The sequence below is a fragment of the Hyalella azteca genome, unplaced genomic scaffold (assembly GCF_000764305.2).
Source record: "Hyalella azteca isolate HAZT.00-mixed unplaced genomic scaffold, Hazt_2.0.2 contig5386, whole genome shotgun sequence".
Taxonomy (NCBI): Eukaryota; Metazoa; Arthropoda; class Malacostraca; order Amphipoda; family Hyalellidae; genus Hyalella; species Hyalella azteca.
This window is the reverse complement of record NW_025935579.1, coordinates 14,007-86,095: the sequence shown is the minus strand read 5'-3', so window position 1 is coordinate 86,095 and position 72,089 is coordinate 14,007. Positions and strand designations below refer to the sequence as shown.

The 72,089-nt window shown below is 40.2% G+C and overlaps 1 protein-coding gene across 1 annotated transcript; it reads right to left on the bottom strand.

Moving 5' to 3' along the window:
• Positions 1-31,625: 31,625 nt before the first annotated feature.
• LOC108668981 lies at positions 31,626-48,506 on the bottom strand. Its single transcript, XM_018156265.2, has 16 exons — positions 48,191-48,506; positions 47,805-47,924; positions 46,236-46,301; positions 45,296-45,454; positions 40,741-40,833; positions 40,243-40,372; positions 39,600-39,760; positions 39,193-39,291; positions 37,048-37,099; positions 36,797-36,864; positions 35,776-35,832; positions 34,855-35,222; positions 34,022-34,507; positions 33,729-33,895; positions 33,408-33,551; positions 31,626-33,265 (listed from the first exon to the last, which is right to left on the bottom strand). Exons 1-16 carry the CDS (start codon positions 48,386-48,388, stop codon positions 33,066-33,068), a joined length of 2,568 nt encoding a protein of 855 aa, XP_018011754.2. The 5' UTR covers positions 48,389-48,506; the 3' UTR covers positions 31,626-33,065.
• Positions 48,507-72,089: the final 23,583 nt, after the last annotated feature.

Sequence of the window (72,089 nt, the reverse complement as noted above, 5' to 3'; positions counted from 1 at the left end):
CACCGGACAAATAGGACTACTATTTCCAGCTCCCAACAACGGCTAAGTACAATTAAAACAAAATACGATTTGCCGCTAGAAACTAGAAATTCTATTAAATTGATTTATCGTCAATATATTCCATTGAAATTCCTAACACAGAAGAAAAAATTCCAAAATGTAACGCAGTACTTTCTCTGTGGAGCTTGCGTCACCACACATTAAGCAATAGAATTTCCTAGCCGTCTACAGCCAGACCATTCCTCAGAGATACTCGAGAGAAGACAGATCTTACTCTGGAAGAGCCTCGGCGGCAGCAACCCGCCATACACACTACAAATTATCATATCAAGCAAGCGTATGCGCTGAACGTTCGAAACTTCCAAACTTCCAGGCATAACTAACAAGATTCTGGAGCGCCATAGCTACTCTTACTTACGTAGCCTCAAGTAAGCCCTCCGGCACGCGAAGACAGTGTATGGGCTAATTTTCCGATGAAACTAGGGCACAAAGAATCGCTTCTGTAAAATGCCACAGACTAAACAATGAACAGAGCAGAATCCATTTTTGATGTATTAGCTGATGTTAATTAATGGCTGAATTAATACACGCCTTACTTATCATTTCACTTGTAAATAATTGGCAATAAATTTTTAATGCTCTAACTTAGTGACTCATGATTGCAATTTACCCGGTGTAATATGTTGAGAGGACCGAACCAATGTAAAGTGAAGTGTGAGATTTGCTCCGAATAAATTATATTCACTTAATGCATAAACAGTGAAGAGAAGATGAAACATTTCACTAAACTCAGTCTGTGTTTTCTCCGGGAATTAGTTTGTTGTTCTCTCAGCTAGTTCGCTCGAGCAGGAATCAAATCTTCAGTCTTTCCTAAGAATCTTTTGGAGAGACATGGTGTGGGGCTTCTGATGTGCAGTGTCATAAACTAACTGAACACAATGTAAAATTCGTTAGGAACACTCATTCTTTCAAGCCAAATAACCAATTCAAGGTCCAAATTGAGTCGAAAAAAATGCTGAACGCGTCAAGTGTCAGTCCTTGAACTTCCCTGATGAAAAAAGTAGCCGAGCATTTCACAATCAGGGCATGAATTCATATTTCGTTCAATCAACATCTCAATTGTCAACATTGGTCTATTATATGCATTCTTCTAAACAGTGTCTTACTTCATTAAATCGTAATATAACATTTTTTTGTCCGTTGATCATGATCGTACGAAAAGAAAATACGGCAAGCACGCATGAATTGAATCATCGTTTTGATAGAACACCAAACGAAAGATTTTTCCGGTGAACTTCCACTTTCATCTTCATTTGAATCTCAAAGAAGGCCTGTTTATTTAAGAGCCTCGTATTTTGGCGCCCCTAGGCATTGCGAGGAGCATGGATTTCTTTCGAGATTTTCCACACACCCAATCAGTACATTAAAGGAATATAACGTTTCCGAAACCCAAATTTACATGGGGCCATGTTCATTGAAAAGCTTGTGTAACTTGTTAATAAGACTTCAACATTTAAGGAGTTTAGCTGATCATAATCCCTTGCTTGGTATCACAACGGCAAATATAATACAGGAAATAATATTAATTGTGCTGCTTAAATTGTGCCTTCGCGTTCTATGAGGTACTGGGGCCAATTAAACGCTTACAAATTACATGCGCGTTCAAATTACTGTGTTCGAATGACAAATGGGTGACTCGCCTAACACCAACCCGAACATCAGTGGAACATTCGAGCTTCGATATACGTAGCAACCGTAGACCACCAAAGAAACCGAACACACATTCAGTATTCAAGGAGCGGTAATCTCGTTCGTATAACGAGTCCCTCTAGTAAACCTGATCGGAATGCAAGCGAAGAACATTTTCGTCCGCGGCTGGGACGACGGCAAATCATCGTTCCCCAGGAGCGTGTGTTCCACAAAGCAGAGATTTCGGGCGCATTGTGGCGAAAATAAACATCTTGCGAGATTTTACAACAAAACATGCATTATTATTCCCAGGAGGCCTTGTTCTCAAAGCGGGCGCAAGCGTTCCGGAAGAAAAAATTTCCTTCTAAGTGGGCACGAGTCAGAGGCAGAATTCAGCTTTATCATATCCTCCGCGCGGTGCCCCAGAAAGACTTTAATAGTTTTCTAGAACTACGAGAAGGGGTTTGCATAATAATCCCATTCCTAGATTGAATTCCCAAGGAAAAGCGCTTGTTTGTGACGAGTGGAGGAGTCTGTTGCTGTCATGCTATCTGCACGCACGCTGTCGCTAGGAAATTTTCGTCTGCTAGGTTCTGCCAGCCAATATTTTCATGAAAACTCATTTAATATATAAAACATAGATACAGTCTTGTTTTTTACGCCAAAAAATCCAACATTTCAGAATAAACTAAACAAAAACCGTACTAAAATGTCAGCAACAAAAACACGAAATTATGAAATAACATGAATTTGTTGGGAATTTGCTGAAAACAAATTCGAGCCAAGTACAGAACGACGTGAAATCGTTTGTTTGCCACTTCACACCTACATTGTAATAATTTTCTAGAAACTGATTCATAATCCAGTGAATAAGAAAAGAACTGCGGCAACAAGAAGACTTTTTACAATTAGTAAAGCGTAGACATAACACCATGCATAAATAAAAAAGAACGGAATTACGGCCGGGAACTGTAGAATTAATGCATAGACAGGATCTCCCAAACCGATATATCAGTGTTGACATGATGAATAACTAATATTAAGAGTATAGCGATCAAGTGACCGAAAAATAACCTATGTCAGAATCGAGCAAAACCATAGAAAAAAAATTACATCTATTACACTAAAATTAGAACACACAAAGGATTGGTAATGTAGCATGAGATTTGTTTCATGACCTAACAGCTCATGTAACTGAGAATCAAGCACTTCTAACAATAACCACGATGACACAGCGAATAAATGATATAAATTAGAGTTTCAAAGGCCGATAAGCTGCTGGCCTGGAGGCAGGTCGTTCGTGGCACGCAAGGCATTTGTGACGCGTCTTTTATCAACGATCCCGCGGATTCCAGTTCACCTAATGCAGGTTGCCCGCCCTGCCAATTGGGGCGGCCACTATAGCCTGCTGCATGACTACCAATACTTGCTTGTTGCAGTCTACAATGTTTGATATGATGTTCACAGACGGGCATATCCGTAAATATCTTTTCTATGAAAAATTGAGTTAATACAATACTGTAACTAATGAAGTGTTGAAGAAGACAAAGCAACACTAAAAAACTAAGATGCACACCAGTCATAAATTATGATGAGAAAGGAAACTATTAATTAATAAGCCTATTATTCACTTGAGAATTAAAATCGAATGAAACTATATTGGTATAAGACTGATTTGAACTAAATTCAGATAAGTTTTCAATCACGAAGGATAATATCTTGCAAAAGTTAAAGAGATAGATGCCTTACCATGTTAAAGAGATAGATGCCGTGGATAGATAAAAAAGTAATTCTTGATGCCTTACCTGGAGGAGGTGACACTTGTTTTAGGCCTATTATACTTCGAAATCAACAGGCCTAAAGAACTAAATCTTCTCTGGCCACCTAGCAGTCCATCAGTCACTCTCAGGCCAAGGTGAAACGAAAACAAATAGTAATGAAGCAGGGACCTTGATAAACCCAATAAGCACGAGTTCACTCAACATTTAGACTTATATTTCTTATTTATTACTTATATTTATATTCTGAATATTTCCACAGATCACATCTCCTATAGTAGGCACAAATATATTGCAGGTTCCAGCCACGTTTAATGTGTTCAGGACAACATGTGTATGGAGCGCATGCTCGCACTGATATTAGCGTCGAGATTACAGAGAAGCTCTCGTCATCGAAGAATCACGTCACGCTGCATGGCACGAATACGACGACGTTACAGAGACAACGGAACTCGACGTAAAAGAGATAAAACATTTAAAGAGATAACACGCAAAAGAGATAACACATTTGCACGAGACGCTCAATGAAAACTAGTTTAATGCTTAATGAAAACTAGTTTGTAATTAATTAATTGAAAACTTCACCTTCTTAAGTTTGAGTAAAGTAAAATTTTCTCTTCAACTACAGTGATACGCTAATTAATTATTGTTAGCATTATAGAGAATAGTGGTTATTTTTTAGGAACCGAAGCGTCTGCACTAAATAAAAATATTATATTTTCCAAAGCATAATATTTTATGCAGTTTATCACTATGAACATGACTATATGTTAAAATTCTATTTCACTTTGATGACTTTTTTTAATGGTTGATCCAGCCATACTCTACACTTTAGGTTTCGAAAAAAAATTATTTTAACCATAATTTATATATTTATGTGGATACCGTTTTTTACTTAGACATTTTTAATGAAAATTAGTGAGACAATACAAATTTATAAAACGAATATCAAATTTTGATCAATAATACGTGAATTATGATGTAGGTTTTCAGTACGGTCGTTCCGAGATAGTAAGAAATCTAAACTAATTAATTATTTTAATGTTAATTAAAAAAAAAACAAGGAATCTCCAAAATATTTGTATCGATTAATAAAATCAACTTCGGAACACAAAAAAATTTACATCGGTTAATATTTCGAATGGGCAAATTACCTATTAATCGTAAAGCAAAATTGTTCTTGGGAGTTTGTGCAACTGTTAGTAATATTTTATAAATAAAATAAAAAAAAATCAGAAAACTAGATTCAGTCGAACAAATTTTTGGAAGAGTATTCGACTACAATAATTGTAATTTACGTAGTTATAGACCGATATCGCTCTCCGAAATTGACATCGTACCTTAAAAATTTGTCTGATAGTGACGGTTTATCGCCACAAAACATAAAACCTACAAAATGATTCTTTATGTCAATATCTCACTCCATGGTGCCGCTAGCAAATTATAGGCATTCAGCTCATCACGCTAGTAAGTGGTGACTGAAACCACTGTTCGGGAAAAAAATGTCGTGCCACGAAAAACATATTGGAGTTTTAAAAAAGTCTGAAACCTGTTTTAAAATCCTAAACGATTATTCACACTTAATAAATAATTCAAATTATATCATCTGACTCTCGTATGTTATAAATAAAAAGTTTGAGAAATTCAACTAGTCAATCATGAAATAATAATAATGAATCATAAAATGCCATGAAAGCTGCTGAATAAATTCTTTTTTTTTAAATACGTAAAATTGTTTGCCAAAATTATATAGAAATCCAGTAAATTGTGTTTCTGTTAACTTAAATATTTTTTTCTTGACAATTATAATTTTAACGAACAGAAACTTGTCACAATATGAAAAAATTATTTTTTCATAGTTATAATTTCTTGAAACGGAACTAAGGGCAACACAAATTTATATCATCTTATAAGTTAATCTGAAATGATTATCAGAAACGTCATATTTAAAACTACGCAAGCGGAATTATGCATAAGTCAATTTGCAAATCCATGAATTTCTGCAAATCTAACACATCCTTGCGGCGAGCGGCAATGATCAAGGCTGTCAGAACTGCAGCGAAAGCAGCGAGCTGAAGTCAGAGCACGTCTGTGGGCAAATCAAGAGGGGTTTGGTGGCCAGGCCATTACAAGTGGTATTGATTCACTAAATGTCTAATATACGGTCCAATGCATCGCTAGAACGCAGGGTTATGGACAGGTGGTTGAAACTCTATCGACAGCGGATGCGGCCTTCGTACCTGAATAAATGCCACCCATGTACCTGCATGAAAATGGACGATTCATCTCACTGATTCACCACAGCAACTGTAAGTGGATTGCTGGAATAAAAGTTTCGATTAAATATGACCTAAGCTACTAAGTGAATTGTTATGCTCGCAAGGAATAAACAAAAATACCACTGGAAAGGCATGAACAGCACAATAGTTATATAATCCGCAAATGAAAATGACGTATTCTTAAAATTTCAGCATAAAAAATTACAATTATTTTATGCCAATCAAACCAATACAAACGTGGTAAAAATTCACGATAATCGCTGAAAATATTTCAGGCAAATTCAGATTTGAAAAATCTTTCACTTGTATGCATAATGAACACAATGCTTGACCCCGAAAGTGGAAGCGACACAATCTCTTGAATGGGCCTTCATGTCCATTTCCTTCCACAATTTAGTGCCCGGGGCTCCCGAGCAATCTGCACCCTCGTCAATCTAGAAGCCCGTTAATACAGCAATCAGCCTGCCGTCCTATAGCGCCATCACCAATACGCGTCAACGCTATAGGACGGTCAATCCACGCCGACTGAAGTTGCTCGTCAACAAATATGCAAGCACCTGCATATAGATCTGAAAAAAAGGTTACCAAAATTGTTTACGATGTTACTTATTTCTTACGTTTCGTTACTTATTTCGATTCAAACCGCATGATAAAGTATAAAGGTTTTATCTTTCGAGAAATCCCAAACAACTAAGAATCGGCAGCAATCGATCCTGGAAAGAGCGCATGCTGCATGGGAACGCTATCGATTAATTGCACAGCGTCTAGGAGTGCATTTAATGAGAAACCTTGATAAGTTTTTCGTATGGTTCATTAAAAATAATGCAATGCATATTAACCTCACACAGAGCCCCGAGTAATACATTCAGCGGCTATACACACAGACATATTCCTCAGGACAAGACAATAATTCGCACCTGCGATGTGGCGTATTGCTTGCTGCCAGAGAAGCAGCAGTTCGCATCGGCGATCGCTGGTGCAAGACAAAGCGGGGAAATTAGAAAGCACTGATTGATGAAGGCACACAGCCACGTTATGGAACACAGGTCGAAGTAGTGAGCATCTCGAGCGTGACTGATGGCGGCAAACGAGTTGACAGCTCGTTTCTTGATATATCGTAAGTCGGACAACACAAACGTAACTTACGAGATTTGCAAACACGGTGGTGGACGCGCAGCGCTTGAGCATGAAAGAATAATTGTAGGAATGACTCCATAAAGAAATAAATTATCTCTGCGTGAAATCAACACGATTCGAAAGCCACTGAATTAAGCATCACTGAATTCGGCATCGTCCTCGATGATGCCAAACGATGACTTGAACGAAATATTTTTTATGGCCTTGACGCGCCTTGACCACGCAAGTCGTGAACTTTGCATTGGCTCTGAAGGATGGTGAGCTCAGGCAGAAATTCTGAGGAGCTGGGATTTAATATTTATACAAATATCTTATTTTTATAAATGTGTTAAACGACTCAACATGACGAATATTTCTTAACGTTTGTCACAAATGCAAAAATATTTATTATTATGAGCGCTTTGCCTAAAAACTTAAGAGGAGAAAACTTCACAAAGGCACGAACGTCCTAATCTATAATTAATTACCTTGGTAATTGTTGCGGTAAAATTCATAAACCGAAACTGCCACAGAAGTTTTTCACGTAACTAGAGAAGAGTTTCGAAGAAGAAAACTTCCTCGGTGCCATGTTCCTGGACTGAGGTAGTCGCAGGAGCTGAGGGCGATCGTCTCCATTGTGAGAAGTTGGAAAGGTCGACAATTGAGGCGTCTCTTATAAACCAATCCAGGCAGTTGCAGGGATCAGCAGTTTTTGAATTTTACAAGGCAATTCTTGGTTGCAGCCCTCCGGTTTACAAACCAATTGACCCAACCGGATGAGCAGCCTAGGAGAATAACGTACTGGGAATCTAAGGAACATATGAAAAATTCCGTATAGGCTTGCAAGAATATTTTAAATTAAAAGATGGACGACAAATCATAACTCTAGTTTTCAGTGCCAGCAAAAATTCATCAATTAAAATGAGACTGGATGAAGAGGCAGTAGATCATACGACAGTATCAGGGGCAAACCCATTCATATGTTAATAAATTTTGTAGCCCATTTCTGATAATACGAGGCAGAACAAGTTCTACAAATCACGCAGAAAAGTTTTCTAAAGTTACTCAATTTTTTTAGGATTACGTAAAATTTCACGCGTAAAGCAACAGTATTTCCAATTAGTGAAACACTTGGGAAAAGTAGGAACATTTTCCGCAGAAATTTTTCGTTAAAACTGAATTATTTGAGACAGGCTATTGTGAAACTTCAGAGCAACGATATTTCAGGAACTGAAGAATTGCGAGACGCAATAATCAGTTTACACAAACCGCCGCAGAACCAGCAAAATTTTCACCTGGAAAATATTTGAGCAAATAAATATTCACGTGAGCGCGGAATGAAGGGAGATCCATGACGACAGAAGGGCGACGAGAGGCAAACAATCACCAAATTGCCCGCCACTCATCGCATTTTTTCCGGCACCGCGGAATGCACGAGGAATATTTGCCCTGAGTTAAACTTATGAAGGCTTTGTCTGCTCACCGGCGCTCTCGATTCGCTAATGCGATATCCCGTGCGGGGATATTTCAAAATTAAATGAATATTGTCGGAAATTTATAGAGTAAAATACACATAGCGATCACATTAAGGAAGATAAAAATCCGAGCCACTTCGTAGATTGAATGTGGGTGTTCAAGCTACATTTATAGACGGGTAAACGTGCGCATCACAAGTAACATCACTTTTAGAAAAATCAATGAAAATAGACTTCAATTTAATAAAGGACAGGCGATCATGTCATAAAAATAAACACAGTAATTTTGATAATCATGTTCGCATTTCCATGTAAAAATCCTCGCTTAGCGAATAAATAACTAAAAGTACAGATTGCATAGCTACTAAAAGAATTTTCGTCTGTAAATTCAAGTAAACTGATTGACTGAACAGAAGTCGTTTATTCATATATAAGTGATATTGAAAACATTATATCCATTTAGATTCCAAAACCAACTTTTATTCCCAATTATACAGTAAATTGCAGTCAAATAAAAAATGTGAAAATCATAATCTGATTTTCAGATATTTAATCGGAAACAACGCGATTTTATTTACAAAATGTAAAATATAAATCTAATTATTTGCATGCGAACTATAGAATAAAACGAAAAATATGTTCAATGAAATCAGTGCAATATATTTTACGAATCAGTCCACTAATTTTAATATAAGTCAACCCTCGTAAATGATGAACTTTAGGCTTAAGGTCATGAATTTTGCAATTATCTACCGAACAACTATGTAACCGTGTCATTTTTTTCTGCATGCAAACTCCCTGACGAGGAAATTTCCGCAACGACCGAACAACTCCATCTTCTGAGGAGGTTTATTTCCACATGACATCTCGTCTGAATTATTCTTTTGAAATGACTTGGATAATATTTACCGCCTCTAGATCACTTTGACAACAAAAAATAAGCATTATCAAGACGCCACCATGATATTAGTTTGCCAAAAATTTTTAATTCATGTAAATTTATGACAAATAAAACGCGGATGATCGTCGGCCGGAAGTCGGCCAAATAAAAATCCTTGCTGGAAATAAAAAAAAGCTGAAATTTAGGGAAAATTTTTCGGAAATAAATATGTAACAATGACAGGCTTATGCTCTAAGTGAACTGATAATTCGGGTGAAAAATACCATACGCATGAAGAGTTACATTCAATAATAAACTTACGCTATTTCCTGCATCAAAGTTAATATTCTTGTCAAGTAGCAAAGCTTGATAACCGACGGCAGGGATTGGACAGATTTATTGATTAAAATTTTTACTTGATTGTACAATTCCCTTCAAACTATCAACAAAGATCATGAGAATTTTGTGTGCTGGTGAGTTGAGTTGTATTTTATTTAACTCTTTGATAATAAATCGTATCAAAAAACGTGGCATCCATCACTATAAAACGTTGTTATCAATATAGAAAAATTATCCGATTTTAGAAAGAAAATGAAATTTACAAGACTATACGTGGCAAATTGAACACAATACTCCGCGTATATATCCAGGACAGCAATTTACAACGAAGCGAAGATTAAGATTACGAAAATTGAAATATAAATGTCACAATTCGGAGTCAATATAGCTAAGCAATCCATTATGGCTAATGTGGGGAGAAAACGAATGGGGGGCGCGCACGCATGGGAGCGCAGCTGATGACGGGATCATGGCGATAAGGGCGTGAATCGCAGGTAATATCCGACGTGCTTCAGAACTCAAGAGAAAAAGTCACAGACGAAACGCAGCTAAACTGGTAGTTGGAAAATGCATCCTGCGAGGAAGGGCAAATAGGCGTAGAGGAGAATGAAGGGAAGAAAAAGAAACAAGTGCCGACAGCGAAGCGAACAAGTGAAAGTAATAAAACCAAATTGTAAAAACATATGAAACAATTACTCCAGAAGGCGAATGAGAAATTTATTGGTAATAATAATCAAAACGGATGACAAATACATGCAACCGTTAGGTCAAATATAGCAACCTAACCTAACCTAACCTGACCTAGGTTAGGTTACGTTAGTGAAAATTTACTATGTCCGAAAATTTTTTCGATTTTTTAAGAATTGCAGAGAAACATAATTATTAAATCAAATTAATGCGATCTAAAACAAAACTTCTTCCGGTGAAATGTTTCACAACAAATATTTCAATATTTTTGAGCCATAATTTCTGAATTGCCAAATACGTCGGAATAGCATGGTTATTAAATCAAAACTTAAACGCGATCTCGAAAAGTTTCCAAGTACCGTGACAAATGATCGCACTTTTAACTCAACTGAGAAACATCACACCGGATGGAAATATAATTCCATATTCACGCCGAGTCCATCACAGCTGCATATTCAGGAGCGCTATAGCACTGAGAGGCACCCTCGCCTACAGTCGCTAGCCCAGCAACTGAAACATCAAAGCTCAACGTGGGGCTGTGGTTGCCTGCAAACTTTATTTCGAAATTCACAAAAAAACTTCATATGCTTAAATAATGTATGGTAAGAGACATCAGATTCCGTAGCGCCGAATTCGAAACATGAGATTTGTGAGAAGAGTAGAATTTTACAAAGTATATTTTTGCAATACTTGAAGAACTTGAATTACACAATTTAAAATAGGTAGTAAATTATAGAAGAATGCTGAGAAATTTTTTAAACTTGGTAGAAGTATTGGAACTTTTTCAGATAAAAGGAAATTTTACTACCAACAAATTTTCAAAGAATGCGGGCCAGTGACAGCAAATTTTTACAGCGCGGCTTGCATGGGTCCAGGATCTCATCATAAATTTAGACATCGCTATAGTCATGTAGCATTAAATTTAGCATCGCTACTCATCTAGCCATTAAATTTACATCGCTACTCATCTAGCCATTAAATTTAGACATCGCTACTCATCTAGCCATTAAATTTAGACATCGCTACTCATCTAGCCATTAAATTTAGACATCGCTACTCATCTAGTCATTAAATTTAGGAATCACTAGTCATCTAGCCATTAAATTTAGACATCGCTACTCATCTAGCCATTACATTTAGACATCGCTACTCATTTAGCCATACAATTTAGACATCACTAGTCATCTAGCCATTAAATTTAGCTTCGCTACTCATCTAGCCATTAAATTTAGACATCGCTACTCATCTAGCCATCAAATTTAGACATCGCTAGTCATCTAGCCAATCAATTTAGACATCGCTAGTCATCTAGCCAATAAATTTAGACATCGCTAGTCACCTAGCCAATCAGTTTAGACATCGCTAGTCATCTAGCCAATCAATTTAAACATCGCTAGTCATCTAGCCAATAAATTTAGACATCGCTAGTCATCTAGCCAATCAGTTTAGACATAGCTAGTCATCTAGCCATTAAGTTTAGACATAGCTGGTCTTGTAGCCATTAAATTTTGACATCGCTAGTCATCTAGCCATTAAACTAATGCCGGATAAATTTTTACGCAAAACTAGGCACATGACGGTAGATTCATTACAGCAATATGGCCTCACCGCGGCTCTCGTTCTGAAGTTCATCTCAATCAGAGAAGTTCTGAGGAAAAATGCCCGCTGGTAACATTGGCGGCCGTTATCTTTTGGTAAGTTTTATACCGGGGTAGCCTCAACTCTGCCTTGAGTGATGAGAATAAATACCAGGTCATCTCGCCCAGCAAAGATGTCCTCAAATAAATCACAGCAAAAGTTATAAATAATGAATAAGCGGCTCGCAGTCGCATGGATAAGATTTGTTATTATCCCGTATTTTGGATTATCCAAATTACGGGATATTTGGTCACTGCACTCTGTCTTAAATTTTCAATGCAGAAAAAAGTATGCAGTGGTAGTAAAGAAAACAGTTGTCAGGCATAAGAAATTGTGCGAGATGAGTTCGTTAGCTGTTAGAATAAAAAATATAACTCAGTACTCACTGCAGTGAGTGACAGAGAGCGCATTTTCTCGTCGACGAAAACTTGACGTCACGGACGGACAGACGGACGGACGGACGACATGGCGAGCACAATAGTGCATTTTTTCCATAAATGAGAAAATGCGCTAAAAAGTTACTGAGCTTATTACTATATTCCTAAACTGAACACAAGCGATATCTTCTAGTTAACGCGATCAAACGATAGGAGATTTATATATATTATACCATAGAATAAATAAAAAAACAACTGGGACTATTACAATAGTCTTGAACTGAACACAAGCAATTTCTGCTTATGAAGACGATCAAAGGATAGAAGACTTAAATATATTATACCTTAGAATATAAAAAAAGTTACTGAGCTTATTAATATAATCTTAAACTGAACACAGGCGATATCTTCTAGTTAACGCGATCAAACGATAGGAGACTTAAATATATTATACCCTAGAACAAGTAAAAAATTACCGGGCATTTTACTACACTCTTGAACTGAACACAAGCAATTTCTGCTTGTGAACACGATCAAACGATAGGAGACTTGAATATATTGTACCTTAGAATATGAAAAAAAGTTACTGAGCCTATTACTATAATCTTAAACTGAACACAAGCGATATCTTCTAGTTAACACGATCAAATGATAGAAGACTTATATATATTATACCCTAGAATAAATAAAAATTACTGGGCATATTACTGTAGTCTTGAACTGAACACAAGCAATTTCTGCTTTTGAACACGATCAAACGATAGGAGACTTAAATATATCATACCTTAGAATATGAAAAAAAGTTACTGAGCTTATTGATATAAACTTAAACTGAACACAAGCGATATCTTCTAGTTAACACGATCAAATGATGGGAGACTTAAATATATTATACCCTAGAATCAATAAAAAAATTACTGGGCATATTACTATAGTCTTGAACTGAACACAAGCAATTTCTTCTTTAGAACACGATCGAAGGATAGGAGACTTAAATATATTATACCTAAGAATGTGAAAAAAAGTTACTGAGCTTATTACTATAATCTTGAACTGAACACAAGCGATATCTTCCAGTTAACGCGTTCAAACGATAGGAGACTTAAGTATATTATGCCATACAATAAATAAAAAATTACTGGGCATATTACTATGTTCTTGAACTGAACACAAGCAATTTCTGCTTTTGAACACGATCAAACGATAGGAGACTTAAATATATTATACCTTAGAAATATAAAAAAAAGTTACTGAGCTTATTACTATAATCTTAAACTGAACACAAGCGATATCTTCTAGTTAACGCGATCAAACGATAGGAGACTTAAATATATTATACCTTAGAATATGAAAAAAGTTACCGGTACTGAGCTTATTAATATAATCTTAAACTGAACAAAAGCGATATCTTCTACTTAATGCGATCAACCGATGGGAGACTTAGATATATTATACCCTAGAATAAATAAAAATTACTGAGCATATTACTATAGTCTTGAACTGAACACAAGCAATTTCTGCTTTTGAACACGATCGAAGGATAGGAGACTTAAATATATTATACCTTGGAATATGAAAAAAGTTACTGAGCTTATTACTATAATCTTTAACTGAACACAAGTGATATCTTCAAGTTAACGCGATCAAACGATAGGAGACTTAAATATATTATGCCCTACAATAAATAAAAATTACTGGGCATATTACTATAGTCTTGAACTGAACACAAGCAATTTCTGCTTGTGAACACGATCAAACGATTGAAGATTTAAATATATTACACCTTAGAATATAAAAAAAGTTACTGAGCTTATTACTAATTATATTATTTAAAAATATAACTCAGTACTCACTGCAGTGAGTGACGAGAGCGCATTCTCTCGTCGACGAAAACTTGAAGTCATGGACGGACAGACGGACGGACAGACGGACGGACGGACGGACATGGCGAGCACAATAGTGCATTTTTTCCATAAATGAGAAAATGCGCTAAAAAGAAGAAATATCCAATATAGAAATTTGTTTCCAATAACTGTGTTGTTTAAGGCGTACAATGTTTAGCAAAAAAATATAATCAGAAACAGTATGATCAACTGGTTATTCACTTAATTCAGTCTCATGTGCGATATCAGGTAATACACTAAAATCTATCAATTTTCCTATTCTTTACAACCATTCATATAAAAAGACGGTTAATTATTTCTTTTACCTAAATTTCTTCAGGTCTCTCCTCAAGAAATATTTCTCCGCCGGGACACCAGATATGTTCTCACGAATGCATGTTATTATGGGATAAACAGACACCAGTTTTTATTGCATACTTGACACGGCACAATCTTGATGCGCAAGAGAACATGCACGGCAGAAGCACCACAATACTCTGAAGGCAGAGCACATTTACGCAACTGAGTTGTGATAAACTCTTTTTTCTGCTCTAGTAAAGGATCAAATTTATAACAGAGTGTAATTAAAGGATCAAGGCAACCTGTTGGCGTTAATTTTTAACGTTTTTTATTCTTGTGTTATAATTTTTTATATTTTATGAAATATAGTAAATTAATTATATATTATACTATATTCATCATGTGACGCAACGACTGTTATTTGACTTGCAATTTTACATTGTGAGTAAACCTTCAATCCTCATATTTTCGAAAATATTCTCGATATTGTCTGCAACTTAATTAGCACTATCGCTTGGTACAACATTGTTTTTACGTCTGTACTTATAAGAAGTAATCTCCTGTGAGAAGATTAAATATTGCTGACACAAAAATACAATCTCATTTACAGCAGTTTCAAAAAAGACCGGTTCAAACCCACACCAGATACGAATGCCACCAGAAAAAACGCGGACCGAAAAATGTGGTTTTGGCGATTCTGAATCATAATACATCTTTCGCTTGACATCAAGTTCAACGAGGAAAAACTTTGTCATCGCAGTCTTTGCAACTCCAAGAAAAGTCCCACAGGCAGCCGCTGGCAAAACAGAACTGAATTCTCATACGATCTCATGACAGGAAAATTTGGTTATGTATTTTTTGCACCAACAAGCCAAAGGGCCTCAAAAGATAGCCTGCTTTAATGGAAGCTGCACTTACGTCATGACATCAGGTCGTGCGACGGAATGAATCGCGCTGTTATCAATATTGGTGTAAGCAATCAATTTGTAGGTCATGTTTTAACTCCATCTGAAACGATCAGAACCAGTAAATGGAAGTATTTGAAAATTGAAAACAAATATTTTCAAAATATAAAGTTATTTCTCATCTTGGAAATAGAAAAGACTGGAAATGTCGCAAATTAATATACGTTCATCTCATAGATACAATTACGAGTTATTTTCATGAGTATCGATTGCACTCGCCGCAGCCATAAAATGTGCATATGAGACTGCTGGAAAATCCAAAGCGAGTAAAGCACTTGAAATGCTAATGGCAAGCTATAAAAGTTCCGTGCAGCGAAAGGGGAATGGATTCCTATCTGTCGCGTTTATAAAATAAATATTAACGCGAAGGAACAGGAAACAGAAACTTCTCGCCGACCTCGAGGATTTTTCCGCGAGTTGGAAACAGAACCGACGCCGCCCTTCATTCAAAATGAACGTACTCTGCGGCTCGAGAACGCTGCAGCTTTTTGTGCTCTTAGTTCGCGATTAAAATTTGTTATTAGCATAAACAATCATTTAAATTGTTTATAAACCATTGTATTTGACATCCAGTAGGAGCGAGAACATTTATTTGTGAGAGTGGCTGAACTGTGTTGTGTCGAATCGAAAAGCTTGTGGGAGACTGTGGCAGCCATTTGCAAAGGCGATTCCCAGCTTTCTGAGCCTGGTAGAATTCTAGTGTTAAAGTAGTGCCTGATTGTTCTGTTGAATTTCATACTGTCTGACCTGTTACTTTGTCTATAATATGTCAATCTTCTGCGCAGGACGCAGGTATCGAAAAATAAAGAAAAAGAATGTTTCAAACTCAGTACCTAGTAAACTCAATTTTTGGCAACCCCAGAGCAACGTGAGTAATCCGTGTTTAACTAGGGCGTCTTTTCATTGCAAGATGTAATACAGTGGCCAGTATAATACTCAATATTACTAGCATTAAAAATATCTTAAGAAGATGATTTGCTTTAGAGCTCGGTATATTTTGAATTAGCCTGAGCTAATAGTTATCATGGTGTTTACCATTTTTTGTCCATTAGATTTTACCTTATTATGCTATCATGAGCATAGAGAATCAACATGTTTAATGTTGTCAAGACTTGTCTTACATGTCTTTGTGTCTTAGATTTTCAAGCGATGAGAACTTTGAGTCAAGCTGTGGAATGCTCACATTTCTTATATCTGAGTGGCTGTGAAAATTTTAACTTATATTCAAATTGATTCCTGTTGTGAGCAAAACAGCAAACCATGTCCTATGAACTTTATAATAATAAATTTAATATTTGATTTCATTTCTATTTGCACTATCCCTAATTACATTCTGATCGTGCAGGATTTACGGTGGTTTCAAGAAGTAAACGTTCACGAAACATCAAGTTTTCCTTCGACCTTACACAATTTAAGCCGCCGTCAACTGCCTAGACCGCCTTTACATCCTAGAGACCCGGGCTAGGCGGTACAGTAAATCGTTGGACGTCGATCAGGGGCGGTGAAATAGTACGTCCCCTGCGGGAAACCATCAAGATGTCTTTACTACCTGAAGAGAAGAGATCAACTGGAAAACCTCTGCCCCAGTTGGAAGAAAAATTCGACCAAGCAGTATCCCGCTTGGCCAGCATCATCTCGTCGGTTCTGCCGGAGCGCATCGGATCCACGAAGGAGATACTGACAGCGAAAGAAGCACTGGCTACACAACATCGAATGGTGATAGAAGCAAGTGCCGCGTACATCGCCGCGGCTGAAAAGGCTGGCTCAAAGGCCGCAGCCTCGGCATGTCGCACTAGAACGGATGACCTCTTGACCGCAAAGAGCGAACTTGAGGCCGTGTTAGATCAGAAGAACCGCGATCTGGAGGACCGGGCTAGCTGCGTGGGCGCCGCGTTAACACGAGCTAGCTTGCGGTCCCTTCGCCTCGGAACGCCTCCAAGGTCCGCCGCCGAGTCAGCGTCGGACGAAGATGATCCGGAAGCGGCTTTGGCTCGAGTCGAGCTGGAGCGTAAGTGCTCCCGACTAGAGTACGAGCTTAAGTGCTCCCAATTCGACCTTCGACAGAATAAGTTAACTGCCAAGGCTAGAAGCCTTAAGAACCGCAGCGAATCAGGACGATCCAGCGGCAAGAGCATCGTCTCTCGATCCACTCATTCTAGAGTAGAGGAGTGGGTCGCCGGTCAGCGCTGTGCACGGAGCAATCGTGCAAGCCAGTTCGGGGGAAGCGCAGTCAGTCTGGCTCCCTCCATCGCCAACGGAGATGCTACCGCAGTGGAGCCCGCAGCAGTACCTGTCGTCAACGCAGAACGGAAGTGTAACGAGTCACCCAAGTTTGGCGCTAGCAATGCTGTCCCGGCGCCGATCTTGGAAGCCTCCTCGAGATTCATGCTCATTGCTGAATTGAAGCGAGCCCCTAAGAAGCTGTACTCCGGGGAGCCGCAGCATTTCGACAACTGGCTTCTCAATTTACAACAAAGAATAGGAGAGTTGCAGCTGGGACCACGCGAAGCCATGGAAGTGCTGGCCAATCACTCTACCGGCGAGCCGCATGAGCTGGTTATGAAGTTTTCGTCGGTAGTACACATTGATCAGCAGGAACAACTTAGTTCTGTTTTCAAGGAATTGAGAAGGTTTGGCTCGAGCAGAAAAATTGCCAGTCACCTGTACGATCAGCTCCTCCGATCGCCGGAAATACGGGGTCAAGAGACAGATCAGGGCGTAGCCCTGAAACTCGGGCAATTTGGTGACCTATGCCAAACCGTGCACTTTGCTATGGAGTCGGCCCCGGCCCTCCACCTTCTGGACGATTTTTTCTGAATGTGCAGGATTTTACGGTGGTTTAAGAAGTAATTGCTCACTGAAGTATCAAGTTTTTTCCTGGACCTTTACGGATTGCTATCGTTAGGTGTTTAGACCGCCTCCATTTTCTGGAGACCCGGGCTAGACGCGACAGTAAAATCGACATCAGGGGCGGTGAAGTAGTACGTCCCCTGTGGCTAACAAACGAAGATGCCTTCACTACCCGAAGAGAGAAGAGCAGTGGGCCCCCGCTGCCCCAGTTAGAAGAAAATTTTGACAAAGCTGTGTCCAGCTTTTCCAACCTTATCTCGACGGCTCTGCCGGAGCGCATTGGAACCACGAAGGAGATACTGACAGCAAAAGAAGCACTGGCTACACAACATCGGATGGTGATAGAAGCAAGTGCTGCGAACATCGCCGCTTCTGAAGAAGCCGGCTCAAAAGCCGCAGCCTCGACATGTCGCACCACAACGGATGACCTCTTGACCGCAAAGAGCGAACTTGAGGTCAAACTAGACCAGAAGAGTCGTGACCTGGAGGACCGGGCTAGCTGCGCGGGCGCCGCGTTGACACAAGCTAGCTTGCGGTCCCTCCGTCTCGGAACACCTCCAAGGTCTGCCGTCGACTCAGCGTCAGACGAAGATGAGGATGATCCAGAAGCGGCTTTGGCTCGAGTCGAGCTGGAGCTTAGGTGCTGCCAACTCGAGCTTCGACGAAACAAATTGCCAAGGTTAGAAGCGTTAAGACCCGCAGCGAATCAAGACGGTCCAGCGGCAGGAGCATCACATCCCGATCCACTCATTCTAGAGTAGAGGAGTGAGTCGCTGGTCAGCGCTGTGCACGGAGCGATCGTGCAAGCCAGTTTGGAGGAATTGCAGTCAGTCTAGCTCCCCCCATCGCCAACGGAGATGCTACCGCAGAAGAGCCCGCAGCTGTACCCGTCGTTAACGTAGAACCAAAGCGTAGCGAGTCACCTAAGTTTGACGCTAGCAATGCTGTCCAGGCGCCGGTCTTGGAAGTATCCTCAAGATTAATGCTCGTTGCTGAATTGAAGCGAGCCCCTAAGAAGCTGTACTCGGGGAGCCGCAGCATTTGACAACTGGCTTCACAATTTACAACAAAGAATAGGAGAGTTACAGCTGGGACCACGCGAAGCCTTGGAAGTGCTGGCCAATCATTCTACAGGCGAACCGCATGAGCTGATCATGAAGTATTCGACGGCAGTACACATAGATCAGCACCAACAGCTTCGTTCTGTTTTCACCGAATTGAGAAGATTTGGCTCGAGCAGAAAAATCGCGAGTCACCTGTACGATCAGCTCTTCCGATCTCCGGAAATACGGGGTCAAGAGACAGATCCGGGCGTAGCCCTGAAACTCAGGCAATTTGGTGACCTATGCCAAACCGTGCACTTTGCTATGGAGTCTGCCCCGGCCCTCCACCTTCTGAATGATTTCCTAGGAATGGACCCTATAAAGAAGAAACTGCCAGTGTTTGTCTACAACTCCTGGCGGCGCGAGTGCTCAAGATATCAAGAGAAATATGGGCAGCACCCTAGCTTCGGCATCTTCACAGATTTCGTCCATGAAAAAGCAAACGATTTGTGCGACGACCTGCAACTCAATTCTATTCAAACAGCTACACCTTCTTCTCGCCCCAACACGAAGAATGCACGCGTGCTAGTTGGTAGCTCTCAAATTCACCCTACCTGTGCCTTTCACCCGGCCAGTGCCCACCAGACGGTGGACTGCACCGCCGTGAAGAAAAGGGATTCCGGCACTCGGCGACAGTTCATGCATGAAAAACAACTGTGCTTTCGTTGCCTGGGCCCCCATCGTGCTGCCACATGTAAGGCAACCGTAAAATGTGAAACTTGCGGCAAAAGCAATCACCACACACTCTCACTCACGGCGCGACGAGTTGTCCAAGCGGCCAGGTCGCAAGGCTGCGCCTGCAGACCATTCGACAAGCGCCGCCAAGCATGCGAACGGCGAGCTCGCTATACCTCGGGCTAACGTTCTGTGCACCTCGATTTGCGGCGAAGTATCGGGCCGAAGCTTCAGCAAAGTGCTGTTAGCGGACGTTTACGATCTACACACGAAACACTCTCTTCGAGCATACGTCATCATAGACGACCACAGCAACTTCTTCTGTCTGCCGTGGGTTCTCGACAATTTCGGAATTACTGGTCCAGGGCATACGTATTCGGTGTCGACGCTGGGTGGCCATCGCAAATACATGTTGCGACGCTCCGTGGAAAATCTCATGATCAGAGGCGTCTCGGAAGAGGAGAGCTTCGAGCTGCCACGTCTTTTCAAAAACGACTACATTCCCGACCTCAAGAACGAAGTAGCCACCAGAGAAATCGTCAACAAACATCCGAAGATCTCTCATTACGCCGAGAGATTCCTACCTCTAGATCCCACAGCGGAGGTCGCTATACTACTTGGACACGACAGCAATAAGCTGATGCCCAGCTCCACTAAGCAGACCGAAGAGCCGATGGTGTATCGCACGGTTCTTGGCTGGGCCGTCATCGGCTCCACGTGCTCCATGAATGCCGTGACTTCTAAGAAAAAAGCAACCACGCTAAAAACTGCTACTAAGATCGATCACGACCATTTCTCACTGGAGAAGGTCTTGGACCCACAATTAAAAACCAACGTATTCGCTCAGTTTAAAGACGACGAAGAGTTGGGTATGTCGCCCGAAGACCATCGATTCCTGATCCACATGAAGAAAATACATGTCAACAAAGAAGGATATCTAGAAGCGCCCCTACCTTTGAAGTACGAAGAGAAAGGCCTGCCAGACAATGCAAGTGCTGTACGTCGACGTCAAGTCACTTCGCTCGCTCGCTTGCATAGAGACCCGGAAAAATTGGAGGCGTGCGTCGCCGCTATGGGCAGGAACATTGCAGAGCGGCATGTCGAGCCCGTTCCCGACTGTGAGGCACAACGTAAACCTGCTTGGCACATCCCAGTCTTTCCGGTGACTCATAAGCTTAAGGGCAAAATCAGGTTGGTTTTTGATAGCGCCGCCGTCTGTTAAGGCACGAGCCTCAACTCGGTCCTGCTCTCCGGACCGGACCAGAACAACAGACTTCGCAGCGTGATGACCCGGTTTCGAGAACAGGTAATCGGTTTTGTAGCTGACGTTGAAAGCATGTTCCACGCATTTCAGGTGAGCAAAGAACATCGGAATCTTCTTCAGTTCTTTTGGTGGAAAGACAACGACCCAACGAAAGAGGTAATCAAGTTTAGAGCCCGAGTACATGTATTCGGCAACACGTCCAGTCCCGCTGTTGCGACGATGTGTCTGAGAAAGGCAGCGGAGGGCATCGAAGGTAAAACGGAAGACTTGAAAGATCATCCGCATTTTCGGGACGCGCAGCCGTACATCATCTCCAACTTCTACTGCGACGATGGCTTAGGTACGGCATCGAGTCCCTCGAACGCCATCGGAGTCCTTTCCATGGCTAAGACCATTCTAGCGCGGTACCAGATATGTTTACACAAGATCGTATCCAACTCTCCGGAAGTATTGGCTGCATTCCCACCCAGCGCGAGAGCTGCTGGGTCTGAGGTTGAGTTTTTCAATGCGCCCACGCACAGTACTCTGGGCGTAACCTGGAACGTTAGGGTCGACTGCTTCGCGCTCAAGGTGAGTCTTCCTGAGAGACCATTCACGAGACGCGGAATGCTGTCGGTTACAAACTCTGTCTACGACCGATTGGGTTCGTCTGCCCGGTTATCCCGGGTGGCAGACTTAACATGAGGAAAGTACTTTCAGGAGCGGCTCAGGACTCCGACAAGCGGCCGGACTGGGACGAGCCTCTCGAAAATCACCAACTAGAAGAGTGGACAGCCTGGCTCTCGAGTCTGCAGGCGTTGGATCAAGTAGCAATCCCTCGGTGTTTCTTGCCGCCTGGTTTCGGCGAGGGGACGTCACAGCCGCTCCACGTCTTCGCGGACGCGTCTCTGGAGGCCATCGGCAACGTGAGCTATCTGCGCACTGTGAACAGTAAGGGCGCAGTTCTTGTCGTTTTCATGCATGGGGAGAGCAGAGTCGCGCCAAGAGCGGCTACCTCTGTTCCAAGGTTGGAACTTTGTGCCGCCGTCGAAGCCGTGACCTCGGGTCAACAAATAGTAAATGACTTAAAATGGCAAGTAGACAAAATCTACTACTACTCCGACAGCAGAGTAGTCTTGGCCTACATCAAAAACGAGAGTAAGAGGTTCAGTAGGTACGTCCAAAGAGAGTGGATCTGGTTCGTCACGCGAGTCAACCTACAGACTGGATTTACGTAGACACCGCCTCAAATACAGCAGATTTCGCATCACCACCGACCGAGCCCGGCTCGTTGCAGCGCTCTATGTGGCTTACGGGCCCTTCTTTTCTCATTACCTCGGTTTTCCTGCGCCCTGACCTCGAGACCGACCTCGATCTAGACGAGGAGGAGCTCCCAGAATTAGAAAACACCACGGCCTCGACGCTGCAGACTCGTAAGTTCGAGGATGATCAGGCCTTTCGACAGTTATCGGGCAAGTTGGGCTCGTGGACTGCAATGCTGAGAGTCGCCAAACGAGTCATTATCGTTAGCCGCCCTTGAATGCGTCGCCTGAAGCGCGAGCCCGATAAATCCGATGTCCTGGCGTCCAGTCCCGACCCTGGAAGGCTGGCTCACAACTTGCTGGTAAGTGAGGCTCAAAGACAAGCCTTCGGCGATCTCATCGTTCTTCTGGCCAGCGGCAAACAGGTACGACCCCGTCATCGACTTGTTAAGCTGTCACCCTTCTTCGACGAAGACGGCCTCCTGCGTGTAGGTTGTCGGCTAAAGCTAGCAGATTTAGGGTGGGAGATTAAGCACCCAATTCTGCTGCCCGACGGTCATCCCGTAAGTATACGGCTATTTTTAGACATTACCATTCGAAGGCCAATCATCAAGGTCGACTGGTAAGTCACGCAGCGATTCGAGAAAGCGGTTATCACCTCGAACATGGTAGAAGGGCCGTCATAAGACTCATCGATAGTTGTGTCATATGCCGTCGTCTCCGCGCCCTTCCTCATAACCCTCGCATGGCTGATTTACCAGTTGAACGTACGTCACCTGCTCCTCCCTTCACTACCATTGGCATGGATGTGTTTGGTCATTGGTGGATAAGCAACGGGCAATCGACTCGCAGAACTTGCTCGCGACGGAAGTGCTGGGCGCTTCTCTTCACCTGCCTGCATGGCATCTCGTGCCGTGCACGTAGAGTGCCTTCCCGCCTTGGACACCACAACGTTCATCAACGCCTTCAAGCGCTTTCTGGCCCTCAGAGGCCCATGCAACTCGGTGCGCTCAGATCGTGGCTCAAATTTTATCGGAGCCAGGAATCAGGCGTCCGAGGTCAACCTGGAGCAAGTGACTCGCACTCTGACCGACCTAGGCGTGACGTGGACCATGAACCCGCCACACGTGTCACACTTCGGAGGCGTTTGGGAGCGTAAGATCGGTCAAGTTCGACGCGCTCTGGACGCCGCAATTCTCGCCACTGGTAACCGGACACTATCGTACGACGAGCTCAACACCTTCCTACAAGAGGCAGCCGCGATCGTCAACGCTACGCCTCTGTGGGACGCGCCCTACGATCTTACCGAAGCTGTGCCGATCACACCGAACATGTTGCTTACTTAGAAGTACGGCAATTTCGAGCAACATCCTGAACTCACGGAGAAGGACGCCCTAGCCTACGGTCCGAGACGCTGGAGACGCGTGCAGCTGATGGCGAATAATTTTTGGAACTTATGGCGTAAACATCATCTTCTAGATCTGCAGACTCGGAACAAGTGGACGACATCGGCGCGGGAGCTCGTGGTCGGCGACATCGTCCTCGTAAAAGAGAAAAACGCCAACAGATCTTCGTGGCCTGTCGGGATCGTCGATGAGACTCATCCGAGTCACGACGGCGTCGTCAGGTCCGCCACCGTGCGCTTGAGCCAGCGGGACCCCAGCGAGAGCGCACGACGCTGGGTCAGGCCATGCACCGACCTAGTGCTCCTACAGCGTGCCTCGGAGAAATGAAATAGTCCTAGAAAATCGGACTGGGGCCCGGAGTGTCGCGTTTAGAAAATAAATATTAACGCGAAGTTACAGAAAAGGAAAACTTCTCGCCAACCCAGAGGATTTCCCAGCGAGTCGGAAACAAAACCGACGCTAACATTCAAACTGAACGCGCTTTACCGCAGGAGAACGCTGCAGCCCTTTCGTGCTTATATTTTGTGACAAATTAGGGGTTATTTACCTTGTAGTTGACATCCAGTAGGAGCGAGAACGTTTATTTGTGAGATTAGCTAAACTGTGTTGTGTTAAATCGAAAGCTTGTGGGCGACTGTGGCAGCCATTTGCAAAACGTGAATCCAATGCTTGTCTGAGCCTGGCAGAATTCGAGTGTAAAAGTAGTGCCTGATTGTTCTGTACTATGAGATAATCATTTATTAATTAATTATCAATTAATTAGGTAACAGTTTATCTGCCTTATTCATCATAATCGCCTGACATGTTTTCCCCTTGAGTTTTGAAGCCTGCTTGATCAGGCCATCAATTAGTTATCTCAGTGCCAATGAAGCAGATAATGTGTAGTAGATCACAATTCAATAAGTATCAGTTGGATGGATCCAGTATGAATGTCTAGCGTGTCTGAATTTTTTAGTCAAGAGATCATTCAGCACAATCAAAAGATATCAGAATTTTGAAAAGATATCGTGTCTGAATTTTTTAGTTAAGAGATCATTCAGCACAATCAAAATATATCAGAATTTTTTATGCTGTCTGACCTGTTATTTTGTCTATAATACATGTCAACCTTCTGTGCTCGCAGGTATCGAACTAAGAACAAGTATTTTCCAGTAGTAAAGCGCAATTTTGAGAGCCATCAAAGCAACGTGAGTAATCAGTATTTGACTAGGGTGTAATTTCGTGGCAAATTGTGATAAAGCGGGCCAGTTTCTTGCTCAAGCCAACCTGTGGCCACTCGATATTACTCGATACTGGATATTATTAGCAATCGAAATATTTAAAGCAACTGATTTGCTTCTAGAGCATTTGATTTGAATTAGCCTAAGCGGCTAGTTACCACGGTGTTTATTACCCTTCGTGCCTTTGAGTTCGGCTTAGTATGCTAATATCAGCATTGAGAACATTTAAGCTCACATTTGTTGTTATTAAGACAGTCTTACATGTCTAGGTTTTAAGCGACGAGAATTACTGACAATAATTCATTTATACCAAGCTATGGAATGCTCACCTTTCTTAGATATGAGTGGCGGTAAAAAAAACTTCGTCTTTTGAAGTTTTTTAGGATAATAGTTTTAGTATCTGAATTCATTTCCATCTGAACTATTTCTAATTAAATTCTGAATGTGCAGGATTTTACGGTGGTTTAAGAAGTAATTGCTCACTGAAGTATCAAGTTTTTTCCTGGACCTTTCCGGATTGCTATCGTTAGGTCTTTAGACCGCCTCCATTTTCTGGGGACCCGGGCTAGACGCGACAGGCGAAATGCAGCTACTTCAATCTTTCCTCAATCAATTTACAAGGAAGTTCTTCAGTTTATGAACATGAAAGAATGGAGCTCTATTTATATCGTAATTTCTGTCTGATTATTTTCATTCACTAAATGAGCTTTATTGATAAATTGAGGCAAATTTTTCATGATTAATATAACGTTTTTAATATCAGCTATGGATAAGTTTGCGATGGGATCGTTAAAATAAAAATACTACTAATTTTTGAAATTGCTTTCAAGCTATTCAACTTTTAGACGATTATGGGGCATTTATATATTTTAATGGGTTGTAAGTAAAATCACCAACGTTTTCTGCACTTTCATGCAAGGAAAAAAATTTTCACGACAAGCTGACTGATATTTTTGGAACACTGTTAAAGCAAAGTTGTGTGTAAACGTTTCTCTTAGCGGAAGTGTTCCAACCGGAGAAGCAAATGAAACACGTACGTACTTCAAACCATTAAACTATCGATGTGGTATAATAACCATAACTGGAACTAGAAATGGACCCAAAATATCGTATTATGTCGCGTGAACTAGATAAAGGATCCCATGCTTTCAACTCTTACCCCCCTCCTTCCCTCTCTTACCTCCTCTTCTTTCATGTATTGTATGGCCAGAACAACTGCTTGGTTTGGCGCCATGCCGCCCATCCCATGTGGCAGCGCCATATTCCAACGGTGCCGGGCTGTTAGCGCTTTCCTCTATATGAGCCATGGCGCTGCGCTATTTTAGAGATGGCTGGCCGGTCATTATTTCACAGCTCCATCTTGCTAACGCGCAGCGGGCTCGGCCAAGCCCTGCGCCCGCATCATCTCAAAATTGTGACTGAGGCAGAAGGTAATGATGACGTTAATTTTCAACTGGGTTGCATAGGAAACAGAGTCCGCAATATCCTAAACGGGCACAAAATTTAATCAATACAAGGCGTTTTCTCAAATTTGTTTACATTTTGAATGTCTCCCAAAAAATTCAATTGCGTCATGCCCTTTCATTTAAGACCACAACGTTTTTTTCATAAGTTTTCATACGGATTTTTACAGCAACTGTTTAATGGACGTAATTTATGGTATAGGCGCATTTATCATATCCAGAAGTCTTCCATTGGGCTAAATACCCAACGAATTTCACTGCTTCCTACAGAGCATAGCCTGAGCAATTTTGACTCAAGTAGAGCAATGTTGACTCAAGTCTGATCAACTGGATTATGTCCTAATATAATATCAGGTGCAAATTTCCATACTAAAATGTCTTATTACAGAGACAAAAAAACAGCACTGCCCGAAGTGAATTTAAAATGCGAGCACAGAACTGAAACAAAAATTTTCAACCGCAAATATAGTTAGGGAAATTCCACTTCATGGTTGTGAAGATCTTTAAATATCATCAAAGCTTTGAATGAATTGTGAAAGATCATTAATTCACAGAAAACTGAAATTTTTTTTCTCGGGAATATACCTTAAATTCTTTTTATATATTGCTTAACTTTTTGGAAAGATGCATCGAAACATTTTTAAGCAACAGGCAAATTTTGTAAACGGTAGGGACTGTTGGATATCATAAACTTATCCAAAAATTGTTTAACCTGCGATTGCTGGTTGATTTAGCCTACATTCGGTAATGATCTCAATGACCGATGCCATGAGTTTTGCTTGCAGCGCGTCCATCACGTACGACTCCGTGGGAGATGAACAGATAAGCGCATCTCAAGCAGCTGCAAGTGGTCGAGTTTTGAGCCCTTATTTGAAATATTCGCGAAAATTGGTAGGCCCTCTTGATATTATCTTATTTGAGTTCAAATGTTTTCATTTACCTGTGTCCACCTACAATATAGGAGTTTGCGTTTTAAAAATCAAGCGCATGGTCCGATTCTACCAGCTAATTATTTTTATTTGTTTTTGTTTGAGTTCCCTTGTCCGCCGTTGTTGTCGGACGTGCCCTGCTTCTTGTCGCCGTCCCCGCCGACGGAGAAACTCGCGTCTTCGATGTCGACGACGAAACCTTGCGCGCCGCCGACGATCTTGACGTTCTTGAGCTCCGAGTCGCTGCTGCCGCTCAGGTTTGACTTCGACGTCCCGATGCGTGACCCGAACATGACGATGGCGTGGACGTTACTTCCTGTGGAGGGATGGAAGGGAGGTTTAGGGCGACTGATCGCTGCGATGAATCGTGCAATGGTGATCGTAGTATCAGAGTTGGGAGGAGAACAAACGACATGGATGAAAGTACAGAAAACGGATGTGTAAGATATGCATAGTACTTGGGGTAAGAAAAAATGCTTCTGACAGCCTGTAAAATCTTCTACGTGTAACGATCCAATGGTCGCTCCTTATACGTTTGCACTCTATGCTAAGACGTGGGCGGCAGCGAGTTCTCGATCGGTTCACGGGCGTAGCCCAGGCGTGATTCCCAGTATTTGTAATACACATTCGTACACTAAAAAAACTCGTCTTACGCCCTGCACTGGTTGCATTTCCTGTCCTGTGGCTGGCAAAGAATTTTACGAGGGAAGTTCTCAGAGTTAAAATACTTTATGACAAATTATAAGGTACCTCCACGCTTGTTACTGTTACGTGTGTCACTCCGGGGCTTGCTACTCTGAGGTCGCCATCACTCCTAGAAAACGGTTGGCAGTGAACTGCGTTTCGGCAAACTGTTTTTGTCATCGTCGTTTTGACGATATTAAAACAATTATGAATTTGATTATAGTGGACACAATTCCTCCGCTTCCTTGAAGCGATACATATCATCTGTGTAAGCTGAATACGTACTCTCTGTATAAGTTGTATACGTACCCTCTGTATAAGCTGTATACGTACCCTCTGTATAAGCTGTATATATTATATACGTACCCTCTGTATACACTGTATACGTACCCTCTGTATAAGCTGTATACGTACCCTCTGTATAAACTATATATGATACTCGTGTTGCATCATGANGTGTGCTGAACAGTCATGAGTGATGTTCACTGCACGCATGTAGGCTGTATAAGTGTGCTGAACAGTCATGAGTGATGTTCACTGCACGCATGTAGGCTGTATACGTGTGCTGAACAGTCATGAGTGATGTTCACTACAGTCGAAGGAACAGCTTGTTGATTGAACTAATATGTTAGTGTTCGCGCACGCTCTGATGTGCGTATGTAATTATCGCCAACATACGAATGTATTTCAAACATACGATTGAATGTCAAACATACGATTGAATGTCAAACATACGATTGAATGTCAAACATACGATTGTATTCCAAACATACGATTGCATGTCAAACATACGATTGATTGTCAAACATATGATTGTATGTCAAACAAATGATTGTACTGGGTGCATTATGTTAGTACATGACTACATGTGAGTTGTGAGACCATTATTCCTGTTTGAAATGTTTCATTGATATTCAAAGGTTTTCTAACTTCATTATTATTTTTCTACTTCCGGTTGAAGAAATATTTTCATACCCTTTGCAGTTTTATTTTCCATTGACTTATTTAATACGTTCGGCGGTGAAATGCGAGACTTCTCACATCCAGCACTACACAATATTGTTTCCTGATATCGTACTCTTTCACTCCATTAGATGTCGTGAATTCATTGCTAGAGTACAAGAGAGGAGCACGACGCATGCATCTGTCGAACAGATGTTCAAATTGTTCATGGATATCACTCTGCCACTCATGTAATCAGAATACAATTGTCTGTAGCCTGATTTTCTGTAGACAAAATCTTTAGGAATGTTTTATTTTTCTGATGAACATTGTGTGCAAAGTGAAATGATAGAATTTTTTCAGCAGGTTTTAGGTGTATCTCTGAAGTCCTTCATTATTACGTCTAATTGAGAGCTGGTTGGACAAATTGATCTGTCAAGAAACCAATCGAAATTACGATTACTTTTCACTTTTGAAGAAACTTTATCAGGAGAATAATACGTTTCGCATAATACCTCGTACAAGGATGTGAGTTATGGTAGCTTCACTACATTCAACTGCTTTTGGCACGAAAAAATTGTTTGCTCAAATTTCCTAATATTAAAAAAGTTAGTATCAGGTATATTACTGTGGCGATGAGCAATATGTGGCGAGATGTTCTGAACACCGAATTATGCTCTGAACGCTCGTTATGAAATGATAGGCCTAAATTAATATTATGCGTTTGTATAAAATTGCATGGGAAAATAATCACAATTCGATTATAATCTCATAATCATTTAATCTCATATTATCGATATGTTGTTCAAATTGATTCTAGGCCTCATAGGGTAATTCAGAAATCTACAAAAAAATGTAGTATGATTTGAAAACATGATTATTTAAATGAAAAACATGTGACGAGCTTAAATTATGATTAGTTAGACAAAATTGTTGTTTTACCATATCTTAATTGTGGTCTGCGCTTCTATATTTGCAGTAGTAATCAGTCAGTAATAAATTTGTGGAGTCTTCCAGTGAGCGGGTTTCGTCTATTGGCACTTATGCCGGAGGTCCCCAATAAAATGTCCAGGAAGAATCATAACTTAGCCCTGCCACTTGTTTTCATGCGTTTAGCTTTTTCTCACAGCCAACAGACGCAAGCAAGTCGAAGGATCAGAGCTGGTTTAGAGCCGCTATGACCGCATCATGAGGGACCCAATAAATCTGCTATGCTCATAATGTAAGGAATTTACACGAATATAATCGCTGATAAACTTTATTTGAGAATCCACAGGATAAATCTTCGAAGGTTTTCGAAGGCAAAAGAATTGAGAACTGAAGAAGCAGTGGAGCAACTGCAACCAGAGAAAGAATACAGTCTGATTAACTGATAAACTTAGTTACAAGGATGCTTTATGTGATCATATTCTGTATTCCAATTTATCGGCATATGATTTGACAGTGAACTTGATTCCCAGTATTAACCTTGCGAAGTTGCGACACTAAATACGGCAGCAGCAAACAGAAGAGGCGTTAAGTACGACAAAGTTCCCGCAGAATGGGTGACGTGTGATGCGAGTCGTTATACTGTAACGTAACAAAAAGAACTTCTTGAATTACAGTAAAATACAATGGGCTTATTAATTGAACAATATGTCATATATAGTCGTATAGTTCATTGCGATCAAATATCGATTTAACCAACCTTCTAAATTATTACCGAAGGCTCCATTTAGAAGTGGCATAGAGGCCATTCAGAGGTTTGATTTAGTTACAATGTGCAATGGTTAGTAATAGGTTGGCCCAACTCAGCAGGAATTTAGTAAATAAGTTAATTAGTAATAAGGTTAAGGTTAAAGTTAAAGTTATAGGCCAGCAATAAGGCCAAAGTGATAATGCGTCATAGACGACTTCGCAATGTTGGGTCCAACCAAAGAAGTGAATTAGCATGCATTAACAGGACTAGGGGCCCATTCCATGCATTAAATCAAGTTAATCAAGAGTGAAAATGCACATATTATGCTGTACATTATGCAGCAATCTAGAATGCACAATCTGTCACCTCTTTTCCACGCTCATCCCTAACTATTAATTCCTAATCCTAGAAGTTAACAACTATTCAAAGTTAATCTTCATAGTCTTCCTTAAATTAAAACGGAACAGAATTTCTTATAATAATGACACTGCGCTCTGGTTTAAGAAAGCTCATTTATGAAGTCCCACGAAGTTACAGCTTGGTTTTTGCGTTACAGTTGCAGTGTTTTAAAAACTTACATTCATGTTAAAATTTAGGCAATGTTTGTCTAAATGCATTACCTGCTTCCACGAATAAAGTGCACGACAAACGATGAACATCCGAAAAAATCGTGAAGTATGCTCGATATTAAAATTAAATTTTAACGAACTACAGAAATTCAACAAACTGCTAAAATTTAAAATGAATATAAATTTTGTTATGTATTCAGTAATAATATTATATTTTTAGAGCATAGTACCATTGAGCAACTGTTACAAACAATATGCAAGACTTTCACTACTGGCTTTATCTCACCGGCAAAATGTAGTTCATGCAATTCATCAATAAAGCTCCACAAAAATACACGACACGAGGATACACTCAGGGAACTGAGTTGGTTAGGACATCCAGATTCGGTGAGTTATTAGCAATTTAAATACATTCATAGCTGACATGTATGGCTGTCTGCGGATCCTTATATGAAGAATTAGGAAGCGATTTAATGCAAGCCTGCGATATAAGAGGCACGCTAACAATGTTTAATCAAGATATTATAGTTACAATGTCAATTAAATATCCCAGGCACTTACGGCTAAACTGTAGTTAGTTTATTTATAATTTAAACTGACTATAGATTTTTTTTGTTTAAAGGAAGGCAAGTCGTGTGGTCAGGGAATCTAGGAAGGCTAGTCGGATGATCATGGAATTAATTGGTAATGTATAGATGAAAAAACAGTAATCTAACGGGACTCACAAAAATTAACATAAGAAACGAAACGTTAGTGAAAACCAAATGGTTTCATTGAAAAGGCATGAAATGGTAATCTGATGTTCATTCTGCTATAGTAAGTCCAGGTTAATTCAATTTTAAACAAACGTTTGGTGACGATTGGTTGACTAAAAATCGGAATGCGGGAGAGACGAAAAATTGTGGATGAGATCTCTAAATTTGAAGTATTGGTGACGTTTGAGGTGAATCCATTTGTCGCAACTTCTATCAAGATGTGAGCAGCAAAACGTCTACTTGTCATTTGAAAATGTCTCTAATTTGTTCACAAGTTCAGACGAGTTACTTCTAAATAACTAATAGGATTAACTGATATGCAAGAAGCGTCTGTATAGGCCTTATACTGAACTGCAACCTCGTGGTGTTATTTATGTTATCACCTACAAACTCCATAGAAATTAAGATTACATAGAATCCGTTATCTGCTGTAGAAAAATGATAGCTTTCAAGTTTATTGGCAGTTATATCGCGATTGATATTATGAAAATTTGGGGATCTATTTTTTCGATGTTTAAAGCCTCTTATGTGTGATTATTTTCATAAACAGGTAAGCTTTAGAGACCTTTCCCAAAAAGCAGCAAGCAATCCGGCAAATCAGAAATGTTTTGTCTCGGAAAATCCTAATTTTTCACCCAAAATATGACGCAGTTATCAAACCTTTTAAACAGGTTAATCCATCTATTTCAAGTTACGGAAATGGTGAATTTAAATATTATAATAAGAAATTTATTTCTTCAATTTTGTTCAACAAATTATGAAATGATCGTATGATCGGAAATGATTGAGCACCCAATTTCTTCATCGGAGATTGGCATGACTGACTGGCATGACTGATTAGAAAGCCTCTAGTGTCATGTCTAATTTCACATTATTCTTCTTATTCTGTTTTCTTGGGGAAGATGAACTTATTCCGCAGAGAAGACGCGTAGTAAGGCGTCTGCTTGAATGGGACATCGTTTTCACCATCAAGCAACAAGGCGCTCACGCGCTGGGTGGTGTCTCGTAATACGTTCTCGATGCTTGTCGTTGTGCCCTTCCGCTTCAGCTCATCGACCAATATCTGGATGAACACCGAGCCTGAAATGAATTGATAAGATATCCGTTTGGTGCATGCGATATAAGAAACACTCGATTACTATTTATAATCATATTTGATCACTGTAACGGAGTGGCAAAGAAGTGTTATCGTATCATAAGAAACCCTTAGAGAAAGTAGCACCTTTATCATGGAAGCGCATTGCCGGTTGGTCCCACACGGTGGGGTAGCAGATCAGCGTATCGGCGAAGCTGCTGTCGATCCTGATGTCAACGTACTCGCCGAAAACGTTTCCAATCCTCTCACTATCGGGTTCGGCATCATCTCCTGAAAAGTAATAACGTTTAACTGAATGAATTGAGCACAATTTTCCGACTACACAACTAATTTATTATGGAATAGCTCATACAGGAAGAAAGTACAAAGTCTTGCACTTGCAAATGTCATGATATTCATTTGAGAAGCAGTTAATGCTGACTAGAGATCTGGAAACATCACACATACTTTTTCGCTTTCGGTTTGCACAAGCCTGAATGAAGAAGAGCTTGGGTTTCGTTGTAAGCCACGTTATCCCCTGGAAAGGCGTCATGAGGTCATCGTGGCGATGTATCTTGCCGTCTTTGACCTTGAGGTGAGTCTCGTCGCCATGAGCCATGAACCAGACCACCAAGCTGCACGTAACAATAATAACTGATTATTGTTAGTTTATGTTTTCACTCGCAGTCTTGACCAATGTAAAATGTACGATCGACATTTAGGCTTAGCTTAATTTATGCCTTGTTTTGTATCCGTCTCACCTGCCGTAGAACATGTACCGTGGTTGACTGATTTCTGAGATGACGGTCTCCACATCTTTTTTTGTTGGATCGAGTGTGACGATTACATCGTAATTGAATTCATCCGTAAACAGATCCTGCACGGCCCTCACGTCGTGCATGTTTCCTTTGCGATTTTCGTCCACGGCGAATATGACGCAAATTCCGGCAGGATTACGTGGGATTTTATATGTTCTGAGTTGGCTGACGGCTCGATCGATGTGCTCTCGCAACGCAGGATGATCTAGCGAAGATCGTGCTTTTTGCAAGCATTCTTCAAGCTCGTGGGTGTAGATGCTATTCAATAATTGGTTTTTCAACATTAGGAGAATCATGTAGTAGAATGCGACATCTTTCATCTCTGAGGACGCTTTCAAACTTTCAGCACTTTTGATTACTGAAACCTCCATCAAAATTTTCTTCAGATCATGTTCAATTTCGTTCGGTCGTGTGATGACGGTCTTCATTCTGTAGAAGCAACGAAGAAGATACATATGATAAAAATACCTGTTTTAAAAATGCGCAAGGAAATCTTGCGCGATTTACTGTCCACTTTTCTTCAACTCACCCGATAAGTGCTACAAAATTGTACGCTTCTTCAAGTACTACTATATAGTTTGAACATTGATTCTTGCTTAACCTGTAAAATATTCCTACACTCACATAACACAAGGCGTTGCGTTGCAAATCTTCGATTGCCAACAGGTCATATGAATCAATTGAAATATTATTTACATTATTAGATTCAACCAAGATCAAAATTTAAGAGTTAAGATCAAAATGATACACTAGAGATCATCTCCATTAAAACTCACGCATAAACTTCTTCGGCAGACAAGGAGTCACAAATTTCACCAAGTTTCTCGTTGAAGGTGTAGGCCAGGTAATGTTTTTTGCTGATAGTAGAAGAGTTTCCTCTGCTGTGATTGACGCAAGAACTTCCTACGCAGGAAAAATCATCGATACGTTTGTTATTAATTATTTTCTCGGTAATTTTATGCAGTTCTGTTGGTACTTGATAACCCATATTTTCCGACACCTGGGCGAACGACAGAAGTTCCTCTTCCAGAGGAGAAATCGTGTCTTGGTTGCTCGTGGACGTCACTCCTAATCTGCACATCCTTAACTTCTTTTCATTCAGCGCCATTTCCAATGGTTCTACGTTTTCCATCGCCATAGACTCCTAAAAGGTAAGGAAATGCAAAAAAATTTTTTTTGCTCATAAAAGGTTTTGTGGTATTGAGAACACACGTAATAATTACGAGGATCACAGGGCTCATTGCTCAGCGTCACTTGAATTCAAGTTTTAAATTTTTCATCGCGGGAAATAAGAAAGTTTACTCCGCTCAAATACGACTCATTTTGGAAGAAACACTGCCATTTTCAGAAAACTAATTTCAAGATATTCCAATAAAAAGAGTCATTTGATTCAATTTATTCAATGGAACAAATTTTCAATCCTAATTGTGTTAGTCACCAGAAGACCCTATTGAAACCATGCATCTGATTTTATCGAATCCTTAAATAAAATTCTAATTGATTGTGTACATTATTTTACTTCAAAGTTAAATATTCTGCATTTGGGGAAAAAAGGAAAATATTGAAGCCCATGAGCTTATGTGTATACGGTGTATTATTCAACATACATTAATGTTTCCAACATTAACCGAAATTTTGGAGAATTAAAATGTTGGTAGGAGTTTTCAACACGCCACAAGCATATAGTGAGAACCAACCTCAAACTTCTCCAGGAGACCGCACATGGCGCAGCTGTCGTCTCCATCATTGTGAGCCTGCAATTCATCATTCTAAATTAAATCCATTTTGAGCAAGTTTTTCACTAGCGGCATTTTAATATTAATGCTGTACAACATAAAACCACTCATTAGATCAGAAAATAAATATTACAAGCCTATGTTATGAGAGGTCACTCGAGACTGCCAAGAAACTCCAATACTGCCTATAACGGTTGACGAATGTTTAGGAATCTTGCTGGTGCAAGATTCTTCAAATGCATTTAATAATTGAGTACGCATGTCTCCTGAAATTATGTCTTCAGGAAATATACTCTCAATTTACATATTTGCAAGGCATTGCACGTGAGGACGGAGTCGTCCGCGCATTAAGAACTTTATAGAACATTGATACATTTTTAGTTCTTTGCGTTAAGCATGTTTGAAGTGCAGTGCACAAGATGCGTTTTACAGTTAAAAGATTCTTCCATAGTGCACAGTGTTGTGAACATCCTTATTGAGCAGGGTTGTGCGGTTTGCAACTCAGTCTCAAATACGTTATTCGGTTTACAACTCGTTATTATACAAGCGTTGTGTTCAAGTGAGTACGGCAGGGTACTGTAAGCTGGCATTCAGAATACATAACGAAGATGCGCGATGCAGGACATTTGAGATTAGTTAATTGTGCAATGTGCACACTATATGTTTATTTAAGCAGGTTTCACTGACGACCAAAGAATTTGTTTGTTTAACAATTTTCTTATTAGTTTTTCTTCAATATATCGAACTATATTTTTAATTTGTACTGGTAAATTGAAAATCAGGGTACCTATGGACATTTTATTTCGTCAACAATGTTTTAAATGTATCAATCATTCATTATCAAGTTACAAGACGCATAGAGTGATGAAATTTAGATCGACATAAGTAAAAAATCATGTAAATAGGATACTACTCTAAAATAAATTTGGTTAATGCACTAATGCACCACATGATTAGTGCATTAGATGAGTGTGAAACTCACCTCATGCTGAGGTTTGCACGCCAGGAACAACAGTTTAGGCAAATCTTGCTCTTTGATCTTCTCGGCTTCTGAAAAATATAAAATTTAAATTAATTCATCTTGAATTCGCCGCTCTAACAGCAACCGTTTGAAATTTTTGTCGGGACGATACAAACTATTACAATTATAGCTTAGATGACATCTTGAGGTAGGAGATCCATCAATTAACTTCTTGCAATAAAGCATAACTTTATTCATACGAAGATCATTACCGGTGCTGCGTTCTTCATTTTCTGTATTGGATGGATGCCTGTCGTGGATGCCCTGGAACAAAAATATATTTTTATATCAGTAGTATCGTATCCACAGGCAAAAGCCACGCAGAGGAAAGCCGCGAGAGTTGACGGGAAAAAAGCCTCGGTTGACTTTCCACTGTAATATAGAAAACTGTTTAATTGAGGCTCGAGTTGAGGAATAATGCTAGACTGCTACTATAATGCTAACTCACATATGAAATTAGGCATCGAAACTTGTCCAGCATTGAGTAGCCCAAGTTGGTTGATGCCTAACCAAGAATATCTTCATAAAACGTACGCACAAACGTCCTTTTCGATCTGGCCATTTACATTTATTTCGATTATTTTCCGGGTATTTTGGCGTCTGATGCCATTCCTGCGTCTGATGCCATGATTTGTTACAGAGATATATCGATCATTATGCTTAGTACAGAGATATATCGATCATTATGCCCAGTACAGAGATATATCGATCATTATGCTTAGTACAGAGATATATCGATCATTATGCTCACTACAGAGATATATCGATCATTATGCATTATGCTTAGTACAGAGATATATCGATCATTATGCTCACTACAGAGACATATCGATCGTTATGCTCAATAAAGAGATATATCCATCATTATGCTCACTACAGAGATATATCGATCATTATGCTCAATACAGAGATATATCCATCATTATGCTCACTACAGAGATATATCGATCATTATGCTCACTACAGAGATATATCGATCGTTATGCTCAATACATGCAGAGATATATCGATCATTATGCTCAGTACAGAGATATATCGATCATTATGCTCAGTACAGAGATATATCGATCATTATGCTCAATTCAGAGATACGTATATCGATCATTATGCTCAGTACAGATATATCGATCATTATGCTCAGTACAGAGATATATCGATCATTATGCTCAATACAGAGATATATCGATCATTATGCTCAATACTTGTGGTACTTGCAAGGGTTAATCCCAATGGCATTGACAGCACCCAGTTGACAGCTATGTAGTAACATATAGTCATAGAGAAATACAAGGCCTTTGATATTCTCCAGTATATCTTCCAAGAAAATTTCGAGGGACTGAAATAATTTGGTTTCGCTGCCGCCCGCCTTTGTTGATTTACTTTTATTCTTTGCGATCTTTCTAGCAAAAATTTTCATCGGTACTCGGCATCTGCTGTCTGACATCAATAATGTTTATACATTTTTATGACTAGAGATTTCCGAGTCATTCATCCCAGAAATTATTCAAGAGGACGGCATCATCTCCTTGAGGCTGTATATCTGCCAAAATGTGCTTCAACATCTCAATCAAAAAAGTCACCAAAAGCTTTTCAATAGAAAAATCCATTGATATTTCTTTTTAGTATCTAGAAGATATTCATGACTGAGTAGAAAACTATAATATTTAAATACGTATTCAGGGTACCTGCACCTAGAAGTGTTATAGCAAATGACGATTAGGTGCAGGAGGCCATTCATGTAGGTAGTGCAAGTGTAGTCATCAGGGTCAGTGGACTTGATGTGTCATAGAAAATAATAGCACTACGCAACAGAATAAAAGTTGTCTGTCAGATCGAATTTAGATTATAAAGCATAGTTTATACAAATTTATCACAATAGAATAAACACTTTGCATTAGGCTGTAGCATATTCTTCGTCTAGTAATGTCCTGAGGTTACAACGATGCAGTGCGCGTGAGGCGGATCGCAAATGAAGCGATCGCTATCGGCGTGCACCTTTGAAGAGCGAACGCAGCTTGGCAAAACCAGCACATGCTTTTATTTCTTTCTTCCACTAGCAGACATGCTTCATCTAAAAGAAACTTCACAGCTTCATGCAAATTCAGACGATCTACTAATGTAAAATGTAGAAAGTTTGCGCTCATCTCATCATGGCCCGAACATTCAATCCAATGCTTTAAATTATTTCGTAATCAAAAATTTCTTCTAATCCGTGATAATGGGTAGGTTGGCAATCGGAAATAATTTTTTCCGACAATGTTGCAAAATCTAATTGTTACTGAATGAATTAATCCTTTCCGACTCATCCTTTCATTTGTACTCTTTGCTTATCCATAACTGTTGGCAAAATGGCTTACCGTATTTTTTTGCGCAGCGACAGCTCCGCCCGTTGACACGTGTGGATAGGGCGACATCTGGAGAGAAGCCTCCGGAGCACGCGAGATATCCTGGTCCTCCTGGAGTGATACAAGTTACGAGATCACTGCTTGAAATGCAACCGTGGGCACCCTTCTAAGCGATAACGATTGTTACGTAGCTATTATAGGAAAAAGTGTGAAATACACAAGTACGAAGTTCTGGTTGATGGCACGATGTGCGAAAATTGTAAAAAATCCATTTTTTTCCATGCAAGCTTAGTAACGAATCCCAAAAAGATTGAACAAATAACAGTTAATCAAAGATCTCATTTAACACGTATGTTACTGGGCAATTAAGCTCCAAATGTACGGTAGTTATTGAGTGAAAATTCCTCAAGCTTCAATACCTTGAGTAGATGTCCTTTCTTGAAGTCGGCCATGTACTTCTTGAAGAGGTCGACCAGTCCGTAGGCGGAGGCGGGTTGTCCACACTTCGCCACGAGGTTCTCAGGGGCCAGGAGGCGCGGTATCAGATGCTTCATATAGTCCACGAATTGCTTGCTATATTCTGTTTAAAATTAAACTGAGCGGCATTCTATGGTAAGGGCTGTGAAGCTGGACGATTTCGTTCAATGAATCCTACTCCTACTAGAATAGGAGTGGGTCCAACCTCAGGGAGTTAAAAATCCAGGGCAAATAATAGTCTAAAAAATATAGCTCATTTAAATTTCTATTGGTCATAATTTATAGCTTTCTGGAGAAATATGAGGCAGAAATAATAGGAACAATATTAATTAATTATCATTAGACTAATTAATTTCGACTATATTTATAGTAGATGAAATCATTCATATTTATTTATAATTTTATCTAATTCATTTAGTCATATATTAGTATTCATTCTAATTCATTCATTTCATATATATATATATATATATATTCATAAAAGCATCATACTAATTGTCTATGGATATTATTAATAAATTTAAAATATAGTATACGAATTCCTATTTCAGCAGCACGCTGCTCATCTCTCATTAATTTCCCTGCCATTTTTCGGTCGGCCGTCCTCGCAGGTCTCAACGCCGTAGCTCGGCATGAGGTAGCACTCCAGTTGCTCGAAACTCTGAAGAAGTTCCTTTCGCAGCAACTGTTGTGCCAGGTCCTGTTCTTGCTTCACCTGGTGATCAACACGATGTACCACCGACCATATAACCATGGTGCAATAATATCTTCCTATGTCGACACTTGCACTCTATTTTGCATAATTGAATAACTTAGGCATCGCTGAGATGAAATTTACACTTTTCATATCATTTATCATTATAGCGAGAACATACTTCATGCCACGAAATAAACCCGTGCATTACTCTCAATCCAAACCCGATTCATGGTTGTTATATTGCATAAAAAGCCACTATTGCAAGCACAAAACTTGAAACAAAATTTCGCCTCTGCGCCCGTTTGCGCTGGCATATTCATGGTTCACCCCTCTGCTGGCGCCCCACACGTTGAGTGATTATGACGACTAATGTTCAAATAACTTACGCTTAGTATCGCTTTAAGTTTTTCTTGACCGCCTTTGTAGCCGTATTTTTGCTGATTGGTAGGGTTCCAGTCGCGTACGAGGAACATCAGCTTCTGAAAAGTGGAAATGTTGGAATAAAGAAGTCGAGACTATGTATTTGTCGACGTTTCATCAGAAAATATTTCTATGGTAAATATGTGCAAGTGTATTATCGATGGTCGACTTTGAATGATGATCGACCCATGAAAAGTTCAGTTAAACCGTGGTCGAGAGCGGACATAAGTGTTGGTCCCAAATTTTCAACTTTTACTGTGCAGTCTCGCATTTATTTTTTTATGGGCGGTATCATTGAATGACCGAATCTCAGTGAAGTCAGTAAAAGAGAGTGCGAATAGAGGGAACAAGCCTATAGTAAAAGTGTTTTTATCTTGAATAATACGGGCTGTAGAGTCAGTGAGGGAAGCAAGTAAGGGAAATGTGCCAGCCAGCACGAGAACAGCACAGCCTTTGTTTCTTGTCCAAGCTCTGCCTAGCTCTAGCATGAGCACCTGCACAACCCCTCTAACCCCAACCCACCGCAGTCTGAAAGCCGTTTATTCTCGCGTCTGTTTTACAAGACATTGAAAATTTGTACAATTTTTCCTCAATTTGACTCAGTTTTTAATTTGTGTTTTTTTAACTCTTGCATTTCATGATGGCCGGACAGAGAGGAAACCGAATGCGAAGATCAAATCACAAAATGAGTAAGGGGAAATTTGTAAATTTCGCAAGCTGATTTCGGTTGACGTCATTGACGCTACAGTGGCCTGTGATCGTTGCGGGGATATCATTTGAAACAATTGTGCGAAGCTGAGCAAGACAGATTGCTCAGTTATTCGCAAAATCGAGACAGTACACTGATATTACCAGGACTGCCAACAACCTACACTTAGCGCTGTAAAAAGCGAAAAGATGGTGGAAGACAAGTGCTCTTCTATGTTTTCAATCTTTAAGGCCGAAATGGAAGAAACTAACAAGCAATAGTTTGAGAAAGAGAGCTGAAATGGAAGATAACCACAAGAAAGAGTTGGACTTGTTGCGTAACGAATTGCACTCGTTGCGAAACAACCTGATAGAAATGCAAGCTCATCTGCACAAAACAGGAATAAGCGACAACAAAAAAGGTAAGGGCCGCTAAGAGGTCATCTCTGGTCTCGCCAGTGAGAGCACTCGTGAGCTGTTGGATAGAGAGAAGAAAATTTAACCTTGTTTGGTTTGGCATTCCCGAAAGCAAGAATTTAATTCGGGAGTTCCCCCAGAGTTTAATTCAGTCTTTCTTTGTTAAGGATGCCACCTTTTAGAGAGAGCGAATTTTCGCAAGAAATGGCATGAGAGAATCAGGCGGAAAAGCACGGAAACTCAGGTCAACCTCTCCCACGATGCCAATACAACACTGGCCGCACACAGTCAGACAGCGGAGCTGGAAGACGAGTAAAGAGTCGTCCACAGATCCAGGCCTGTAAATAATGTAAGAAGTAAACGCATGCATCAAAGTTAAAGTGCACAAAATGTTTTAAAATTATTTTACACCAACTCGGATTCCGTTTTGAACAAAAAAGTGAACTGTTATCTGTGATCGCAAACGAGTGCATAGACATTATTGGTATTTCAGAAACACTCCCCAAAAATCACGGGGGAAAATTGTACCTGTTGAATTTCAGTAGCCAGGTTCTGATTATTTTCATAACTTGAATGAAGAGTAGTGCAATAGAGGTGTAGCTCTGTGGGTTAGAACCTCTTATGGGGTCCAGTAAGTTAAATTATTTGCAAAGCATCAAGCTAGAGAATCAGTGTGGTGCGAACTTACTCTAAAAGGCAAAGATAGCCTCCTCATAGGCGTCGTGTATATATCACCAAACAGTTCCTCTGATAACGATAAAGTACTAAGCAGTCTTTTACCGGGCATGACTTTCCGTAGGTCCCACCCGTTGATCGTTTGTGATTTCAATCATCTAGAGATAGACTAGATAGTAGGATCCTCTCCAAGGGATGGGAATCACCCAGCATTCTTGTTCATGGAGTCTGTGAGAGACTTCTTCCTAGTCCAGCACGTTACCAAGCCAACCCATTTTAGGAGTAAACAGACTCCCAATATTCTAGACCAGCTGGTGTTTACTTGTGATGAATCAATGTTAGTTGAGCTTCGTCACGAGGCTACATTGAGCGAAAGTCATCATCAATCATGGTTTTTCAGTATTAAGTGCTGTACAGAAAAGACGCCTCGGAAGCGTGAGCGTTTGAATTTTGTGAAAGGCGACTATGATAAACTCCACGAAGCAGTGAATGCAGAGAATATATCGAAGGACATGAATGTGGCTGAGTCATGGTCATTTCTCAAGGACACGTTAATGTCTGCAGTTGATGCGTGTGTGCCTAAAATTAAGCTCGTTGGAGCCAAAAAATTCAATGGATGAACAGTATAGTTCTAGCTAAGCTAAAAACCAAGAAGGAAGCCTACCAGCGTTGTTTACAGACTCGTAGCGATGCTGATTATAACCTATACGCAAGAGATCAAAATCAAGCTAAAGAAAGCTGTCGTATCGGTATCACAGTATAGTAGAAACATTCGAAAAAAAGTATTGCCAAAAATGCATAAAATAACCCGAAAGCCTTCTTTTTGTACGCTAGCTCGAAATGCATGATAAAGGACGGCATTTCTGATTTGTAAGTAGATAAACGAAAGATATCCTCTGATGAGGACAGGGCTAACGTTCTTAATCAGTTTTTCAGTAGCGTATTAACTGACGAGGAGTTAAACTGTATTCCAACTATTGAGGAGCGTCCAGTCGGCTCTACATTGACAAGTTTTGAAACACAAGCCGAATAAGTTCTCAAGCGCCTGATAACTCTAAATCCAAACACCCCAGATTACTTGAAGAGTTAGCAACCGTCCTAGCCGGCCCATTGACGTCATTTTTTCGAAAATTTTTGAACGAAGGGATCTTGCCGGCTGACTGGAAAGAAGTTCAAGTGACACCATTGTTCAATAAAGGTGACATGAGCTGCCCTGGGGCAACTATCGTCCTGTCAGTTTGGCAAGTGTTGTTTTGCTCGGTAATGGAATCTGTTGTGAGGGATCGATTGGTCGATCATTTGACTGCCAATAGTCTCCTAACAGACTGTCAACATGGCTTTATTGGCGGTATGGTACCACTAACCTCTGCACCACTACTGGTTGTACTGCACCACTAACCTCTTGTCCACTCTGAATGAATGGACCCGCCTGCTGGACGAAAGGGAACCAGTAGGTGCAGTGTACCTCGATTTTGCCAAGGCATTTGACAATTTCCCATATGAGCGGCTGTTGCGTAAATTGAAGTCTTTGGGAATTGAGAGTAATGAACTCAAATGGATCAGAGATTTTCTCGTAGGAAGACGATAACATTTCAGTATTAATGGATCCGTTTCAGACTGGGCTTCAGTGCGGAGCGGCGTGCCACAAGGAAACGTTCTCGGGCCTGTTTTATTCGTTGCGTTTATAAACGATCTGCCAGAAGCTGTCTAGCGTGTGCTCGATGTATGCTGACGACACAAAAATTTATAATACAGTGAAGAATACGTCGCAAAAAGTACAGTTGCAAGGTGATCTTGACAGGTCGGTTGACTGGGCTGATAAGTGGCAGCTGAATTTTAACGCTGACAAATGTAAAGTAATCCACCTTGGCAAGAATAATGAACAGCAAGATTACAGTGTTACAAGAAACGGTTGCAAGGACAGAGTGATGATGTCGAAGTCGAAAATGGAAAAATGATTTAGGAGTTAATGTCGACAGTGAGTTGAAATATTCTAAGCATATTGAAGCTCAAGTTAATAAAGCCAACAAACGACTCCTCCCCTGATAGCATCGTTGACGCTTCGAGTATGAACGCCTTCAAGAACAGACCAGACGAAGCTATGCAGGAACATATGTTCAGTCCTAAAATGCATTGCACTTTACTGGCTTTGCAATAAGTCCAGCAGCTATCTCAATCAATCGTCAGTTATGGAAAGATCGGGTTCATGACTTGAACTAGATCGGGCAGAATCAAGTCACGAAAAGTACCAGAATCGGCCACAGGCCATGGGCCTATTTCTTCAATGCCGACACTCCAATTCTATTCCATTCCATTGTTTTAACAAAATCCTCGCGCCTTGAAATTTCTCAAATATTGAAACTAAAACCTATTTTCTTGATATAAATATTCTAACATAGAAGACCAAGTTAAGTTCGAGTTATAAATCTTTTAAATAAACGTAAACTATTGCCTCAGCTGCACTTGTCCAGGAATACATAACATTTGAAAATATAATTAATGTTAGTACACATGAACTCGAACAGCAGGGAACGCGATAACATAATAAAAAATAATTTTCGGAGTCCTTCCCCCGCGTAACTTCAAGATCTATCAATGAATCTATTTTTCTTAGGTTCATTAATCACAAAAGCTACACGAGGTCATGAAAAGGTTTTCAACAAGAATGATGTGAAATTTTCAACGGATAATCTTTGATCAATCGCCACCTACAATTTTCGAACAAGTAAGTCTTGTACGCACCTGGAATGCTGGCCTGCCATGGTTCCAAGACCCGGCCAAAACTGCATATCGGCTGGAGATGTGCAAGTCTTCGAGGTTCTTATCCGAGATGTCGATCATGAGGTTGTACACAGTCACGGAGGAGGCCAACAACGCAAGGGCGAGAAGGGACGTCGAGTTCTGAAAGATGTCTGACTTAAAATTGGTTTTATCCAATACACGAATGAATCATTCATCAACGAGCTCGACCCTTAATTGCTACAAAATGCAAGTCCCGTTGGTCGAATCCTCGGGAGATATGAAAAAATTCTTATGACACAATAATTTCCATTGATATGCATTGACTCTAGAAAAAGGGATTGTTACCTACGAAAGAATTAGGCGAAAAGCTGAAAAATCACGACTTCATGCAAGTATAGTATATGATAAATTCGTTTTCGGAATTCATTTTGAATCGCTTATTCACGATGGCAACTCCCGCATCACTCTGAGCATGCCTAGGTTATCTGCTGCGGCCCAAGTTAACAGAATTTGCTGTTCAACTTTGTCATTTATCGAGAACGGCATCAACATCAGCCGGTAATGATAGAACAATAGCAGAATGGAAGTGGTCAGGTTTGTTTTCACATCGTAATCAAACGATTGCTCCGCACCTGATAAGGGTCTATAGATAACTAATTACAGTTCGACTATTTGTTTCATGAACATCCTCACTCTCTGGACCTGAGATGATCTTCCTAGGAAGTGTGAAGGCTTCTTAATTTGAGTGGAACTAAATTCATGGTCTGGGAATATTAATTAATATAGAATCAGACAAATGATCTTGCTCTCCGTCTCACCTCCCGGAGCTGAATAAGCTTGTAAGAACATGTTGCCATGGACTGAAATTTGAGTAATATATGATCGCATATCACCTATATTGTTGTTGAGACTGCTGAGGTAGAAGATGAACCCTGCTTACCTGTTTCGTTACTTTCCCTTGATCCGAATAGAAAAGGCCTTGACAGTTCATGAGAATCACTGCAACCTGTAGCGCAAGGCAAAATAATTTTAGGTTTTCAATAGTGATATTACCAAAAAATGTACTTCTGTTACAATAGCGATGTTGTTGCATTAAATGCACTACTCAGGTTGTGCTTCTCACCATCTGCGCCTTGGAATATCGTCAGGAGCAAGGTCACAGGTTCACTATAGGACATTCGCCATCACAAATGTTTATTGATGAGTTTAATAACTCGAAGATGATGCTCAACTCACTTTTGACAATTTCAAAACAAATTTGCAACTTTATTTTTGAATCCGTAGGCGATTTTATTCGTGAATGAATGTCCCAAAAAATGTGCGCACAAATAACCGACGTACGAGCAAGAGGATATCTGCGTCACATGTTAAGACCGACGAAAACATTTGAGTAAAATCAGCAATATAATGAAATAAATACTATCCGAAACATTTAACTAATTCGCCTACACAAAATCAATAGGGGTGAAGCAAATACCAACAACAAACGCAACTTAGGAGTATGTCATGAATAAATTAATATACAGTTTCATATTTGTTGAAAATATTGTTAAAATAGCATGCTAATTTGTAGGTGAAGCAAGCAGTGTTTGGTCCGTAACCTTCTTCTGCATCTGCAGAATTAAGAAGTTCAGTTGACGGACAGCATTTATTACTCAGCTGACTTCTTTAGAACAAGTTTTTATTTGCTTAACGTGAGACTCGTGCTGTCTTGGACTGAAGCTGCATGCCGGAAAAGTCTCTCTGATAAATCTTTGAGTCGATTTTGAATGAATAAGTATTTTCTTCAATTCAAGTTGGTACTAAATCGTTCTCATGCATTTTATTTCAATACTTTCAACTTGATTTGAGTTAAAAATCTTTCTCATTCCAAATGCCGTTATGTTAAATTCTGTTAACCATAATCTCAATGCCAATTTTAATTTTCTTCAAAGTTATATTGATAATTAGGAAAGATACTCCTTAAAACACTCAATTAGCATGGAATTGCCACCTGGCTCCCGTTTTGAAGTTTGACGTACATTTCGTTTTCTGCCCAAATATTCTTCACTCATGCAAATGACACAAAATTTTGTTCACAACCTTTGTTAGTTGGAAGAAAGTTTCACGTCCAGGTAATATTAAGACGCGGTAGGTATTGTCGACCTGCGCTCAAACAGCCCCATGTAGGTCTTGCCCATTTAAGCCTACATCACTCCAACAAAGAAACTTTCTAAATATTATATAGTTAAACGTGACATTTTTACGTAAAAAGTATTTATGCATGAAGAAAGACTACCAGAAAATCTTCAATAAATTGGCTGGCATGAATAAACTGTGCCGTACGCACAGTTTATTTTTCAACGAAATTTTTAGCGCAACATTCCCGAAAAGGAAGAGGAAAGTATTTATCAAACTGTAGAACCAACTTCTAGCTGCACTCACGGTTGCCCGTTTCTGATTAATCTATTGCCTGGATTTGCGATACAGTGAGCAAGAAAACTTAACTGCAATTCCGAAATGTACTCACTTCTTCGCCCGTTGATTTAGCAAGGAGGAATGGCTGTTTCGAGATGTAAATGCCTGGTACCTCGTCAATCTCCCATTTAGGCGGCGGCCTCGGGACTTCGTCCAACCAGTTTGGAGATCCCTGGGTACAAATAATCGGCGCGGATTAAGTTGAAAGGCGTAGAACTTTAGTGCTTTAATGAGCAGCAACTCTTTTTAACCAAAAATGTAGGCTGAGCAACTGCCTTAGAAATGTCTTGACAATTTCATAAATTCAAATAAAACATATGGAATTATTGTTACAAAAATGAGTTCTTACTGAAGTGCTAAACTAATATTTATTATGAAATATGCAAGTTATTTCATAAATTAATTCATTGAAAACTTTAAAGTTTTATAAAAACTTACTTTATGATTGCAGTATTGTACGAGAAAATCGACAAGGACGTTCTTGCCGGTCTTGAACGCCCCCGCCACCGCCACCACACAGACGGGTTTGTCGCCCACTTCAGAGCTCAGCAGGACGCTCCGCAGGGCATCTTCTTGCAGCTCGAATTCTTGAGTCTCGTCGTTGCGAGCGACGATGGGCACAAAGTGTTTGCTCATATTTCAATAGAGTTTTGTTAACACCAAGAAAGTGGGAAAATTAACAGCATAAATTGCTTTTTTCAGGTGATGACTAGCCTGAGTCTGCCTGTGATAGGTACCCTGTCACGGCCTTCAACTGGTGTTCGAGCAAGACTGAAGTAAACGGTGGCGCAATCATTGCCTGCAGTTCTGATATCACTACTATCTGGTGAATATGTTATCATATAAGAAACAAAATTCTTTAAACAATAAAAATGGGTTCCATTTTTATTGCACGCTTAATTAAAATTCGTGAAATAACTTAAAGCTGCATGCTGTTAAACATCATCGCTGTTAAATTTATAGCTAACAAACACTATCGCTGTGTAATCTAATCAGCGAGCAGATCAAAGAACTCAGTTGCAGATCTTTTATTTATATGCATATAGCAGCAAATCCAACCGCCAGGTATGCGAGACAAACTGTGATTTGTCCCTCGCTTGCCACCATCAATTATTGTTGCCACACCAAAACATGAACTTTGCAGCACATTTAAATGGGTTTATAGCACGTGACAATGAATGACATTAGTGTGCTGTATCTAGTTATTTGCTATTTTATTTGTTATATTTTTAAATATTTCCCTGACTGATGAGATTATTGCGAACCCTTTTGGGGGTTTTTATGCCACGACAGTTTTTTCATAACCCCAAGATTTGGAGACGGTGGGAAATGATTGAATTTTATTGCATAAGCAGCTTGATAAGATAACAGAGATAACGCAACGTGAGCTTCGCAAACTAAGGAAATTCATTAGGATGATAGACTTTATCATTATATTTCCATATTTTAAGATTAATTCAATACGCGTGGTACGTGATGAGACGTTTGGTGTGTTATGCTACGCGTGGTACATAATGGGATGACTTGAGCGTTATGGTGAGCGTGGCACATAATGGGACGAGTGGTGCGTTATGCTACGCGTGGTACATAATGGGACGAGTGGTGCGTTATGCTACGCGTGGAACATAATGGGATGAGTGGTGCGTTATGCTACGCGTGGTATATAATGGGACGAGTGGTGCGTTATGCTACGCGTGGTACATAACGGGATGAGTGGTGCGTTATGCTACGCGTGGTGCATAATGGGATGAGTGGTGCGTTATGCTACGCGTGGTACATAATGGGATGAGTAAATGGGACGAGTGGTGCGTTATGCTACGCGTGGTACATAATGGGATGAGTGGTGCGTTATGCTACGCGTGTTACATAATGGGACGAGTGGTGCATATAGTCGCATTTCCGAATTGGAACATATAAATAAAGAATGTAAAGACTGAATCGCACTCGCCTGCAGTCGTAATGAGGAATGGACCAATCAGAAAAGCGCTTCTGATCAACGAGGTTAGTTCTTAAAAGTCTGAAAGTTATACGCGATTTGGGGATTCTATTCAAGGCAAATGAGATAATACTAACGAAAATTTATGGCGGGACAATTAGAAATGTAGTCTCATTCAAATATATTATATTTAATATATCCGTACGTGTAGAAAATCAAAAACCGCGGGCGGTTATGACGCTGCGCAAAATCCCGCCAACTTTCGCTCAATGAAAACAGCCGATGGATCGTAAGGTGGATGACGTCAGGGTTGAAATTTTCCGCGTCACCTTCCAAACGAAAATATAATCAATTAGGCACTTACGATGATGATAATCATCGTGGACGTGCAATATCGGGGCGTGGTTAACACGCGTACAAATCGATTAAATTAATCGTTTCGTCATATATATAAATCTGTTAAATCCTTTCTAGAATCAGTTTTATCAGTTTATCAATTTCATCGGCTCTTCATCTTTATTATAAGTCAAGGCCGTAAAGCGGCTAATGATCCCTAGACCCAAACACCATCCTAGACAATAAATTGCGCATTCAAGTTGCCGGACTTACAGTGTATGGTCAGTAGGACAAGCTTAGATGGTTGGTAGGACAGTAGGCTCAGGGTACAGGGCGTAGAAGTCACCGATCCCGGACCGGCGGGTGTAGAGGAGACTTAGAGGCTCATCATGACTTCGCAGAGGCAGCCAGAGTTTAACAATTGAACACTTGACCAGACGTTGTGTGTTCCGAAGCCATGCTCCCTCCAGATCAGTCCAGTCTTATCGCCGACCTCCTCTCTGGGCTCTTGAACGATGAAAAATCCTCCTCCTATTGCCTCGACAGCGTTGTCATCGCAGCCGAGGCCCTGTTTTTCTTCATTAGAATATCAAAAGAAGCACGGACAACAAATGATATGAACAATTTAAAGGCAAGTAGGTGTTTGGGTCGTATGGACTATAGTCGAGTTTAAGGCTGACTAGAGATTATACTAAAAATTACATTCCAATAGGTGTAAGTTCTCTTATGCTGCGCATTTAGTCTTCTTCAAATATCACATTATTTGACAAATACTCTTTAAAATGTATAAGTTTTATTTTGCACCCTTTGGAAGACAATCTACCAGTTTTAGGGCGCTAAGAACCTGCATGGACAGCAACATGAGCATTATAACCTACTTATTACTACAGGTAAATCTTTTGGCTACACAGAGGAACTTGATCGATGGACTCCTTACCTCGTACCTCGACTCCTAGTCTTTATTGCACAATATTAGTTCTTTGGGAATCCTTCACTGAAACTGATGAAATTGCATTATGATAAGTGCACTAATGGTATAACTAATAAATATCTTGTACGTAACAACTAGTAAGTATCTTGTATATGTCAGGAAAATTGAAGGGCCCGAGATAATCAGCCTCTAGCTCCCTGAGCTAGCTCTCAACATCCCTATCACGATGTTGAGAACGCCTACTCAACGCATTTGGATCAAATAAGATAGATTATGAGAGAAAGGCTTAAATGAGGCAATCAATCACGCAATTAACGTTTCTTGCTGCTGGCGTTGAGACATAGCCATTGGGCACATGGACTGGAGTGGGAAGACAACCTGTCAAGTCGGCGAGTATTTGGGCAGATTTATTGAGTATTGCTTTCGAACTGAGAGTGATGCAACGATCGGACGTACGGTGTAATAAACTGTTCAAAATCTCACGGAACATCTTCAAGCCACGAATACCTATAGTACTTACCTATAATTAATCAGTTCTTCAGCAGTGTGTTCACAGATGAGGACTTGAACAGTATTCCAGATATTGAGGAGCGCCCAGTCGGCTCGAAGTTAACATGCTTTGAAAAGCCCTGCGCCACAGTGCTATCAGTACACTGCTACCTCTCCAGCCTGTCCGTTCTTCTGGAGGCTAAACCTCCACGCTTACCCCCTGCTCCCCCTCCTTTCGGTACCAGCTTGCGGAAGAATTCTAACCAAACCTAACCTAACCCTTTCGCGTAAAGGTGGAGAGAAGGGGGTAAGTGTGGAGGAAGAAGATGCTGGTGAGCGTCAGGGCTGGGCTTACGCCTGCGAAGTGGGTAAGGTGATGCGACAGTCCGGTGCGGGGCCGTTCCCATTTACGGCAGTCTGGTGCGGTCTGCGGACTCGGTGGCTTACGCCATTCGTAAGAAGTGATGGTATGGGTTTAAATCATTGGTGTAAGATCTATTGGGCGTAATCCGTTTGGGGTATCAGCTTGTGGGCTGAGGCATTGCTTGTTTCAAGCTGGTGTGGCGAGATGAGGCAAGTAAGAACAGCTGCATAGGTGCTATGCTGACTATTTCCATTGCATGTAGAGGGTTGGCATTGGCTCTTGGGCTGATTTAAGAGTCAAATTTTTGTGCTACGGCAGCGCTCCCGAACAGCCTTCCCGATGACATCGTTGGCGCTAAGTATGAACGCGTTCAAGAACAAACTAGATAAAGCTAAGGAAGATTATATGTTCAGAATTGAAATGCCTAGCACCATATCGAACCCGGTGGAAGTCGAATAGCTATTTCAAACTTTCGTCAGTCGTGAAAAGATCCGGTCAAATGACACGATTTTAGATCTTCTGTGAAGAAGGCACGAAAAGGAAAAGAATCGGCGACAGGCCACATCAGGCCTACACTGCAGCGCCGAGATCACTATGTTATGTTATGGTACTTAATCTTGACAGGCAAATAAAAATGGAAAATTACGTTTTTTTTTAAATTGTGTTCTATGATGGTTTGGAGGAGGCCATACTAGCTGTAGCTGGTGACATCGGCTGACTCGACAGACTTTGATTTGCCTCCAGCTCAATCACAGAATCAGATTCATCGATCTTGTCTTAAGCAATCTCCTTCAACAAAAAGTTTGGGAAGAAATATCAACAACATTTTAAAATACAACAAAATTTAAGTTGGAAAAATATAGTTGTTTGATCTTCAAAAAGAACTCGAAATATCCATGTGTATCCTTTCTAAATAACGTTAAACAAGCCCAAGTGATTGATAACAATTCAGTAAACTGCGCAATTGTGAAGATTTCTTGGAGGCGTAGCACAAAATTTTACTAAAGGCAGAGATAATCTAACTAGCTTTAGTATTATTAGGAATATCTTACCAGGACTCCACTCCACTGTCTACTAATTAGCCGACTAATCTAGACACAGCGTCCCTACTCCCTGTGCACTCCACGGCGCCTGAATACGTCCCGAACGCGTAATAAACTCGACTCATATTCGTATGGTTCCCATAAGTGCCATCGAAGCCTTAGATAAGACTTAAGAGTTACATTTGTGACTCAATACTCAGCCATGCATACATCGACAGATTTGCGGTGTTTGTCGGACCACCAATTAACTGCCATGTCAGTTAGTCAGATAAATTTTGCTAAATCTGCAATTAACTCAATTTAACTGGTAACTGTCTGTGGCCCTATTAGCAATAAAGGGCCAACTTGTCATTCTTCAACCCATGTTTTCGAAATGATTCGTATCGTAATAGAAAAATTTCTTTTGTCTTAAATAATTAAGACAAATCTCGTCTCGTCTCGTGATGTCTCGTTTCAAATCTGTCTGTCTCGTCCCTGTTCATAATTCACCGGGACACAAGTTTTAAAGTCCGAGACAGAAGTCTTGTCTCGGTTCATACGTTTATTCCGGGACAAATTTTACCCTCTGTCCCGTTATTTTTTCCCGGAATTTTCTCGTTTCGTCTGTCCCGGTTCATTTCGAGAAAATTATTTCGAGACGCAGGAGTCTATGTCTTCGTATAGTGTTTTTAGTATTTCGAATGGTAATTGAAAATACCAAAATTGATGTATATTCGATTGCATTTTGAATTTTGTAAGTATTTTTCTTCAAAGTTGACAGGAGATGAAGAGGTATATTTATTAAATAATTTGTTATGATAAACTAATGAATAATGAGTTAAGAATAATGAACAGCAAGATTACAGTATGCGAAGACACGGTTGCAATGACAGAGTGATGATGTCGAAGTCGACAACGGAAAAGGATTTAGGAGTTAATATCGACAATAAGTTGAAATTTTCTAAGCATATTGAAGCTCAAGTTTATAAAGCCAATAAACGACTTGGACTGATCAGACGCTCAATGCAGGAGCATATGTTCAGTCTTAAAATGCCTAGCAAATTACGGACCAGGCAATAAGTCCAGCAGCTATCTCAATCAATCGTCAGCTATGGAAAGATCGGGTTCCAAAGGCCGGATCCCTTGTGAATCAAGTGACGAAAAGTTCAAGAATCGGCAACAGGCCATGGGCCTATTTCTTCAACGCCGACACTTCTATTCTATTCTATTATTGATTGGTATTGAATTGGCTATTAATATAGGAATAATTATGTGTTGGCCAGCGAAAGGCTGAATTGATAAAGTTTTAGGTGATGGAATTCATTCAGAATTTGAATTCATAATTCAACTGAGACAACACATTACAAATAGTAAAATCGAAAAAGAAAGGAAGTTATCGATGCAGCTGGTAGTGAATTTGTTAAGTCTAATTTTGGACGATTATCGACGTTTTCAACGCTTCATTGAAATATATAGTGGATTGGAGAAGAAAAGTCTTTTTTTCATATGTAAATTTCTTTCGAAGAAATTGAAGCAGAGGATAGATTTTACGAGCATCTATATTGCTTGGTAAATTGCGTTGATATGTTGTAATCTTGAAGTTTCCTCTTCTATTTAAAAATTTTTACTTGAGACCCTTGGTGAATTGGTAACGCAGGTGACTTAAATGTAGTTTTGTTTACTTTGAAACAATAGATCGAGCAAGTATGGAACATGCTTCATTCAACCATCGACGATTTGGTTAAAACTTCATACACGCATTCTCTGCTTGCTGACGAACATTTTAATGTATTACTTGTTTATAACATTTTTTGTTAGTATATACATTTATCATGTAAACTTGAAAATCGGTCAATTTTTATGACAAATGGCAGTTTTGCGTTTATATCTCAGTTGCATGTTTTATGATCACTTTCAGACTTCACATACCCTTTCTCACAAGTGATGCCTACATATTGTTCGTTTTTCGTTTTTAGGATTATTGATATTTTTTGAAAAAATGTTTTTACTCAAGTTTCGTTTTTGCGATTTTTTCCTATCTCTATTTCGACGTAACTTCTGTACGATGCATCGTATCTAATTCAGTTTTTGTCTAAGGCTTTATTGCATTAAATTCTACTCGCCGATGACTGGCATACATCGCAGCTCTTTCTAAAGCGGCCGGAATTTGTCGTTGAAAATGACGTGCTGAGAGTTTCTCACATTAAGCGAGATCTATCGCCATGGTTCCGAAACTTGTTTATTGTATTATTCCTGTATAGATGATAATTAGCTTAGTCTTCTGGTGCATCTTTTGGTGTGTTAATCGATTTTCTACTGCTATTTTACTGCGATCTAGAACGTTTTAACTAAAAGTGATTGTGAGATTTTCTTTGCGAGTATCCAATTTTTGATCATTAATGATGCTAGTATGAGTGATCATGTTAATTAAGTTATATCTCACTCCATTGTGACTCCGATGACGTCAATATTTTTCAATAAATATCTCCAGCAACTTGTTTTTATTGCCACATTTTATTAGTTTTTTGGGTTACATGGCGTTGTGTTCGATTTTTCAATATTTTCGGCCTCCGTGATCCAGGTGCTTCATAGATTCTGTTGAAGCCTCGTAAACAACCCCGAGCGGCTCAGTCTTTCGTGACAAATTACGAAAGATTGATCTGCCTTTCGTGCTTTTGTGTCACTTTTGCCATCGGATGAGATTCGCCACGTTTACGACAGGTTAGGTTTAGAACTCCACGTTATTTTAATGAAAGCAGTGACTTAGAACTTCTGCTACAGCCCAGACATAGCTATTGGAGTCTGGGTTAGTTGAGGAGTGCTAAGTTATTTTTTTTAAGAAGCATACCTATAATAAAACCACACAGCCTGGGTCAAAGCAGGGCCGACCCGAGGTAATAAAACCTAATGTTAGGTTAATGACTGCAACACGTTTTCCTTGCAAGGATGACCATTCTCTTTGACATGGTTGTGTCAACCTCGACAAACTATTTGGGGGAACTAAGGTTAAGTTGACTCCAGGTTGTTTATTATGAAATTCTGACCCTGTTACGCGCAGTTTAACGTTAAGTCCCTGACGCCAAGTCCCAGCTTAATGGAAGACTCTGCTTAAGCACATTGTTGTAGACATCGTAGGGTGTCGGATTAGAGGATTAAATTATTGGGATTGATATTAAGAAATGGGGGAGATAGGTACTTCTGGTTCGACGAGGGACTTCCACAGCTTCGTTAAATTACGTAACTTATAGCTCACAGCATCTGGGGTTAGGTTTCACATAACTTAGTTCTGTTCTAAAATTATCTTCCTACGACGAGTGGCCGTTCGACCGTAGGCTAATTCGACACACGGGACAGGCACCGACGGGTCGGTGGCGGGCATCATATTCACTGCAAGGCTCCGGCGTGCTCCGTCCGGGTGGTGAAAAATTTTTCCGCGCATTAATATAATATAGCGGTTTCAGCGTTTATTAGGCCGTAGGCCTGTCGCCGATTCTTAATATTCGAGAACATCCAAAGCATGTTGCGGACTCGAACTAGAAACTGGCTGCTTCACATTTTTTTTCTTAACCGCCCGGCCTCCGATTCTGACCAGAAACTGGCGCACAGAGCTGGGATCGAACCCGCGCCTTTCTACTCCTATCTTGGTACTCTGAACTTTAAACACTGGGCCACGCTGCCCAGATAATAGCGGTTTCAGCGTTTATTAGGCCGTAGGCCAGTCGCCGATTCATAATATCGCAGAACATTCACAGCTTGTTGCGCGGTCTCGAACACTCGACTCACTACTCTAGTTTTGCTTAACCGCTCGGCCTCCTCGCCGATCCTGACCAGAAACGCGCACAGAACTGGGATCGAACCAGCAGCTCTCTGCTCTAATCCTAGTACTCTGGGGCCGGATTATCAAAACTTCGTAACTTTTTGTACTTACGACAAAAAAATTATGTGGTACGTAAATACACCCTAATTTTGGCATTATCAAAACTTTCGTACGCAAGTCTTAGCTAAAAGCGTGAATAAAGCGTAAATGTGTTTCCTGCGCAAATGTTTCCCGCTCAAATGTTTTGATAATACCACCGCTAGTATTACATTGTCATAGCAACGCCACTCGTAAGTCGATTTTGCGTACTTACGAAGTTTTGATAATACGGCCCCAGGCTGAACTGTAACCACTGGGCCACCCTGCTGCTTAAGCACATTGTTGGAGACATCGTGGGATTGGCAGACGATGCTGGGCCATACTACGTCAGGCTATACTTTCCTGTGGGCTGATTGATCTAATTCAATGGATGTGATCTTTCTGGTGGCTTGCGGCTGATAATGTTACAGTCCAGAAGTGTTATAGGGTTCGTTCTTGAGGGAAGGGATCATGATAGTCCATTCGAAGCACGGCTGTGGTGGTCTCCGACAGGCGTCCCCACCAAGGCACCATCTAAAGTCTAAACGGACGGTGGACGCCAATGTTTGCAGCACGTGGACGGCGAGGATGCCAAAATTGATTGCGAATAGAGGGTGGCAGGAAGGTTCTAGTTAATATAAGGGCGGCAAGGAAGAACTGCAAAAATAACGTAAGTTTTGAAAGGTAGTAGTAGTAGATAATTTGCTAACGCTTCTGCTTTCAAGCTATTTTGCGCTGGAGGTCAATTATTAACATTGGAAGCAAGGCGGAAGGTGTCCATGCCGCTAAAACTGGCTCAAAAGAAGTAATGTTAGCATCTCAAAGAGACTTGTCCGTATAGGAACAGACGAAAAACAACAGAAACAAAGGCACTCGGATCATGAGGTTGCTCACGAGAGACGTCGGCCCCCTGTACGAGAGGCAGAGTAATGCAAGGAATCCTACCTACACTCAAGGAAAAAAGCGAGACTTAATTAATCCAATTAGCTATGCACTTTTTACCTTGTGTAAGCCATTCTGACCAGTTTGCCATAGCAAAAGGGCGTATCAGTGCTACTTGCAGCAAATGTGTTACTATTTAGGCTAAATGACCCATTCATTTGTCTGAGTATACCTAAAAACTTGACCCCATATCTGAGCCGCCTCAGTCAGCTACTGCGGGGCGCTCAGGAACAATGCCCCTATAGGAACGTGAAATCCCATAGGGATTTCCACTGGCACGCGTCAGACGTCCTCCTAAGTGGCAATTTCTACAAATAAAATTGCTCCATCACCTACCAATTACAAGTGAAGTGACCATACAATGCATATCGGGAGCAAACGGGCTCTTTTGCTAGTAATCAGATTGAAATGTGCTTGGTCAATTCTTAGACATTACATCAAGGAAGCCACCTGTGCCAGTCACTACTCCGTCAACCGATAAACTACGTGCCTGAAGTAGGACAATATTCATAGATTAATATCTAGTTCCATTTACTTGTGAAATCACTCCACTGCGACTTAACCACTCATTTCATTTGGACTGAACAAGGCCTAATTTTTATGGAACCCGTTTTACCGTTTCGTTTGCAAAGGAGGTGGAATAAAACTGTAAAAAATTGTTGCAGCGCGCAATAAGCATGCGAAACCATATATTTCATTTCAAATTTATTTGTTACGAATTTAGGGAATTAAACGTTCCTGAGGGTATAAATTCGCCCGTTTGCATCCGTTTTACCGTTTTATTTGAAAAGGAGGTGGAGCAAAAATGTAAAAAAAATTGTCGCCAACGCGCAATAAGCATGTGACACCATGTATTTAATTTCAACTATAACGTCGTATATTTATTATTTTAGTGCGCAAAATGTTTTACGAGTAGTTATTTTACAAGGTTTCAAGATCCACGAGCTTTCCACATTTAATGAGCTGAAACAGTGAGTTCAGCATCGAGGATCAGACAATTTCTGTCCTGTCACAGATTCTAAACATTTTAAAGTTGTTTTTGCCAACAGCGAAAACGAGGAAAACTTTTATATGATTTTCTGCAATTTATGAGTATCTTTTACCTCTTTTACGTGAGAGTAAACCAGCCAGAAGAGATATAGTTTAACTGCTCCTGCAGCTACCATGATGGTGGGGTGAATAGGTTATTGATAATCTTCATCAATTCGAGAACGATGAGGGCGTACATGGACAATTAAGATCGTCCACGCTATAGGAAGGGGACCATGAGCATCGGCCGCTCCTAAGTAAAACAAGGATATGAGATGATATGGGGCATCAATGTCACTTTGTTGATAATAAATGTTATTATCAATGAATTTTTCACGAGGAATTATCATTTTAAGAAATAGAAGGAAGGCATAGTATCAATCTAGGTCATCGCAATATTGCCATACAGGAATATATGTAAGTGATAGTAACATCTGATTTCAAAAGCAGCAAATGTTACCCTTAATTTGATAACACAATCATGCAGTAGACTCTTGCTTAAGTTCGACACGAGCGTTGAAAAATTTGTAGGCAGTAAAATGTGCTTGAGTTTGGTTCAATAGTGAAGTTAAATTAAATTTGAATTGAAAATCTTCGTAAATAATATTGTTAGGTTAGGTTAGGTTAGTTTCAAAAACAGACTAGACGAAGCTATGCAGGAGCATATGTTCAGTCTTAAAATGCCTAGCAAATTACGGACCAGGCAATAAGTCCAGACGAAGCAATGCAGGAGCATATGTTCAGTCTTAAAATGCCTAGCAAATTACGGACCAGGCAATAAGTCCAGCAGCTATCTCAATCAATCGTCAGCTATGGAAAGATCGGGTTCCAAAGGCCGGATCCCTTGTGAATTAAGTCACGAAAAGTTCAAGAATCGGCAACAGGCCATGGGCCTATTTCTTCAGCGCCGACACTTCTATTCTATTCTGTTAGCGATAAATAAAATTATACAATTCAGATTAATATTTTTGAACTTTCGATTGCAAGGTAACGCGCTGAGGAACCTGTAATTTCTCGTTCTAGTTTCAAGTCACCGCTGACGTGATCTCGCCGAGACATCCTTAGAACTTTTCGTAGTCCGCGATTTCGCCACTGTGGTGTGGATTTATAAGTTCTGTTCATTTTGTGCTAATCCTAATAGTTATAGCTTGAGGTTTTTATTTGTGATTGTAAAAGATATCACGTAAGCTTACTCTTGATGCGATGTGATAGCAAATTATTTAATTTCCTTAGAGTTAGCTCCTACAGTAATGAACTGAGCTCGTTACGCAAAGAGCTGATCGAAGAGAGAACTCAGCGGAAAAATACAGAAAAGTTTGAAAAGTTGGAAATAAAGAATCACAACATTGTCATAGCCGAAGTCGCTAGCGAAAGCTCGGAGCTCTCGCTTGCTTCCACCATGCACACATCTTACTCGAAAACTCCCAACGTCACACTGGCGCTGGTGGACTGTACCGAAAACACTCTCCTCATGTATAGGCTCTCAGGGGGCAAAACTGTAGTCGTCTAGTCTACTCAACTAATCGACGCAACTATTCGACCCGTGTATAAGGATATTTAACCACGCTCCAAACCAAGCTGCTGGATCCTTCACAGTCACCAACAGAGGTCTGCAGGTGTTGGCAGCAGCATTCTTGGAGCGCAGCCTCTTGCACGCTGCAATATCAATCGGTGTACTGGGTGCTTTGCTACAACAATCTGTAACATACTTATTGTCGGCTTCACTCGTTCACTCGTTCATTCGTCTCAGGTGCGGTGCTTTCGGGAATGCTGAACCATACAAGGTTGCACTTCCCTCATTCTCTGTCTAGTAATTTCGCGACTTCGTGCGCCCACACAATACACAACGTGTGGTCACCGAAACGTGTGGTCACCGAAACTTGAAAAGGACAAAAATTTAGTCGAGAGCGTTCAAAGACGTGCAATAAGGATAATTCCAGTCTTAAAGGGCAAGTCTTATGATGAATGAATGAAGATTATGAAGCTTCACAGTCTCTGTTATCTGTATTCAAATATACTCATGGTTTATACAAGGCCCCAGAAGGATTACTAGAATTTAAAACAAGGACCAACACAAGGTCCACGGCTATAAACTATAAATACTGCGGTGCAACTCATCCATGTGACAACACTTTTGCTCGCTTCGAGTCGCCGACATGTGGAACAGCCTCTCTGAAGATATTGTTGACGCTCCGAATATGAACGCGTTCAAGAACAGACTGGAGAAGGATATACTGGAGCATATGTTTTGTCTTGAAATGCCTAGTGCCCTACGGAACAACAAAGTCTAGAAACGATTTCAAGCCATCGTCCGTTGAATACATTTGATCAAAAGAACTGTTTTTTTCAGATCTGTGAACAAGTCACGAAAAGTACAAGAATTGGCGACAGGCCTATCCAGGCCTATTCTTCTACGCCAAAGATACTATAACCTTATCACCTTATAATGAATTTTGGACTTCCTAGTCCCCGGTCATGCTAATGCGCCGCCTTCGTCGTCCTCCGTCTTGGAGTCGTCGCTAGGCAGGTCACCCCACCCTCGGGTCCCGGATGTAACGTTGGACGTGTTCCAGCTATTTGCCCTCCTCTGGACCAGCTGATGCATGATGCTGTTGCTTGTTGTAGAGGATAGAAATCGTTTGCGAGTTTAATGTAATGTGAGGCGATAATTTTTGTCTAAACAAATGTGTTTATTATTCTAAATTTCATTTGTAATTTTAGTTTAGAGTTCTCCGGAAGAAATGTGTGGAATGCTTATGGTTCGTTGATTATTGTTGCGTGGAAAGCCGGAGCGAAGGTTGTGCTACGTTAGGATATGAATATGTTAATATATATGCGAATAGACTTGTTTTGGACAAATTGTGTGAATATTTAAGTTATACATTTAGGAATACGTTTATTGTTAACCCTACTATTATTTATAGATTTCAATTGTTTCTTTAATAGGAAAGCCTCAAATGGAGAGTTAAGGGGAGCGTCTTGGCCAAAAAAACTTTTTTAATTACGGACACATCACTTCGGAATTTAATACACGTATGTAACACGGAATTATAAGACTTTTTTGTTCATGTGAATTTTTCGAAAAATATGAAAGAAAACTTGAAATTCTTAGAAAACGGCCAACAGAGGGGTATTGTAAAAATCTCCGCGGGCCTAGAATTTTTAAGCTACAACATCGAGACACATATCATTCGATGTGTAAAGACCATATCTGCAAATTGATGCAGGCGTTTTTTTGAAATCCCCATTTTTGTGGGTGTGGGAGCATTTTTTATAAATTTTTCGGAAATTTTTCGATTTTACCTTTTTCAACCCCCCCCCTTTTTGCAAAATAAAATCCAAACTATAATGAAATTGGAAAAACGCCTGCAAAAATTTGTAGATCTTATCTTTGCAAATTGAATGGTATATGTATCATTGCTGTAGCTTCGAAACTGTAGGAGGAAATAGGTTTCCAGTGACAATAAGTGTGAATATTCAGCAGAGCCCGACAAAGTCCCGGGCCCCTCAAAATCGGCATTCAACACTGCAAGGAGTGAGACTAGACGATACTGGAGCTCAATTTCTATCAAGGATGGTACGAGTGACGGCGCCATAACCACCTCGTACGACTGCCGCAAGGTTACTGGAGCTGAGTGTCTGTAGACTAGCGATTTTTAGTGCACTGCGGGAATTATTCCCCATCTAAAATGTAAAAGAACTCCCCCCACCCCCCTCCCTTTCGGGATCTGTCGTGAACGCATAAATCAACGTACAGAGATGGTTTTGGTACCGTTGGATAGGTCAGATTGTCAGCTTTAAGATGAGACTAAAAACAGAAAAAGCCAAAATTGTCGATTTTGGACCAAGACGCTCCCCTTAAGCTCAAATGGAGAGTTAAACTCAAATGAAGAGTTAGACTCAAATGGAGAGTTAGACTCAAATGGAGAGTTAGACTCAAATGGAGAGTTAGACTCAAATGGAGATTTAGCCTCAAATCACTAGTGGCCCACAAATCTCAGTACTTGAGCTGATGTATGAATAACTAATGTTATTCTTTGTTGATTATTTACCGTGTTCATTTTGAGTGGCGAAATAAAGTGTTTTAATTGTGTCTTATCAGTAAATATATACACATGTGATCATGTAAGTTAGTTGGGTGTTTTGAGAGCCCCAACATAAATGGTGCCGTGACCGCCACGTTCTGGTCACGACACCATTTTATGTTGGAGCTCTCAGAACACCCGAATAGCCTACATGATCGTATAAGTTCGGGCTATTGATGAATAGTTATTAAAACACTTTATTACCACACTTTCAAATGAACAAACTAAATAATCAACGTATGAAAAAAATTACGTAAGCACATTAGCACTTTAAGTTCACACCGTCCATTTGGAGTGCTTTGCTTATCAGCTCAAGTGCTGATATTCGTGGCTAACTCTTGATTTGAGACAAAATCTCCATTGACTCTAACTCTCCATACGAGTTTAATTCACTATTTGAGGCTTTTCTATATAAGAAACAAATGAAATAGATAAATAATAGTAGGCTAAACATTAAACGTATTCCTTAATATTTAACCTAAATATTCACGCAATTTGTTAACATCAAATCTTTTCACATATATATTCACATCCTAACGTAGCAAATACCTTCACTCTGGCTTTCCACGCAACAATAATCAACGAACCTTAGCATTCCACACATCTCTTTCGGTGCACTGTAAATTAAAATTACAAATGAAATTTAAACTAATAAACCATTTTTTAACAAATATTATCACCTCGCATTACATTAAACTGACAAACGATTTCTATCCTCTAGTCTACCGTGTCACTTGCTGAGAGTAATTTCCCGTAACTGGGCAATCCGGGATCTTTCTCAACCAATTGTCCAGTCGTCTCTTGTATGTTGCAGAGGTGAACGTCCCTCATCTCAGCCGCGGTGGTCGTTTATGGAGACTCTTAACTATGAATTCGACAGATAACTCCCCTCATAAATAAGATACAAGTCTGAATTTGGAGTGCTATCTTGGCTAATTATTTCCAGTTTATTGACATCAAGATAAATTATGTAAGCTTTGTATTACCACTGTTATTGCTAACGAAAATTTTGAACCATGAGGATCGTAAAACGCGCGACTTTTCTGACATTTTCACGATACCAGTTGGTTTAACTCTTTATCCTTCATTGATCGCTATACCAAGCATTTCTGAATTATTCTTCTAGTGGTTGTTATATTAGTTCTTAACAACAGGTCTGTAAATTTTCCGTAGATTAGACCAAGATTTGACCCTCCGTTGTCGTACTTCGGTGGAGTGGCAGCTTGTCTGTCCCATGGCAATAAATCTTCTGTGGGTCCGCGGTTACCATCCCTCTTCCCACCACACTTTGCAGTCCACTCAGCTTTCAAAGTGCTTGCCTGGTACTGGGGTAACTTTTAAAAGGCCAATAGTACCAATACCTGTTACATGTATAGTCAATAATATGTAAATATTGTTAAGCTGGTCGTAAATGAATGTCATTCGTTACGATGATTACGGAGAGATAATCTTAATTACCTTTCAAAATATGAAGCAAACGAATGCATAAACAACACAATTCAAACAACAATCCAATCAATGGAGCGTTCATATCGTTATGCAAATTTTCAATTTTTAGTAAAACAAAATCTCTAGCACAGGAAAAGGGTAATAAAATCAAAGTTGAAAATCCATCAGTTTAAATCACTCGAATATCTTATTTGCCAAAAATGTTAATCCGATGTGCATTTCCGTTGAGTAGTAAGACTGTCCTAAACGACCGTACCTCACATGAAATCTTCGCGGCCGTATTGTTGACAGAAACCGTACCACAGCCGTCGTCACGCGTCCCCGCGGTTGCCTTTCTCAGTAGCTGTCTTCATAGCTGTTGTCTCAACATTGTTTAAGATGTCTAATTACAGGTCGAACCGTTGATTTTATAACGACTGTACTTCGGAATGGTGGCTCTGCCAGTCTACCTTCACCTACGATGATGCCTTGTCCGAACTCGCTTCGTCGCTTGTCGTAAATCGGCTGATGATGTTCATGACCGTACCGTTACTGACTATGGCCGTGACCGTACCGCTACTGACTATGACCGTGACCGTACCGCTACTGACTATGACCATGACCGTACCACCGCCATTGACGATAACCGTGACAGAACTGCAATTGACGATGACCGTGACCGTACCGCTATTGATGATGAGTGTGACAGTACTGTTATTGATGTTAACCGTGACCGTACCGCTATGGATGATGATTGTAGATTTTTACGTGGTTTTATCGGATTGGTAGTGGTATGAATGACTCGAAGTTTCGCGTGGCCATTATTTCACGATCTATTTTTGTGAATGGTACTCAAAGTAGATAGGTGAAGGACGAAGGTATACTATTGCAACGAGCTCTCACATTGTCGTCGCCTGTGAGGTTCAAAACTCAGAATGATACAATTGGGGTGGGTTGGGGATGCAAAATAAATACAGCGTAGAATGAGGCTGCTTTCTACATATTCCTTCTAAATTTTTTTCTTAGCTTTGGGATGGTGAAAATTATGCATTTGTTAATGAAAGACTGTGTGCCGTAAATGTCACGTGCACGCAATAAAACGCCCTTCTTTTTAACAAGCAATTAGGATGGAATTTTAGTACGGAATTAAATGCTCGTACACATGTATGACAATAAACAAAAATGCTATTAAAATACACATATATATATGCTACTTTTCCATATTTTTTAAATTTCAAACTACCCTTGGATCACGAAGAAATCAGCCTAGGGTTCTAAAACGCTCCATCCTAGTGTGCATGTTTGCGTGTATACACATCGTACGGACGTTTGTATGTGCACTTCGGAGGCTTAATACCCCAATCACTGTAGCCACTAGCCCCACGCACAGAAGAAGTACCCCACGAAACAGAAAAAACGTTTTGGTAAGAACACATGGAAGAGCATCTTGAATCAATTTACTTGCAAAACCTGTTACCTCGTATCGTCGGATCGCCTTCCGAAGACCACCACTGCCCTGGATGTAATGGACCATCATGATTCCTGCCTTCCGGAACGTAGCCTTCAACACTTCAAGCCGTCCGTATCTAAGCCGTGGGTCGAACCAGCCCTCGGTCGAACGGCCACTTGTCGAAGGACGATAAATTTTGGAACAGAACTATGCTATCTGATACCTAACCTCAGATGCGGTGAACGTAAAATTACGTAATTTAACGGTGCCTGGAAGTCATATTCGATCCGCGGCCTGGTGGTGCACGGCAGGTGGTGGTCAAGGCCGGAAGAGGACAAAGCTGAGTGGTGCCCGGCTGATTGGTGTAGGTCCGAAGAGATCCAAGGCGTTCGATTCAGGGCTTATTGGTGCACAAAATTGGTGGTGCAAGGCTGCTCTCCCCGTATCGTCAATAGCATAAGAAAATTATTAATCAGCTGGCATACACGTCGTGTGTTTCGCTCAATATGAACTAAATGCAATTATGTAAATAATTTAGATTAGAAATTTGTCATTTGTTAATATGTGATACTAGCTTTACATCTATCAGTTGTACATTCATTGCATTAATTACTCATGAATAAAATGCATATCTTTAAAATAAATGACAATGGTGACAATATTCATGTCATGAAATTTAAAAAATATTATATTATGAAATACCAAACGAAATAAAAATTTCCGCTCCGCCACTACATCAATGATTAATTTTTTACAAATAATTGCTCATGAGATCTTTTGAATAATGCTTGTCAGTTAATTCCATTAAAACCTATATAAGAATCAGAATTAAAAAGTAGCAATACATTGTGCATGGTTTAGTGATTACCAGTAGGTATAAGTTTTCATTTTTAGTAGCTCTTCTCAACCTTTTCGCTGGTCACTTTATTATAAAACTTACTTACTATAAAACTTTGCATGAATCATTCATGAACAAAGAATGAATGGTTGTAAAATATATGGAGCTATCTAAATGATGATGTTTATGAAGTCATGGGTACATAGTCAAATAAAGTTGAAATTTCAATTTTAATTTAGTTAGCGTTGCTCTGTTACATTCTCTATAAATGAATAAAGAATGAAAACTATCACGAAAACATGAATGAAAACATATCACGAAGAAATGAATATTAAACAATTTTGCACAGTTGAAGAATTTTTTTGACTTCCAAGCGAGTGCGTGTGTACATGTAAATGCATTAGAGGGGGTAGTTGTAAAGTCCCCAACCACTGCCTCCCAACGTATCCCCGCTACCCATTGCTGAGTTCCTCTATACCAACCCTCCTCGTCGCATGGGGAGATTGTGGCGAGATGCAAAGCTGGGAGGCTGGCAGGAAATATCGAGTTACTCAGCAGTCTATATTTACCGTGTCAGCATTCTTCTTGCCAAATTACTCATTATTCCAGGGATGATATTAGAACTAAATAAATAAAATTATTGTTCGTCAATGAGCTCCTATAATAGTAACACACTAAGTACTATTTGTACGATTATGGTTCTTTAAATAATAGCTATTGTCAATTCCTGTGAAAAGTTACATAAAAATCAAAGTAACCTGTATCTACAGGAAGAAGGGGAAGGAGGCCTCCACCTTCATCTATAGAGGGAGTATGAGGAGCGGAGTGGGGGTGGTGTGTGAAAACAAGGAGTCGTTCACTGCCTCACAACCTTTCACCAGTCAGTAGCAATATTATTCATCCACGAACCCGAAAATTATCTACGTTACTTTGAGGCGATGAAAGTTTCACACATGCGAAGAAAAGTTCTGCATGCCGTAAATATTGTTACACGCATGTAATATACCGGCACCATTTTTTAAACAATTATTTCGTTCACCAATAAATCGCTTTCCCCTCCATCCCTCCGAATTCCTTGCCACCAAACTGTGCTGTCAGACCCCATGCCTTGCTGCCGACAAAAATTTATTCTCAGTTTTGGCCGGTGCGCTCAGAGAAAACTTCGTCTGCCCTTCAATGCGACTCTTAAAGAGTCTAGGTCCTGCCACGGATAGTGATCTCTCACGAATAGTCTGTACTCTGGCCGCGGCTCGGTTATTAAATGGGGTAATCCTGCACAATCTCCCCCTCCTCTCGTCGTAATATGTCACTACATGTATTCTGGAGGTCTCACAGTCTCACTCTCAAAAGTTGGGAGCCAGTCCGGTTATCATCTTTCAAGTGTGCAATATGATATACCTTTCTCTCCTCCTCTCCAGTGAGTACAGTCTCAGATGTTTCAACCTGCCCCAGCTCATACGGCAGATCCTGGACGTGAAGGTCCGCTGGAATGACTCCAGTTTCCGTACTGCGCCCGCCTTGAGCGGCGACCAAAGCTGGAAGCAGGACTCAAGATTAGGGAGCACGAGGGCTCTGAAGAGTGTAATCATTGATGCTGCTTCTCTCATTTGAAATGTCCGTCAGATCCATTCCATCCGTTGCTTCGCGCGACTATTTCCTCAATGTGGGCATCGAACGTGGTGGCTTCGGTACTCGTCAACACTCCGAGATCTCGAACTAGTTGCTTCTCCTCAATTTCTGTGCCATCTGATGCCAAGTAGCGATGTGGCATCCCGGTCACTGTGCGGACTCTGTATCTCATTACTTCGAACTTGGTGCCCTTGGACTGCATATTATTCACATTCACTAGGGCCCAATTGTAGATTGTCGACAAGTCATCCTGTAACCTCTCGCAGTCTAGGTTCTTAGTTGTGAACTTCATCAGCACTCTTGTATCGTCCGCAAATGACGATGTAGGTGCATGGGTAATAACCCGAGTCGCTGTTGGCAATGTGGATGAGGAAGAGGATTGGTCCAAGCACCGAGCGCTGAGGCACTCCGTTTTTCACCCTCGCTTTTCTCGATTTCGAGTTTTCAATTGCGACAGCTTATATTCTATCTGTAAGGAAGTTGTGGATCCACCTTAACAGGCTTCCTCCTACCCCCAACAGCCTCAGCTTTCGGAAGAGCACTATACTATACTATACTATACTATACTATACTATACTATACTATACTATACTATACTATACTATACTATACTATACTACCACTGCACTGCACTGCACTGCACTGCACTGCACTCCACTGCAGTGGAGTGCACTCTACACCACTCCACTCCACACCACTCCACTCCACTCCACACCACTCCACTCCACACCACACCACTCCACTCCACTCCACTCCACACCACTCCACTCCACACCACACCACTCCACACCACTCCACTCCACTCCACTCCACACCACACCACACCATCTTTTTTTCAGAAATGACCCCAAATTAAAAGGAAAACATTCTAATTTTCGCTATTCGTCGATTTAAAATAAAAACTAGTGAAAAAATAAAAACTAATGAAAAAATAAGTAAATAACTCAAACTAAAATAATTACAAAATTACCAATAACTCAATAACTTAGAAAAATCGATAATAAATCAAAACATAACTGCATTATGTGCACGAGAATAGACGCGTATAACGCCTACCTACCTACAAACTGATAATGCCATTTAATGGGAATGCGTAGGTTCCCGTAGGGCACTTGGTTGACAGCGTAGGTGTAGAGGCTGATGACAGCGATGTGGACCGCGCACACTATTGGTGAGATTACCTCTGAAATGGAAAGATTTGTTATTAATGAAGTTTAGCAAAGAGATTCTTTTGTTACAACCGAAGTACAGAACGATATTCAACTCTTAACACCATTTAAGCGTTCCGACATACAAGTTTTCCTTAATAACAAATTAGACTCATGTCCGTGCTAATATTTCTTGATTTTCATTATCGCTTTTGCTGATCAGTGTTTTTCTGTACCGTCAATTTCCGAGCTTCTTCAATTATTAATTCGGGTAGTAAAATAATTGATTTTATAAAGTGAATATTTATTTACGATTTTTTTGCCAAACTGTAAATTCGTTCTTTCGGTTTACGAACTGTAAAATTAGTTTTTTTTAGAAGTGAGTTCGTCGCTTTCATGTGTCATTAGCTCGGTCTTCCATAAACGTCAATAAACTTACGCAGGAAACAAACTATGAAAGACCTGGTACTTCCCTACCTTAAATTTAGTTCACATACATACATAAATGAAAACAAACTACGCTGATTTCCAATCAGCAATAAAATCATATTTACAAAACTTCAAATATTTCTCTGTTTCGGTCGAGCTGGTGGTCCACTCCTCGTTAGCCAAGTCATAGATCGAGGTTATAACGATAGATAGATAGATAACGGCCTAAATCAGCAATGCAATCAAATGATAAAATGATAACAAAAAAAAAACACAAGCCTTTTAGGCATATTTTAACATCGAGACTTACTTTAAATTTTTTCCATTTGCAGATGCAATAAGTGGGCTCGGTGATTCTGTTATGCTTTAACGATATCTTAAAATATTACTTTTTGCTCGTACATAATCCTCCATACAAAAAATAAAAGTTAAATGAATAGTATCAAGTATGTCCGACAATAATGCCGATTTTGAGTTACCTAAAAATTGTTTCCGTCAGGTTTAAATTTTCATTTATATATTGTGAAGTCTGAATCCATTGCAGTTGTATGTCGTAACCCTCCTTATATTTTGCAAGCCTCCCACAGGCATCTATGCCGTCCTTAATTGGTTCGACCTCAAAACCTGGAGCAGGTCGTCTCCATAAACTTACAAAATTGCTAAAGTTTGCCGTGATCAAATTGGTCAGTTTTGCCTCACTTCATGGTGGCACGTGATTAATATTCTGTTCAGCTCCAACCAACAAAAAAATTAGATCAGTACTCACTGCAGTGAGTGACAGAGGGCGCATTTTCTCGTCGACGAAAACTTGAGGTCACGGACAGACGGACGGACAGACAGACAGACGGACATGGCGAGCACAATAGTGCATTTTTTCCATAAATGAGCAAATGCGCTAACAAGGACATTTTTTTCCATGAATGAGAAAATTCGCTAAAAAGTGGTTGGTAAGGTTACGGTACGGGAGACTAGACGGGGCATACATATCGTGGTCTTTGATAATCCCTTTTACTGTTATTTGGGTCCATTTATGTTGAGCATTGTTAATGATGTACCTTTACAAAAGAATTGAAATGCACCTTGATCCTGAAATGCAGGTGATGAATATTTAAAGCTTTGTGAGACAGCCATGATAATTTTTCATCGTCCCATGGCCGCCTATTTGCCCTTTCATGTTTTCAATGTTCACAGTGATGAATGAAAGATTTTGTGTTGACTCTACGTATTGATTGACACATCGAGATGCGGTTGAAATTGTTTTGCTGCCGATATTGTGCTGCTTGTCGAAGAAGGAGATTTTTTATGTTTGATAGGAAAAATTCCCACTTGTTCTCTCGTTTATGATGGAAAGCGTTTCAAATATCATATTTTTTAGAATGGTACTGTCACAACTGAACTGAATGATAACAACAAATTCATTTTTAAAGGCTGCATCCATATTCAACTTTTCCAAATCAGCAAGTGTGAATAAATTTATATCTTTATGGATATGTTTATAATCTTTTACAAGCATTTCATTATCATTCAATGTATTAAAAACGTTCTACGGACTCCTCAGATAAATATGATAGTGTGACCTTATTATTAGGTATAATAAATACGAGGATTTTTATTAAAATGCAGAATTTAGTTTCAACTGTCACCAATAGGTTAGAAAATAGCTAAAAGTTTATGAAGAACAACTTACGACAACTCACCAGTTCAAAGATTCCCAGCACATTTAGGAAAAAAATGCGTTTACCCCAACAGTGGACAGTCATGGCAGACCGAAAATATCAAGGTCTAGTCTAACTACTAGTGCAGCGGAGGACTGCCATGTGATTTATCCGAAAATTTATACCGAGTTTATTCGCTGCTTCTCAGATAAAAAAGTGCAGACAAGAACTTTGACCTTCAATATTAATTAAGGTTTCAATCCTCTACTGTTCAGAAATCTGTCTTCTTCCTGTACATCACGCATGCCAGAATAATGTTCATAAATTTTATGAGGAGCGATCAGTCAGCGTTTGATCAGAAGTAACATTTTCAGTACCGTGATTAAAGATAAATATTTAGTTTATTCTTATAAAGGAGGAGTTTTGATGCGTCTGAACATTTTGTAGTTACGCTGCCACTAGCTAGAAAATGGTGGAAAAGAGGAAGAGGCGAAAAAGTTTACTCAAATCAGAGAAGGTGAAACGAAATAACAGTAGAAGACAAAGAGAATGATGGCCACCGGCTAATGTATAAATAATTAGTTTTAATTTTAAATAACAATAACAGCATATCTAACGGTTTTGTTTTGTTAAATAACCCTCCACTTAGATAAATTCTTATTCCTGGATTAAATTTTTGTAAATATTTATTTTTACTGATTAATTTTAGTTTTTCGCATTAGTAGTACAAA

Bases quoted from the DNA above. Each gene is read 5' to 3' on its own strand.
- LOC108668981 (XM_018156265.2), bottom strand. From the start codon at position 48,388: ATGAGCAAACACTTTGTGCCCATCGTCGCTCGCAACGACGAGACTCAA. The intron at 40,373-40,740 runs GTAAGTTATTTG...GTTGATCACCAG, and splicing joins AACTTAAAGCGATACTAAGC to GTGAAGCAAGAACAGGACCT. The intron at 39,292-39,599 runs GTATTGAAGCTT...GTATCACTCCAG, and splicing joins AGAAAGGACATCTACTCAAG to GAGGACCAGGATATCTCGCG.